This window comes from Lissotriton helveticus, chromosome 2_1, assembly GCF_964261635.1.
Source record: "Lissotriton helveticus chromosome 2_1, aLisHel1.1, whole genome shotgun sequence".
Lineage (NCBI taxonomy): Eukaryota > Metazoa > Chordata > Amphibia > Caudata > Salamandridae > Lissotriton > Lissotriton helveticus.
In genome coordinates, this window is record NC_136059.1 from 1,773,432,074 (window position 1) to 1,773,504,162 (window position 72,089).

Below are 72,089 nucleotides of genomic sequence, written 5' to 3' on the forward strand. Positions count from 1 at the left end.
TTTATATAATTGCCGTATGGTGTATAAATCACGGTGGAAAAATGACAGTGTCTTGCGCTGTTTTTTTAAATCAAGTTTGCGGGTGACATACTTCTTAGGAGTACTATTTACTTATAATGTGGTGTTTACTTTTCTGATGGGGAGGTGTGGTTGCGCAGCAAAAAATTCAATCTAGGTTTGCAACAGTTTTTATTAAGCAAATACAAATAAACTTTCTTCAGAAACTGTCACTGTATATATGAAAGGGGTGAGAATTAAAAATGGAATTTCATAAAATATCAGTTAAGCGTGGCCACATCCTTCTTTTTTCTGCTACAGCAAACACTCCTGCACTACATTATCTGAGGTCAAGAAAACAAGTAAAAAACAGTTAAATACAAGTGAATTCATATTGCATAGAAATGTATGCATTATTATTTTTCAAATTATATTCTGTAGAATTCAGGAACGTTCTGTCATAGTGCTTAGAGGTTGCACACTGTTCCGCTAACAAATCACATAGTCACTTAAGAATATATAGGATGGTACTCATATAATAGTAAGTACTGGCCCTATATATTCTTTAGGGAGAAGGTGAATAGGAACCGCAAATAAGAATAGAAATTAGAAAATAATATTTAAAAATGTAGGGTTTATCAAATATTTAAAGTAACAAAGTATGCATGATAGCTATATATTTTATTGTGCATTTTCGTAAAATATATTTCTTGAAAAAAAATATATAGATATATATATTACAGATGGCGCTGAAAAATCTCCTATTCCTCTTCCGTAACAATAGGACAATCTTTTACAATATAACGATCGATACCATTGTTGCAGTAAAAAGAAAAGGAAAATAAAGTTATCTATTTATCAGAACATCCATAATGAAATATTTTCAAGCGGTAATTATTTACTGAACTTCTTTTCTCCAGGAGGTGAAAAAGTTTGATCTTCGTGGCGACGGGTCATAAACTCCTCTGAATTCATAACTGTGAGAATTATAATATATATATATATTTTCACAGCATATGATCACAAGCGGGTAACAGACTAAAAACCAAAAGCCGGTGAGATTGCTTATATATCTTTACTTTTTGTGCCGACGTATCATGAACTCCACAGACATCAGCATAACTGTTAATGTTATAATATACATATTAACAGTATATGACCTCTAGGGGAAAACACAATAACAACTGGAAGATGGTGACGTTGATTGTAAATGTTTAGGGTTTGCGCCGACGGGTCACCAACACCTCTCAAGTGAAGTACAGTGTCAACATTATAATATAGAAAGTCACAATATATAAGCTGAAAGGAGCCAGAAAAGGAGCAATGTTTGTTGTAACCTATCTGTTTCTGAAAACAAGTTGCTGACGTTACAGAGAAAAAGCGAAAAAAATGCAATAGCATTTTCTTTCTAGATATAAATGTTTAAATATTGACAATTATCCACAAATTATAACTAAGTACTATGCCTATGCCATATTGAAACAACTTACAACTCCGGAATATGTTTGTTGACGCAAAAGAAGAATCCGATGCTAGAAAAGGGAACCTGCATTACAGATTGGCGATTCAGAAATAACTCGCGAAAACGAAACTAATTGCACATTAGGTGTGGTTTATATAGCTTTTGGTTCTTTAATAGTCTATGGAAGGAAGATTTGCTCCGCCTATGTAGATGCCATGTTTTACAGTTTACACGTGCTGAGTTTTTAACTGTTTTACTTCTGCACGTGTTGGGAAAAGTTACAAACTGTGAAACTGTAAAGGTTTCAATTTCCATAGTAACACATATAAGGTCATTATTATCTACATATGTTGGAGATTTTATAAAATGTTACTCGGTAAACTGTGTTTTTTGCATTCTCATGATTAAAAACATTTAAATAGAAGACATAAATAAATATCGTTTACAATAGAAGAAAAAAAATAGATTAACATTTGTTATTACCATGCTTCTTAATTAAAAAAAATGCTAGCATTTGTAAATCGTAAAGCTACCCTCGGAAAGGTGTGCTGGCGCTTGGGGCGTTGGAAAGATTAAGCAAGGTATTACTTACAGTGAGATAGTGGTACGCTAAGATGTCATAGTGTATAAAATGGGACATGGCTTGAGAACAGGTCTCTGCAACGCACCTGTATGGTATTGAATAGAAAGACATGCTTGGCAAGTAGAGATCAGGGACTTTCAGGATTAAAAGAGACCAAATTGCTCAACATAAAATATGTCACAGAGTGTGTTTTCAAATACTCTTTCATATTTAGAAGGACAGGATAAGTTACTGTGTGTAGCTTTTCTTCTCAATATAAATATGTCCTCATTATACACAATACTTTGTTGCTGTGCGTATTTTTGACTTATATAAGCAATGACTAATTTCTAATTATGTTAAAAGGTGAGTACTGGATAGGTCTTTAAGGATTGATGTGTGTGAAAACACATGAAGTATTCAAAAACTAGTGTGAAAATGGTACCTAACTACACACAGATTCAGTGTTATTCTAGACAAGCAACAGTATCCTTTGCATTTTACTAAAACACATTTACTAGTTTGGAAGGGGTAAGGTGAATAGACATATTCTACATTTTTTAGTACTGCATTTTAGTATAAGAGCCTGAGTCATTTTCCATAGTCATAAGCAGTGACTGGTTTCGAATTTTATGAAAACTTAATTACAGGATATGTTTATAAGCAATTATATTTATATAACCTTATGAAGTACTAAAACACTACTGTTGGAATGTTATTAGACAATAGTATTTACATAATATTTTTTTTGGGCCAAAATAGTTGATAAACCTACTTTTGTATCATGTACTAAGAAAACTGTTAAAGTGAAGTGTTTATGTTTTTGTGCAAGGACCTAGAACATAACAGATTTGTTATGGATAAAGAGGAGAATATGACCGAAGACACATTGAAAATGAGCAACAGTTTAATTGAAGTACAAAATCTACCTATAACAGGCAGCGAGACTGAATTAGAGGACATCAGTACTGCAGATATCACCTGTGATTTTGAAAATGAAAGCAATGATGCTGATTTTTTGGAAGCACTGGATCACGTAGAGTTACTGGAAGCTATAAAGTTTGAAATGTCAAACCAGCAGTATGATCTTGAAGAAGTACCAGATGAACTCCTTTTAGAAGCTGTGTTAAAATATGAGATGTCTGAAGAATAATTTTATTGTTTAATATTAATAAAGCATTAAGCACTATGTACTTAACCATTCACTGTACTAAAACTCAAGCCCTTATAGATTCACTCAGACACTCTCTTTACAGTATTCTACTGATTCAGTCAGTAGCCAGTACTTACGCAGCGAAGTAGGCCTTAGGACAAGGACTGCTTCAAAGCCGTATGCTGTATGCATACAGTCTTCTATCCACATCCACACAAATTAACATTTACATAAACCTATGAAATTCACTGAAAAAAAAGATAGGTTTCACACACTTTATAGTTAGGAATTAGCAATTAAAAAACCTTAGAAATTCACTGAAAAAACCATAGGTTTCAGCCACGTTATAGTTAGGAATTAGCATTTAAAAAACCTTAGAAATTCACTGAAAAAACATGTTATAGTTAGCTGGACATTTCACTCATACAAAACCATTGAAATTCCCCCGTTATAGTTAGTTCAGCTAACTATAACTCACCCGCTCGCAATGCACTGCTGATAACGTCACATATTACATCACTCATGACATGGGCGCGTGAGATGTAGTCAGTACAACTAACTATATCAGTTAGTTGTACTATAAAAAGTTTCTATGTGTCGATTTTTGAAACGTAAAAATTTTCCTCTAAAATCAGCCGAACTACGAATTTCGATTTACTCCTCTGTTATCAGGAGAGAACCCAGTGCTGCATCTTTTAGCCCAGCACTGGCCCTGAAAAGTAATTCTAAGCGTACTTACCGGTAACTTGTATTTCCTTCATAGGAATCCATTGAGTGGTTTTCACCAGAAAAGTTTGTAAGTGTCGATTTTTGAAACGTACAAATTTTCCTCTAAAATCAGCCGAACTACGAATTTCGATTTACTCCTCTGTTATCAGGAGAGAACCCAGTGCTGCATCTTTTAGCCCAGCACTGGCCCTGAAAAGTAATTCTAGGCGTACTTACCAGTAACTTGTATTTCCTTCCATAGGAACCCATTGTGTGGTTTTCAGCAGAAAAGTTTCAAAGTGCCTATTTTCATAAAGTAAAAATATTCCAAAAAAATCATCTGTATGACTTAAACACATTCTTTCAACTGTTTACAGGAGATGTACCAGTGCTGGATCCACTGTGTAAGAAAAACTAAAAAAAACACTACTTTCCTGCTAATTGCATTTTCTGCCATAGGATAACATTGGTGATTCTATGTGAAAACATTTGTCAACTTTTAAAATACAATAATATTCCTTAAAAATCACTACTGTAACCATAACACTTTTACTCAACAGTTTACAGGAGATGTCCAAGGACTGAATCTAGGGTCCAGTCCTGTGGTTAGAAAAATAATCCATAAAGTAACTAATTGCATTTGACTAGAAATTTACTTTGAGCTCAATGTTACATTGTGTTTGAAATTGTGTTGCCCATTGCAACAACTGTAACTACTGTACTTAACATTCTATTGCCTACTTGCAAAGTATTTAAACTAAAGTAATTCATTCTGAGAAAGTATATTTTGTATTGTAATATATAATCTATACTAATATTATAAAGCAAGAACTTTGAACCTTTGAGGCGGGTAAACTCGGGAACCACAGCGCCAATCCACACACCCGATACATCATTGTAATCGTCAGGGTGTGCAGATGGACATAGGCTATATAAACTATAAAAATATGCGTTATTTAAAAAATGTACCTTAAAAAAAAAGTAGTCCCTTCGAAGTAGCGCCGGCCGCGACCTGCGTGCTGACGTCAGGATCGCGGGGAGGAGCAGCGTCCAGGAGCGGCAGACTTGGCGCGGGGGAGGAGTGGTGATGAGCAGCGGACAGGCGGTGAGGACTGGCAGACAGGCGGGAGGAGCGGTGACGAGCGGCGAGGAGCGGCGGAGCGGTGAACTGAGGAGCGTGGGGGAGGAGCGGCGGCTGAGGTAAGGCTCCGGGGGACCCACGGACAATGTAGGGGCAGGCGGGGGTCGGGACAGGCAGGGGACGGGGCAGGCGGGGGTCGGGGCGGGCGGGGGCCCGGGCTGCTGGACAATGTCGGGACGGGCGGGGTCCCGGGCTGCTGGACAATGTCGGGGCGGGCGGGGGGTGGGGAAGCCTGATTGCTCCTGGACCAGGTCGGGACGGGCTGCAAGTGTAATTATAATGTAATTAAAAAATAGAAAATCTAAAAATAAATAGTTTAAAAACTGTAGTAAATCAGTATCAAAAAAATCTGTATAACAATTAATACATTAAACATTTTCATTTATAAAACTTTTGAAATTCACTGAAAAAACCATAGGTTTCAGGCCTGATTTAAGGGCCTTTTATGATTGCGGTTTTTCCGCATCCTCCGGGCCGGCGGAAGCCACCGCCGGCCCGGAGGATGCGGAAAAACCGCGTCGGACCCACCAAAGACCCACCACCACATTAGGATGGCTGGTGGGTCCTGGTTTCCGTCCGCAGCTTTTCCGCCGCGGTTGGCTTACAACCGCAGCGGAAAAGCTCTAATATGGTGGCGGTGTCTCTCAGACACCGCCAGCCATATTAGGATGGGCTTCAAAAAATGCTTTTCCGCGGCGGGTTTTCCGCCGTGGAAAAGCATGTGGAACTTCACTGCCGGGCCCCCTGGGTGAAGGGGGTGTGGGGGGTGCACATGGGGGGTACCTATGGTACCCCCCTGCATTTGTATGCAGAAATCGGCAGGCACCGCACGGTGCCTGACGCTTTCTGCATACAAATGCAATGTATGCATTTTTACCATTGCGGCAGGTGCAGATTGAAGCCGCACCCGCCGCAATGGTAAAAATAGAGGATGTGACCGCCAGGGTGGCGGTCACATCCTAATTGGACAGGAGGGAACTCCGCAGGCCATGCGGAGGTTCCCTCCTACTCTATGGACTCAAGTCTGTCCGCGATCATAATGGGCCCTATAGTTAGGAATTAGCATTTAAAAAACCTTTGACATCCACTGAAAAAAACATGGGTTTCAGGCTTGATATAGTTAGGAATTAGCATTTAAAAAACCTTTAAAATTCACAGAAAAAAACAGGTTTCAGGCCTGATATAGGTAGGAATTAAAATTTAAAAAACCTTAGAAATTCACTGAAATAACCATAGGTTTTTGGGGTGTTATAGTTAGCTGGACACTTCACTCGTACAAAACCATTGAAATTCCCCTGATTTAAGGGTCGATTAGGATGGCGGTGAATCCGCATCCTCCGGGCCGGTGGAAGCCACCACCAGCCCGGAGGATGCGTATTCACCGCCGCGGTCCCTGTAAACACCACCCGCCAGATCAGGATGGCGGTAGGATCAGCAGCCGACTGCAGGTCCGTCCGCCGCTGATCCTCGGGGTGTAGCCTGCTATTTGGTGGCTGTGTCTGCAAGACACCGCCAGCCAAATTAGGAAGCATGTGTAAACATGCTTTTCCGCGGCGGTTTTTCTGCCGTGGAAAATCATGTGGACCTTTGCTTCTGGGGGGCCCTTGCGGTGCCTGCCGCTTTGTGCATGCAAATGCAATGCATGCATTTTTAACATTGCGGCGGATGCTGCTTGAAGCAGCACCCGCCGCAATGTTAAAGATACAGGATGTGACCGCCAGGGTGGCGGTCACAACCTAATTGGCATGGAGGGAACGCCGCTGCCCTTGCAGACGGTCCCTCTACCTCGGGGGTGGCGGACGGACGCAAGTCCGTCCGCCATCCTAATAGGCCCCTTAGTTAGTTGTACTAACTACATCTCGCGCGCCCATGTCATGAGTGATGTAATATGTGATGTCATCAGCAGTGCATTGCGGGCGCGCGAGTTATAGTTAGCTGAACTAACTATAACATGGGAATTTCAATGGTTTTGTATGAGTGAAATATCCAGCTAACTATAACATGTGTGAAACCTATGGTTTTTTCAGTGAATTTCTAAGGTTTTTTAAATGCTAATTCCTAACTATAACGTGTGTGAAACCAATGGTTTTTTCAGTAAATTTTAAAGGTTTTTTAAATGCTGATTCGTAACTATAACATGGCTCAATCCTATTTTTTTTTCAGTGAATTTTAAAGGTTTTGTAAATGATAATTTTTAAATGTATTTAATATCATATTTCTTTCTTTTTCTACTAATTTCTTACATTTTTATTATAAATAATTAAATTTATTTAATTTTTTTAATTATATTTCACATTCTTAATGTAAAATAAAAACAAAACTAAATTCAAAAATATATTTTCTTAATTACATTTTTTAATATTATTTTAAAATTAAATTTAGTTATAATTCCTTGCTAATTTTTTTTTGGACAATCATACTGTACGCGTACAGTGATCGCACCATACTTTGTACTGCAAATCGTACTCTGCGTGTACCCGTGCATACGTTACGAATGCGCTTTGACGTTACGCGTCGCCTCAACGCTTCCGTGTGATGTCATGTACAGCGCCCCGTGGGCGTACGGCGCGAAAGTTTCTAATTGTTTAAAAACATATATTTATGTATTTAATGTACATACTAAGGGAAGACATTATCTGGGATAATCATGAACATACTTTTTTAACTTTTAATAAGCATATATTACTTTTGAAAGCATTACGAAAATCGCAACGGTATGTCGTATGTACTCGCAGCGTAAGCGCACCGTAAACGCGCGGTAAGCGTACGCAAAGCCATGTGGCCATAGAAGGAAAGTTTTGATTGGTTCATAATATTTCCTATTTCAACTGTTGAAAGACCCTTCCCATTTTGATCATTCTACTTGGACTTTCTCAGGAGAAGCATCTATTCTGTGGAGCTGTAGTCCTTTAGAAACAAACTATACAATGGCTGCTCTTTTTGAGACTTCATCAGAACATACCTCTGAGGAAGAATTTGTTGCTGAGCAACCTCAGAAAAAGAAAAAATAAGCTTTCATTTGGAAGTTTTTTACATATCTTGAGTTACAGAAAAAGGGCAATGTACCGAAAGTAACTTGCAAGATCTGTGAGGATACTCTTTCCAGGGGTGACCCCACTAAAAAGTACTCTTTCGGTACAGCCAGCATGGTTCGCCATGTCAAAAATTTGCATCCAAATAACTATGCAAGGATGGCAACACAAAGGTTGCAGGAGAATCCTCAACCTGCAGTTCCTAGTACCTCAACTGCACTCCCACCTCCTCCGAGCAGTCCGCTTCCTATTATTGTGCCACAGTTTGCAGATCTGAAATTTCATTGTAAATATTGCAACTAATTACTTTTCTTACGGTGAGCAGCCAATCGACCTCATTGTGAAGAGGAAAGAAGAGCACCGTTGTCCAAAACATAAATTTGTTTTTTACTTTTGTGTTCCTGTTCCACAGTTTTTTTGTTTCCAGTTCCATTTTTTTGGTTTAAAAAAAAAAATTTGGAAAAAATACAAAAAAATAGAAGACTAAAAAGACAAATAAAACAGTTCTTTTTAGAACTACCTTCACTGGTCAAAAAAAGAACTATATGTCAATGTTAGTGTGTAAAAGTTTGTCAAAATGAATGTGTAGTTCACAAATGAATGAATGAATACATTAATAGTGTATGGTGAATGTGAAGTGCCAAGTGAGAGTGAAAGTGAGAGTGTCTGGCTGAATGTATAGCAGCCTCCCTTTTAGAACAGTATATAGATAAGCAAATACTGCTGAATGGCTCACTACAACATTGAAACAGTAGTGTGAGAGTGTTTGGTTAAAGTCTAATGATACAGACTGGGGAATAGAAGCTGTAAAAGACACATTTGCCGGTGCATACAAAATACAGATGTAGTCTATAAGGGTTTGAAGCAGTCCATACCCTAAGGCCCACTTTGCACCATGAGAACTTGGGTAGTAGCTGAATGATTACAATTCTGGAAGCAGAGTGTCTCAAACTATTATTATTATATAATAATAAATGTATTCTTGTAACATTTCATAATTTAATACAGCTTCTAAAATAATTTCATCAGGCATTTTATTTTCCTGGTTATCAATTTCAAAAGTAATCTGATGAATCTCAATCTCATCTAATGCTTCCGCAAAAGCATCATCCAAGGTTTCATCAAGAAAATCACAGCTGATATCTCCAGCATTCATTTCTTCCACTTCATTAACGTTGCTCGTAAAAGATATGTTGATCTCTTCTACGACAGTGTTAGTATTTTCAAAATCGTGTTCCTTATTGTTTCCTTGATTTTCCATTGTTATGCTAAGGTCCTTCTACAAAAACATAAACACTTTATTTTATAATTTTTCCTAATACAGAACACAAAACTAGCTTTATCAACTAATTTTCCCTTTAAAAACTATTATATAAATACCATTCTCAACTACTTTATAACATTATATATTTATAATTATTTATATGAATGTTCAGTTTTCACTATTGGAAAAAACCCAGGCTGTTATTATAAAACACAGTACTAAAAAAAGTACAATATGTCTATTCACCTTACCTGGTCCAAACTAGTAGATGTGTTGTAGTAAAATGCAAAGAATACTGGTACACTGAGTATGTTTATATTTTAAGTTTTTCAAATGTATATAAAAGATACAAACCATCTTTGAACACTTATGTACTCCATCCATGTTTTGTTATTTCACCTCTGTAGAAGCATACTCCATTGGCCATTCTTAACAGTTATTTATACTTATCGTAAACGTAATAAATAATAATAAAATTATATATTATAAAATTAGCATCTGTGGAAGACAAAACAAATACAGTTACAATATATCCTGCATACCCACACTTGTGGGTTAGAAGGGACTCGGGGGCACTGTTTATTCCTCGCGCCGATCGGAGAGCGCCATTTTGGATTGGGGGAAGCTCTCTCTGTGGGAGCGCCATCTTGCTGAGGGAGAGCCACTCGCCCTGCCAGGACCCACGTGACCTTTTGGTCAGGCTTCTTAACATGGTGGAGGGACTGGCGCGCAGCGGACGCGCCGTAGACGCGCCGGAGGTGCGCCAGAGGTAAGCCCGTTTGCGCCCGTTCGCGCAACGGACGCGCATAGGGCCGCTGCCTCTGGCAACCTGCTCCCTTCCCCTCGGGTTTACTCCCACTCAGACTTGTGGGCTTTGAGACCACCGCGTGACCCTGTAACACACGGTCCTTGCACTCGTTCGCCGCCCCAGCCACTCCTCTGTGGGTTGCTTAATGTGCGGTCACTCTGCAAACACCACACGGAGATCGCCTTCCTGGTTGAATCCTCCGGGTTGGATGTGTTGTTTATGACGGAGACCTGGACTCGGGAAGACTGCCTAGTAGAACTCGGCCTGGCCTGTCCCCCGGGCTTCAAAATTATCCATACTCCGCGCCCACTAAATCGTGGCGGCGGAATTGGTATTATTTTCCGCGAACAGCTGGATGTCTCTCAGCTTAAAATCGGCGAAGTTTCGGGTTTCGAGCTTATGGGTTTTTCATTCAGTAACCCAGAGAGAACGCTGCTATCTGGCGTGTTATGCTACAGACCGCCGGGTTCGGCCTCGTCGCTGCCGGAGTTCCTGGACCTAGTGTACGATCTTTCCAACACTCATTCTAATCTACTGGTCCTGGGAGATTTTAATCTCTGGCAGGGGGGCCCTTTAGATGGAGCTTTTACCTCACTCTGCCAGGCTTTGGTCGATATCCACCTGCAACAACTGGTTGGCTCCCCGACTCACAGGGGTGGTCATATGCTCGACCTCATCTTTGCGGGCGCCCACTTGGCGGTGATCATTGACATCTTAGTCCAATATTGGACGGATCACGCGTTGGTGGTCTTCTCCCTATGCCTTGGGAACAATCCCCCGGAGGTTTCAGGGGTGGGACTCTCGCAAGTGGGTCGACCGTGGTCTAGACTGCTTAGTCTAGCGCCTCTACCCTCTTTGACTTCTGCCAACTTTGGCCTGGGGAACTCAGTGGAAGACAGCTACTCCTCCTTCTGCCGGTCTATTACCGAGTCACTCGATAACATCGTGCCTCTTCGGAAAGCAAGAGCGAGGGCGAATCGGGCCTTTCCTTGGTTTATGGTGGAGCTACAACACCTGAAGCTGAGCTGTAAACGGGCAGAGAGAGCATGGAGAAGGGATTACTCCCCCTCGGCTAAAGTCCTGTTTAGACTCGCACTGAGAGGTTACAAGGAGCAGATCAAGCAGGCCAAGACGTCTTTTATACAAACATCCTTATTACAGGCGCCTAATAAATCTCAAGCCTTGTTTAAGATTGTTAAAGACTTGTCCCACCCGGTCTGCGCGGCTAACTCCGTGCGAGCCTCTCAGGCGTTATGCGACTCGCTGGCGCTGGCCTTCGAGGAGAAGACCGCTAAGATTCTGGCCGGCCTAACACTTCCTGCAACTGAGGAGGCCTGCCTTGCGAGCCCTTCTGACAGGGGGCGGGGAGCCTCGGGCAGCCAACCCCAGAGGGTCATCGGGGTTCTGGATCTGGGCGCTCTGAGCGGCTCACCCAGTCGACCCCAACCGACGGCTATGGGAGCTCCGGGTGAGCAGTCCAGTCGACCCCAGACAAGCACTGCTGTCTCTGTTCTGGGAGCTCCGGCCAGCTCACCCAGCTGACCCCAACCGACGGATACGGGAGCTCCGGGCGAGCAGCCCAGTCGACCCCTGACAAGCACTGTTGTGTCTGATCTGGGAGCTCCGGGTAACTCACCCAGTCGACCCCAGCCAGTTGGCGTGGAAGCTCCGGTGGAGCAGCTCAGTCGACCCCAGAGAGGCACTAGTGTCTCTGATTTGGGAGCTCCGGCCTGCTCTCCCAGTCGACCCCAGCCGGTTGGCGAGGGAGCTCCGGTGGAGCAGTCCAGTCGACCCCAATGGAGCACAAGTGTCGCCGATCTGGGAGCTCCGGGCAGCTTATCCAGTCGACCCCAGCCAGTCGGTGTGGGAGCTCCGGTGGGGCAGCCCAGTCGACCCCAGCCAGCCGGCGTGGGAGCTCCGGGCTGTTCCCCCAGTCGACCCCAGCCGGCCGCGGTGGCCTCTGGAGCGGGTGATCTGATCATCTCACCACCGCGGTTGGATTCCTTCCCTCTCCCGTCCTTTGAAGAATTTTGTAAAACGGCTTGTTCGTTGTCATCTGGATCTCCGCTCGATCCACTGCCCCCCAAATTTTGGAAAACTTTTCAGGAAGAACTGTTCCCGCCTTTGTTTTCAATTTGTCGCCAATCTCTGGAATCGGCTTCTGTCCCGGGCTGCTGGAAACTAGCAGTGGTGTCGCCTCTGCTAAAAAAGCCAACCCTGGATCCAGCTGTCCTTTCCAACTACAGGCCGATTTCCTTGCTTCCCTTTCCAATCAAGATCTTGGAGAAATGGGTAACTCGCTCTCTCTCCGGCTATCTGGAACATATTGGGTGGTTCGATGAGGCCCAGTTTGGCTTCCGACCTGGTCACGGGACGGAGACCGCACTTGTGACCGTGTTGGATAACCTGCGTTCGCGTGTCGACAGTGGTCGGGCAGCCTTTTTGGTGCTGCTCGACATGTCGGCCGCGTTCGACACGGTCTGCCATCGGACCCTGGTTCAGAGGCTGGAAGAGTGCGGGATTTGCGAGGGGGCCAGAGACTGGCTGATGTCTTACCTCGAGGGCAGGCAACAGCTGGTGTCACTTCCGCCTTTCAGCTCGGAGCCAAGGAAAATTGGACAGGGGGTGCCACAGGGCTCGGCCATCAGCCCGCTATTGTTTAACCTGTACCTCCGTCCACTTGTCCAGCTAATAAAATCTTTTGGGGTCTCGGCATTTAATTATGCCGACGACACTCAGCTGGTGTTTTCCTTGGAAGGAAGCAATGCTATCTCGCTGAACACCTTCCATCGCTGCATGGCAGCTACAGCGGACTGGCTTCAAGCAAATTCTTTGCAATTTAATAGCTCGAAGACGGAGGTGCTCCACTGTTCCACTGATCGGATCCCGCGGGCTTTACCTACCGACTTCTGGCCCAGCACTTTTTCCGAACCGGTGTCGGCATCGGAGTCAGCCCGTAATTTAGGGGTCATGTTCGGCCCTAATTTACAACTTGACCTACATGTTAACAAAACCACGGGAACATGTATGATGCTGCTCCGTATGCTCCGCAGAGTCTTGCCTCTGCTTCCTGTTCGATCCAGGCCGGAGGTAGTCCGTGGGACTATTTTAAGTCGGCTGGATTACTGTAACGGCCTCCTTTTGGGTGCCCCAAAAAATCTGATTGGGAAACTGCAGAGGGTGCAGAATATGGCTGCTAAACTGGCCCTTTCACGTCCCAGATCCAGCTCCTCTACTCTGGCGCTTCGTGACTTGCACTGGCTCCCGGTAGAACTACGGGTCCAATTCAAAGCGGCCTGTTTGGTATTCAGAGCGGTTCACCTCTTAGGCCCCCTTCCACTACAAAACATGTTTTCATGGTACTCTGCCCCACGGCTTCTGCGGTCGTCATCGGCTCACCTTCTGGTGGTGCCCAGGTTTCAAAGAGTGAGGATGGGCGGCCGCTCATTTAGAGTGGCGGCAGCTAAATTGTGGAATTCTCTCCCACTCACTCTTAGGAGCTGCAAGGACTATCTCCCATTCAGGAAAGCTTTAAAAACTCATCTCTTTCCTAAGTAATGGCTGCGCGTCTGCTCTAGTCTTGTGCGATGGGTTCTCTGATCAAAGCGCCAGGATGCCCTCTGGGTGACAGGTCTGCGCTATAAAAGTATGCGAAATAATAATAATAATAATATCCTTTACAACACCAAATAATTTGTAAAGCATTTCATTTGCCTTTTTTGCTGTTCTCCGAATATATTGAATTTCACTAGAAATAGTGAGTTCAACAGTACTCATCACATACCAGCAGGCAAAAAAAAGACAATCAATAAGATTATCTTTAAAAAAAACATTCAACAAGAAAAAATTGAAATAAAACATATGTTAAATATTTTTTTCAAATAGCAATTTCTTACGTAACTATGAGATATCTCAAAGAATCTTAAAATACCAAAACACTATCTATAATTTTTCAAACACTGCAAAGAAATTTACTTTTAAATATATGCTGAGAAAATAGACAACAAATAGTCCTTAATAGTTGTATAGACTTTTCCTCATGGCCAAATAGTATATCTCAAATTCTTAGTAAAGAAGTTCCTCAATAATAATCCCCAGCATCCGTCTCCTACCTTTCTGATCCAAAACCTCTGACATCATTTGCAACGTCCCCCAGGGATCATCCCTCAACTTGACGCTATTCAACATCTACATGGCACCCTTACACAAGTGGCCCACCATCACAACCTCAATATTATCTGCTAAGGCAACGACACCCAACTCATCTTCTCCCTCACCAAGGAGCCACACACCACTGAAAGATGTAACCAAATGCATAAGGATCAACTCTCTAAATCTCAACTCGGACAAACACCTACAACGAGTCCAACGAGTCCAAAACACCTCTGCCCAACTGATCATCAATTTCCACTGCAGCAACCACATCCCCCACCACCTGGTAGGCCTACACTGGCTGCACGTCGACAAGAGGATCACCTTCAAGCTGCTCACCCTCACTTACAAAGTACTCCACAACACCAGTCCAACCAACCTTAACAGCAGTAATCCTGAAAGGCCAAATGTTGTTCTTAAAATTTTGCCTTTAAAAATATTAGGTAAGAATTTGGTAACTCTTTAGGCAAACGTTGTTTAAAAAACAATTGACCATCATTACAATGTATCCAACCTTTCAGACATTTTAAATGAACAGTGTAATGTCCAGATGTTGTAGAAGGTCCATCATGAAAGATAATTGCAACAGCTAAAAAAATTCTTCATGATATTGATACTTGACCAGCTACAAAAAATTTTATTAAAGTTTCCAATTTTCTTTCATCAGCTCTACAACGTTGCAGCATTAAAATTACATACTGTCCATATCTTTGTATAAATAATGTTGATGACATTTCTGATTTACATTGGCTACACTCCATTTTTGACTTGCTCCTCTAATTAGATTGTTAAAAGACACTGACTCACAGTCAGGTAAACTCAAATATATGAATCTTTCACTGTCAATGTTACTGCTACATGTAAACAAACAATTTTCACAGTCATGTTGCCATTCATAAGAAAGGCCAAAAAGGTATTCAATATCTACACCTTAATCTTCCAATATAACAAGCATATGCAGTAGAAATTCCTGACTATCTTGCTGAATATTCTGCGTAAATTGAGTAGAACCAGAACATATGTCCAAAACATTTCAAATATCAGAAACACTTTGTATTTTACTTTTATCACTAATACATTTCTCATAAACAGAATACAACAACGAACAGAATCTTTCTTTCCGATTTTCAACAATTTGTTGTTGCAAATTTTCAAGAAAAAAAACATTAACAACTACATTATCATAGCAGTTGACACCAGAACTATTTTCAAACTGATAACCAACATTCTCTTCAACACTGTCCTTTTTCTTTTTGCCTCCAATCACAACTTCATCTTGGTTTTTTTCAATCAATCAAGTACAATCCAGTTAAAGCTCTCACTTGAGACAAAGCAACATATGCCATACCCTCTTTAAACACAGTACTTGCAATATTCACTAAAGCACTATCTACACTTAAACCTTGAGATTTATGAATGGTCACCGCATACGCCAAAGAAATATGAAACTGTTTTCCGCGAACATACAAATCTTTTAAAAGCAAAAACCGAGCTGAGCAATGACTAAATTGTTGTACTTCTTCATTTTCACCAAATTTGATTTTCAAAAATTCTATACCATCTCTATTTACGTAATTAACAAAATCAACTATTTTACCCATTGCTGCATTCACTAAACCTTTTTCCACATGCACATTACATTGTAAAATTACCCTAAAGTTTACACATGCATATACATTCTTTTCTAAACCAGCAGTTTTACTTATCGATTTCTCTAAAGAATCCAATTTCCTCTTCAACTTTTCAATCAAAATAATAGTGATTCCTTCATGTTCTATTTTATCAATAGCTTCCAATTTTATAATTTCTTCATTTTCCAACTTTAACATTTCTTCATTGAATGTAGAACATTCATGCAGTGTTGGCATTAAGCAGATTACAGATTTGTTTTCTGCAATTCTCATATATATTTTCTCTGGGACAATATTTTCATTTGGAAACAAATTAGAAAGTAATCTTCTCTGTAAAGCTTCTTTGTCATGTATATTCACTTTTCAAATTCTTATATCTTGAAGAATAGTTTCATAATCAGCATCATTTGCCTGTCGCATATTTGTAATAAGTTCCTTATACTCAAAATATGACCAAATGTTTACATTTCCAATGCTCCCCAAAGATTTTCTGGTATCTTCATGCGCCAGTATTTTAAACACTGGTTGTCCTTTTACAGGAGTAAGTTGTAGTAGATCTCCAAAAACTATGACGTGTTTTCCTCCAAGTAATACGTCAAACTCTGTTTTAAGAATTTGCTGCATTCTTAAATGCACAAGGGCAAGCATTAAGTTTGATACCATGCTTACCTCATCAATAATGAGAAGATTCATTTTCCTCAAGACTCTTGAAACTTCACAACAAGCTTCTCCAGATAGATTGTAGTATTCTAATTTGTTTTCATGCTCTACTGGTAGCATTAATAATTGATGCAAAGTAATTATTTTAATATTGTGGGCTGCTAATCCAGTTGGAGCAGTGACAACACAAGACAAATGCGACTCAGCTGTTTTCTGTAGAAAAGTTGTGATTACTTTAATTAAAAACTTTTGCCTGTTCCAGCTTGTCCACTCACATACATTTGGATAGGTTCAAATGAGGAGCAAGAGCTCTCTTTCTTCTCATGAAGTAATCCATGGTAAATCTGTTCTCTCACTTGCTCATTGAGCTTGATACATTGCGGATTCCACCTCTTCCATAGCAGTTGTTGCTTCATTTTGAACGATTGGTTCTCCTAGTGGGTCCTGACTCAACGGAGCAGAAGTTTGACTGTCTTAAGAACTGTCTCTAGCAATCTCAGCTGCAATTGTAGCTTCTTGCTCAATTTTGTTGCTGAACATTTTCACATAGTTAGCAAAAACAGGACATTATATAGTATCTTTGCTTGCGTTGAACGAATCTTCATAGCTCTCAAAATCTCCAAGTCATTCCAATTCTGACCGCCACGGATTGAAAAGTTGCAAAAGAGCTAAATAGTAAAATTCCCTATTGTCAGGATTTTCGCAACTCAGTTTACGGTGATTAATCAAGTGTCCTTTTCTTTGTATCATCAAACATCCTTCAGAACCAACCACGGCAGATATTCCATTATTGATGTTTTCTGTAATATGCTGTTTAAAAATATAGTTTTGAAGCACTTTATAGAGACCACATGTTCTCAAGATGATGACTTCCATTTGGATAATATGTATCCAACATATTTGTTTTCACAATATCTGTACTTTCTGGCTCTTTTTCAGCTAAATTTTCAATTTCTTGTACAGATTTAAGTACTCGATTTCATGTTGCAGCAAGACCTAGACTCACCCAAATGATTCTTCTAGATTTGGAGTGAAGACTTGCAGATAATAAGCGATCTGAACATTCATACGCTCCAATTTCTCGTGAGATAACATCTTCAAACTGTAACTATATAATTTCTTACTTAGACTCTTCTCATGGGAAATCTCTTCCCGCATCTCCTTCAATTCTGTTTTTTCGAATTTTGTTATGTAGGATGTTACTTATCGAACAACAGCAATGGAATTGTCTGCAACATATTGAATATCCATGTTAGCATTCCACATGGACAAAATGACTGGATTGTAGTCATTCACATATTTTGACTCTTCATTTCTTTTTAAGTTGTAGGTATTTTTTTGAGACTTTCTTGTGATAGTGTGTCGAAACGATGACATAAAACTGTTCATTCTTCCTTTCGATATTACAGAACGTGGAAATCCAAAACGACATTTGGTGTAGAATTTGTCCTTAGATTTGTACTTTCGACAACAGTATTTCTCACAACGATGGCTTTGGAATCGTAAGACTTGTTGTCTTAAGTCTAAATCGTGTGTACTTTTGGGTATATCACATGTAGCATATTCTTCAATAAATGACAGCACAGTATCATCTGAGTCTGTTCCAAATTTGGGAGCATCTTTGATCCATATTAGCATATGTATGTGAGGAGCACCTCTCGCTTGATACTCCTTTCTCCAAAAGAAATCCAGAACCTCTCCAAGAGGAGGATTTTTTTTATTGGTGATAAAAGACATCATAGCTTCGAAATTATGATTGAAATACCTGCAAACATTAACTGGATTCAAAGACCACAATTCTCCAGGTGTTTGTATTCAATATTTAGTATATTCGGATTAGCCTCTTGAAGAAATTGAAGTAAATCAGCCCAAGCATATTCAGCACAGCTTAGAGTTAGGAACCATGAGGGAGTTCCTAAGTTCCTTAGCATACATTTCAGTTCTCCATGACGACGGTATCAGTACTCATTAGTACCACGCTGACATGCCATCAGATTAATCAGCTGAGATTCCAAAACATTATCTTTCCAACAGTACTTTTTCCATAAATTCCTTTGCCGAAGCAATTTGCAGATGTACACCTGTTTTTAATATATCGTTTACTGCATAAGAAAGTCCAGACAAATCACTCTCAAACAAAAGATGAAACAAATACGGAATACATTGTCGAAATCTTGGATCTTCTGCATACAACCTTGATGTCCGGTATTCAGATGCAGGAATCTGCACAGGTCGGTCATCATATCGTCCTCCTTTCCCTGTTGGAAAAACTGAGGGAAACAACGAGCTTCCAAGCTTTTTTCCCATACAACCATGGGACTTCCCTTTGCTTCTTTCTTTTTGGAATAACTCTATAGTATTCCCCATCACTTTTTTGGAATGAAGTGGGTGAATAATATAATGTTCGTAGATCTCTTCAGTTCTGGACTCATCTACTTTTTCAATTTGTCCCGATGTGGAATCACTATCTTCTTCTACAGTTATTTATTCTTCTCCAAAATACACATTTTTATGGTATTGATTATTTTTTACCAGATACAACGTTGCCTTTTTCACTTTCCTAACATCCACTAATTCTTGCCAGATTTTCTTACTCTTAGTAGGAACGCCATTAACTAAAACAACGAGAGGTTCATCTTCAACATTTTGTACACCAAATTGTTTCCATATTTTTCTTTAAATCTAAACGCAAATACCCAACTCTTCCCTTTAATCCTCTCTGTAAATCTGAAGGAGGCAATTTCCCTGTCTTAGGCTCCATATGAACAATAGCCTGAAATGGATGGACACATTGAATAAGAATAGACTCATACGTATTTTAATCCATCAGTTCAGAAGGAATATTTACCAACTCAAAATTATTATGCACAGCCCTAGAAGGCATTTTGTTCTCGTCTAATTTGTTATAACAATATTTACAAATACGCTGATCAGAACCCAGTTCAAAACAGATCTCTACCAATAAATAAGTTGCAAAATCCTTCCACTCATTAATATTTTCCTTTTCACATTTTAAATACAAATCAACAGTCCTGGTCTGATTTTTATAATGAGTTCATCGAGAACAGATACAAGAATAATTTGGCCTTTCACCTGAAATCACCTTAAACTTTGTAATTTCTTGCTCAAAATGTTCTACACTACAACATTGTACATTCTCTTCCACATTTACTTCTATTAATGTCTCAGTTTCTGCACTGTCTTCCTAAGGACCAAAGTAACTAACCTGAATTTCATCACAAACATTCATTACATCTAATACAGATCCATGCAAAAGAGCACTGTTCAACTTTTTTAACATTAGTACTGGACTTTTTGCATAATACAACGTTCTGACTAATTTCCTCATTTGAGTATGATGAACTGCTAACATCCTGAAATGGTGAAAACACTTCGACATACTTTTTTAGAAAGACAAGCCTGAGAATGACCTTGCAAACCAGTATTTTCTCTCACTCTGCAAGGGTCTAGTCCTTGCAACAATCTTTTGTTTAACACTTTTCTTATTATAGTTACATAAGAAATTGAGTAAAAAATCAATAGATTCTAGCCGTACACTACAAATAGTACTACAATTCCCAGTGCACACTGGAGCTTTAGGACGTCTACCTAAAACTTCATCAGCTAACACCTCTTCTGCATTTCTAGGAACAATTTTCTCTTTCTCAATAGGACAACCTTTTTTAACCTCATAAGCACGACCACTAGTGTCAACTGCATGCAACAAGTCATTACTCTGAAGATACCTCTCTTCATTAAAAAAAGGCTCAGAACTTGAACTATGTTTCCATTCCCCCCCAAAAAACTCAGAAAAATTACTTCTGTTAATTACTGTTCTCCACTTACTTTTCGGCTTCATTAAATGGATTGGCTTATCTAGTGATCGAATCCTATTGATTAATAAAACAAATAATTTCTTTTTCAATTCCAAACCTTTCTCAACTACATTTTCTATACGTTTCTTCTTCTTATAAAATGCTGTTTTTTTTACATTTCTTAACTTCCTTAATCAAATTTGACACAACTCTATTATAAAACATTTTTTTCCTAATTTCCATAAATATGTTTTTCCTCCTTTTACTATACAATGTGCTTTCAGAAGTTGATTTTCCACGATTGTTCTCTTTATTCTTCTTTTTCTTTTTCGTTGCAGATACACTAATAGTATTTTTCTCTTTGTGCACACTACTCTTAGTGTTTAATATTTTCCTCAGAAAAGTCTTCGTTCTCGTTACCAGGACTTGTTTTCTTCGTGTTAACACATTTTTCTTTATGTAAATCTTGTGGATGACTTCCCTTTAAATAAACACCTTTCTTTCGTTGTTTCCTCTTTTGAGCTTTTGTAGGCATGATGAATTTTTTTCAGTTTTGATAAACAGAATCTATTATAAAAAATATATATAACATTACAAAAATAAATATATGAAATATTCTATTATATTACTTATAAAAAGAGAGGGAGGATATGAGGACAAAGGTGGGACTATGAAAATAGAAGGACTTACAACAAGAGAAAAAGGAGTATGAAGCAAGGGAAAATATGAGGAAAACGGGGAGTATAAGCAGACACTGCAATATAAGGGGATAAAGGGAGTATGAACAAACTGGAAAGTATGAATAGGTAAGGGAGAGTATGAAGAGAAAGGTGGAAATATGAGGAGAGAAGGAAGAGTATAAGAAGAAAGAGAGTGAGAGGAGGGATGGGGGCACTATAAGAAGAGAGAGAAAGACTATAAAGAGAAAAGAAGGAATATGTGGAAAGAGGCGCAAGTATAAGAACAAACAAGCATTTACAATGCAACGGTCTCGTCTTTGCCAAAGTTAGAGCTATTGGCATTGTAAATGACAAAAATGTTATTTATGTCTTGGTTTTGAAAACAGATAAATAAATGACATTGTCATTTACTATGTCAATAGCTTAATCTCTTGCAAATGCGAGTCCTATTGCATTTGCACCCACACACACACAGACTCATCCGCACAGAGCCACACACACAGAGCCCCCCACACACACAGAGAGAGCCCCCCACACACAGAGACGCCCTACAAACAGAGCCCCCCCACATACACAGAACCCCCACACACACACAGAGAGCCCCACACACTCACACAGAGAGCCCCACACACACACACAGCCACACACACACAGAGAGAGCCCCCCACACACACAGAGAGCCCCCCACACACACACAGAGCCCCGCACACACACACAGAGAGCCCCCACACACAGAGAGCCCCCCAACACACAGAGAGCCCCCCACACACACAGAGACCCCCCCACACACAGAGACCCCCGCACATACACAGAGAGCCCCCACACATACAGAGAGCCACACACAGGGAACAGAGGCCAGAAAAAATTATCACAACGAGGGAACAGGGGGGGGGGCAGAAAAGCAAGCACAACGAGGGAACGGAGGCAGAAAAGAACGCACAATGAGGGAACAGGGGGGGCAGAAAAGCACGCTCAACGAGGGAACAGGGGGACAGAAAAGCAAGCACAACGAGGGAACAGGGGCAGAAAAGCAAGCACAACGAGGGAACAGGGGGGGCAGGAAAGCACACACAACGAAGGAATGGGGGCAGAAAAGGACGCACAACAAGGGAACAGGGGGGGCAGAAAAGCACGCACAACGAGGGAACAGGGGGCAGACAAGCACGCACAACGAGGGAACAGGGGGGGCAGAAAAGCACACACAATGAGGGAACGGGGGCAGAAAAGCACGCACAACAAGGGAACAGGAGGGGCAGACAAGCATGCACAACAAGGGAACAGGGGGGGCAGAAAAGCACCCATAACAAGGGAACAGCGGGGGCAGAAAAGCATGCACAACGAGGGAACAGGGGGCAGAAAAGCACGCACAACGAGGGAACAGGAGGGGCAGAAAAGCACGTACAACAAGGGAACAGGGGGGCAGAAAAGCACACACAATGAGGGAACAGGGGGGCAGAAAAGCATATTGGGCACCTGGGTCTCATGTATACCCTGTCCCATGGTGGGCTCTATGATGGCACAGCCACCGTTATGCTGCTGTGTTCCCCTTTCCCACCCTCCTCCCAGCTTGTTGATGCGTATGGCCCCTCCTACCACTAAATTCCTATGTGCTTCTCTTTAAATAACTTTGGCCTCCGCACCCTGGACTTCCTTGCACCCACTCTACCTGCGGAGGCCAGATGCATGCTCTGCACATGCCACGCTGCCTCTGAAAGCAATGGGGCCTCCCCTGGACACGCAGCTTCGCTGCATGCTGTTAGCGTGAGCCATGCAGGTGTACAACAGCCCACCCCATGCACTCCCGGGGCCGCTCACTGCACTAGGAGCAGCCCCGCCTGGTTACTGCATCTCTCGCCCTACATTGCGGTGTGGTGCTGCACACGCCAGCCTAGCTACTTCCACACCATTGGAGGCACGTCGTATCGGGTGGCCTCTCGACACTGCTCCCGCACATAACAAATCAGTGTGCTCCTCCCTCTCCGGCAACCGCAATGCAAACGCCACCTTATCCTCTGCCATTCTGACAAATAGCAAACACCGCACAACCACAATTACTACAAAACACAAAATTCTCACAAACCCTACACCAGGAACGGTGTCACCTAAGATGAAATGGTGACCAGTGAGCAAAATGGCCTCGAGGGAACGGGGTGGGGGCAGAAAAGCACGCACAACGAGGGAACGGGGGGCAGAAATGCAAGCACAACGAGGGAACAGGGGGGCAGAAAAGCACGCACAACGAGTGATCGGGGGGCAGAAAAGCAAGTACAACGAGGGAACAGAGGGGACAGAAAAACAATGATAACGAGGGAACAGAGGCAAGAAGAGGCAAAAAAAGGGCAAAATCAGGGAACAGAGGCAAGAAAAGCGAGCACTCACCGGCTGGGGCGGAGGACTCGGCAGCTTCTCTACTTCTTCCAGCGATGGTACAGCAGAAATGGCTCTCTGAAAAGCCATGACATTTTCGGACTGGGGGCGTGTTTTTCTTTCTCTCCTCTTCCCATTGGCTGGAAGGTAAAATTCCACAATATAAAGACAAAGAACGGCAGTATGAAGACAGAGGAAAATATAAGAAAAAGAGGGTAGTACCAGGAGAGAGGAAGGAGTAAGAGGAGAGAGAGGGGAGTATGACAAGAGAGGGTAGAAATTATGAGGTCGATTTTTGGTGCACAAATTGGATCCCCTACTTGAGAACTATTGGGATGCCATCACCAGGAGTCTGGACAAAAAATTATGCCATCAGTTTAGAGTGGGGTCTTTACCAGTGAGGTCTTTTACCAAGAATTGGAATGGTTCTTCTACGGAGTACTGCCCTTGGTGTAACGACCAAAAGGAGAGTGTGGGTCATTTTCTCTTTGCCTGCCCGGCCTACTCAGCTCCTAGGAATAAATGGATTAGGCCCATCTGCCGCAAGCTGAATAGTGGTGGGAGTGTGGAGGCATTGTGGGCTCTAAGATCAAACACCTCAGAGACTGTGGTCATATGTGTTGCTACGTATCTAGGGTGGGCCTGGGTCATTAGGGCTAGACACCTTCAAGCACATAGACTATAAATACATTTTACTTAAAATTTGTATTTTTTTATTCATACTCAGGGGCTCATTAGGATGGCGGACGGAAGAGCCACCGCGGCCCTGGAGTAGGCGGAAAAAGCCTTTTCCGTGTCCGCCTGCCGCGGATACTCCGTCCGCCATATCAGGATAGGAAAACGTGTCAAATTTCCGTCCGCGACGTAAAAGCACGCACCGCCGCCGAACTACACACGACCACGTGGCGGACGGAACACATCCGGAGGCCCCGCCGTACGTACTGACGTCTAAGACCGTCCCCCAAATCAAGATGGCGGAAAACACACATAAAACCGCAGCGGAAAAACAACCTGTCTGAACACGCCGGAATCCCCACAGCGAACATAGGTGACATAGCAGAGATACCCACCGCAAGCTGACCACCACCATGGACCCAGCGCTACACGCTTTCCCGATGCTCTTCGCGATCCACCACGTCCTAGTCATGGCCCACTATGGACGACGACGCAGGTAAGGCACAAACCATTGGCTGTCTGGAGGGGAATACCAGCAAGGGACGTGACGTAGGGAGGGGGAGTGTCATGTTACCGAAACCACTGATGAGAAGCATATACGAATACACATTTGTAGTACGCAAGCATGAATGACAACGACAGTCCACGAGACTTGATAGACTACCTTTATTGTACAAAATAGGGGTATAATCACAGTGTATGCGTGAGCATGGGCAAAGTGGGCACCAGAGGATGAACATCATAGGCAGCACATCAGAGGGAGGAATGCAGTATCAGAGCATCAACAGGGCATTGTGCAGTACAGAGCAGGTACATCATTGGCAGTAAACGAGAGGGCAGTATGCAGTATCAGAGCATCAACAGGGCATTGTGCAGTACAGAGCAGGTACATCATTGGCAGTAAACGAGAGGGCAGAATGCAGTATCAGAGCATCAACAGGGCATTGTAGAGTACAGAGCAGGCACATCAGAGGCAGCACGTGAGAGGGGCTAAGTGCATCAACAGTCCATTGCACAGAACAGGTCCATCAGAGGCAGCACGTGAGAGGGGCTACGTGCATCAACAGTCCATTGCACAGAACAGGTTCATCAGAGGCAGCACATGAGAGTGCAGAATGCAGTATCAGAGCATCAACAGGGCATTGTGCAGTACAGAGCAGGTACATCATTGGCAGTAAACAAGAGGGCAGAATGCAGTATCAGAGCATCAACAGGGCATTGTGCAGTACAGAGCAGGTACATCATAGGCAGGTAACGAGAGGGCAGTATGCAGTATCAGAGCATCAACAGGGCATTGTGCAGTACAGAGCAGGTACATCATTGGCAGTAAACGAGAGGGCAGAATGCAGTATCAGAGCATCAACAGGGCATTGTAGAGTACAGAGCAGGCACATCAGAGGCAGCACGTGAGAGGGGCTAAGTGCATCAACAGTCCATTGCACAGAACAGGTCCATCAGAGGCAGCACGTGAGAGGGGCTACGTGCATCAACAGTCCATTGCACAGAACAGGTTCATCAGAGGCAGCACATGAGAGTGCAGAATGCAGTATCAGAGCATCAACAGGGCATTGTGCAGTACAGAGCAGGTACATCATTGGCAGTAAACGAGAGGGCAGAATGCAGTATCAGAGCATCAACAGGGCATTGTGCAGTACAGAGCAGGTACATCATAGGCAGGTAACGAGAGGGCAGTATGCAGTATCAGAGCATCAACAGGGCATTGTAGAGTACAGAGCAGGTACATCATAGGCAGGTAACGAGAGGGCAGTATGCAGAATCAGAGCATCAACAGGGCATTGTGCAGTACAGAGCAGGTACATCATTGGCAGTAAACGAGAGGGCAGAATGCAGTATCAGAGCATCAACAGGGCATTGTAGAGTACAGAGCAGGTACATCAGAGGCAGCACGTGAGAGGGGCTAAGTGCATCAACAGTCCATTGCACAGAACAGGTCCATCAGAGGCAGCACGTGAGAGGGGCAAAGTGCATCAACAGTCCATTGCACAGAACAGGTCCATCAGAGGCAGCACGTGAGAGGGGCTAAGTGCATCAACAGTCCATTGCACAGAACAGGTCCATCAGAGGCAGCACGTGAGAGGGGCAAAGTGCATCAACAGTCCATTGCACAGAACAGGTCCATCAGAGGCAGCACGTGAGAGGGGCAAAGTGCATCAACAGTCCATTGCACAGAACAGGTCCATCAGAGGCAGCACGTGAGAGGGGCTAAGTGCATCAACAGTCCATTGCACAGAACAGGTCCATCAGAGGCAGCACGTGAGAGGGGCAAAGTGCATCAACAGTCCATTGCACAGAACAGGTCCATCAGAGGCAGCACATGAGAGGGGCTAAGTGCATCAACAGTCCATTGCACAGAACAGGTTGATCAGAGGCAGCACATGAGAGTGCAGAATGCAGTATCAGAGCATCAACAGGGCATTGTGCAGTACAGAGCAGGTACATCATTGGCAGTAAACGAGAGGGCAGAATGCAGTATCAGAGCATCAACAGGGCATTGTGCAGTACAGAGCAGGTACATCATTGGCAGTAAACGAGAGGGCAGAATGCAGTATCAGAGCATCAACAGGGCATTGTGCAGTACAGATCAGGTACATCATTGGCAGTAAACGAGAGGGCAGAGTGCAGTATCAGAGCATCAACAGGGCATTGTGCAGTACAGAGCAGGTACATCATAGGCAGGTAACGAGAGGGCAGTATGCAGTATCAGAGCATCAACAGGGCATTGTAGAGTACAGAGCAGGTACATCATAGGCAGGTAACGAGAGGGCAGTATGCAGTATCAGAGCATCAACAGGGCATTGTGTAGTACAGAGCAGGTACATCATTGGCAGTAAACGAGAGGGCAGAATGCAGTATCAGAGCATCAACAGGGCATTGTAGAGTACAGAGCAGGTACATCATAGGCTGCACAAGTACGTGTCCCTACCAACCCGTCACAGGAACCACAAGAGTGCCACGCAGTTCTCAATGGACACACCATGTGAAATAACATTTGAGTGAAGTGTTCAGCACCTCACATCACAGAATCAGGGGGACTGCGTGAACTACCTGCCTCGGACACACTGGCAGCACCAGCAACAGGAGTGTGAGACACAGCCACAGCCCGAGTGACACACACATGGGCCACGGACCCAGACACACTGGCAGCACCAGCTACAGGAGTGTGAGACACAGCCACAGCCCGAGTGACACACACATGGCCCACGGACCCAGACACACTGGCAGCACCAGCAACAGGAGTGTGAGACACAGCCACAGCCCGAGTGACACACACATGGGCCACGGACCCAGACACACTGGCAGCACCAGCATCAGGAGTGTGAGACACAGCCACAGCCCGAGTGACACACACATGGGCCACGGACCCAGACACACTGGCAGCACCAGCAACAGGAGTGTGAGACACAGCCACAGATGTAGTCACTGACACGTGAGCCACTGACCCAGACAGACTGCCAGCACCAGAAACAGGAGTGTGCAACACAGCCACAGATCTTCTAACTGACACGTGAGCCATAGACCCAGATACACTGCCAGGACCTGCAACAGGAGAGGGCACAACTGACACTGTGCCACCATCTGATACATGAGAGTCAACTGCACCAGCGCCACTGGGACAACTGAAATGATGAGCCACAGGGCTGTATGGGCCAGGAGGCAGGGTGGGCCTGGGAGCTGGGGATAGCTGACCTTGAGCCAAATCGGGGTTGGCAGGTGTCAATGGTGTGTGTCTGCGTTTCTTAGGGATGTGTGAGTGCACCCTGGACAGGACAGGACTGCCAAGTGGTGGGGACTCTAAAGAATCACCACCCACCATAGGTGGAGCATCTGCAGCCGGGGATCTTGTTTCTGGGGACGTGCTGGAGCCTGCTTGTCGTTTGCTCTGTGCCTGCCGCCTGGACTCGGAATCATGTGTAATGGGGGATGCAACAACAGGGGACACCCTCCTCTGCTTCTGACTGGCCTGGATGGGAGTGGAGGTATGGGGGGACTCCGCCGCGGAGACATCTGTTTGGCGTTCAGTAGAAAACATCAGCCTCAGTGCAGCCAGGGGTGAAGTATGCCTGTCCTTGATTGCGCCATTGTCCATGCTAGATGCCTTGTCCGTAGGATGTGCCTTATCCTTAGGTGGAGTGTTGTCTCTGGATGTAGCCTGTGCCCTGGTCGCCGCCCTAATCCTGCCAGCAGACTTGTCGTCTGTGGTGCACCTGTCTCCAGTAGACACCTGCTCTCTGTGTGTGTCCCTGCCCTTGGGAGATGGACCTTGCTCTGCTGTGGGCCTGCCCTTGGGAGTCTCCCTGCTCTTAGGAGGTGCCTTTGTCCTTTCACTGTCCTTGGGAGGGTCCCTTTCCTCTGCTGTGGGCCTGCCCTTGGGAGTCTCCCTGCTCTTAGGAGGTGCCTTTGTCCTTTCACTGTCCTTGGGAGGGTCCCTTTCCTCTGCTGTGGGCCTGCCCTTGGGAGTCTCCCTGCTCTTAGGAGGTGCCTTTGTCCTTTCACTGTCCTTGGGAGGGTCCCTTTCCTCTGCTGTGGGCCTGCCCTTGGGAGTCTCCCTGCTCTTAGGAGGTGCCTTTGTCCTTTCACTGTCCTTGGGAGGGTCCCTTTCCTCTGCTGTGGGCCTGCCCTTGGGAGTCTCCCTGCTCTTAGGAGGTGCCTTTGTCCTTTCACTGTCCTTGGGAGTGTCCCTTTCCTCTGCTGTGGGCCTGCCCTTGGGAGTCTCCCTGCTCTTAGTAGGTGCCTTTGTCTTCTCACTGGCCTTGTCCAAGGTACAGTCCATGGACATGTGAGTATCCCTTGCCTTGGGAGTACCTTTTGTGTTGAATGCCTGTGTAGCTCCTGAAGGCATGTCCCCCAACAACACTTGTGGATCCTGTGTGTGTACTCCAGTGTATCTGACGTTGTCTACGTGAACAGATTTAGCTGATCTAGGGGATGGGGTCTGTGCCCTGCGTGCCCTGACGTGCTGTCTGACGCTGCTTCTAGTGCAATAACCTGTATTTGAGTCCTGCTCAGAATAATCACTACCCCCTGAGACATCCAGTGGTGTAGATGGGGAAACAGAAGTAGCACCCTGTTCATGCGACTGTACTATTGCAGACGACACACTGCTTGCCAATGACTGCACTGTCCTGTGTAGACCTGCAAGATCGCCATGTATCCCTTCCATGAATGCCACCACCTGCCCCAACTTCCTATCATGGTCCTGGAAAGCATTTGTCATATTGGTCTGCCCCACACACAGCTGTCGCAGCAGATCAACGGCCTCAGCACACAGTGCATTTTGGCTCACCGTGGCAGGGGCAGCGGTGCCTGCACCGAACGCCACTCTGCTCCCCCTACTCCTCCGGCCACGAACAGTACATGGTGCAGTTGGCGGAAGTGTGGGCCCTGTGTGCTGTCTTCCGACAGAAGGTGATGAGTGCCCACTCCCAGTCTGTGACAACAGTGCAGGCTCACCAAGAGTGTCCGACGAGGAGGACGATGGTGTCTCTACATGCGAGTCCTCAGGGACGGTCCTGTCCCCCTCTCCGGCGCTGGCCTCCTCCGTGTCAGTCTGCGTGTGTGCGAAGTCTGAGCCGGACTCATTTCCTCGACTACTCTCCACCGTCTGTGGCTGAGTGTCCTCTGTCATAGCTGAAATGCACATAAAAGATGTGTGAGTCATGGGCAGACTGACGTACAGAAGGAACAGGATTGCCAAATTACATAGCTGACATAGATTTTGTAGCCCTCATCCTGCACATGGCCCACCTCTACCAGTCATCCTCACATTTCCTGCCATGGGGCCATGGACCACTAGGGGATGTGCTTCAACACTCAACTACTAAGCAAGTGGCGTGTCAACATGGCGGACCTGGATGTCAAATGAGAACCACCCAATGGGACCAAAATGGCATCACAGACATACATACGCAACACGGAACTCAATAGTGTGTCTGTGCACCAATACATGCATAGCACTCACAGGTTTCCTACACAGACAGTATGCTCACTGCTAGTTTGCTGTTGATCGGCACTCAGACGTTCGGCCAGTTCAGGATGCGTCACTGCAATGATACGGTGCATGAGAGGGGTCATGGAGCGTCGGGCCAGACGGGGCGTCCTTGGAATCAGGCCCAGTGTTACTTCCGCTACATTCTTGCTCAGCCTGGAAATGTCGTCCCAGCGTTTGTGGCAGTGTGTATGTCATCTGTTGCACACCCCCAATGCCCGTACTTCCCGTGCTATGCTCCTCCACAGGTCCTTGCGAAGGTGCAGCTTGACCTACCATGATGGGAGACAAAAGGGTTAAAGTCAGTGGACAGGTGGCCTGTCACACACATAGGGGCAAGACGTAACTGTCAGCAGCCATGCACAATCAGGAACATATGTCTAGCCCACACTACACAGCTAAGATAGAAATAGGCGTGATTATTTGGCCCCCTCATGCACACCAACATGTCCCACACTGCACTTACCACCCGTCCTGGTGCGCCGTAGAGGCGTCCATAGTTGCGGAGTACACCGTCCACGAGGACATCAAGCTCCGCGGCGGTGAAGGGTCGAGACCGGATCTCTTTGCCTCTCGACATGGCAAGATCACGGAGTATGGCACTAGAGCAGCAGTCGGTGGTCAGCTCAGCAGCAGCAGCAGGTCGAGGTGACGGTCACAGGCAGCAGTCGGTGGTCAGCTCAGCAGCAGCAGGTCGAGGTGATGGTCACAGGCAGCAGTCGGTGGTCAGCTCAGCAGCAGCAGCAGGTCGAGGTGACGGTCACAGGCAGCAGTCGGTGGTCAGCTCAGCAGCAGCAGGTCGAGGTGATGGTCACAGGCAGCAGTCGGTGGTCAGCTCAGCAGCAGCAGCAGGTCGAGGTGAACAGGCAGCACTGGTCCCCAGGGTAGGAAGTGTCATTTTGGCCAACACACATATATAGGGCCCTCAGCACGTGTCAGTGGCATACGTCGCCAGCAATTGGTCAGCCCTGGAAGCGTGATCGTGAAATGGGCCAATGACTGGCCCTGTTGTTGCGGTGCACTGCTTCCGCTACTTGCGATTGGCCATATGCGGCCAGCGTCCCTCTTCCCATTGGCTGCATGTGCAGGGACCGTCACGGGCACACATCGGCAACCGCACGTGCAAGCCTCAGGCACGGATGCTTCAGTTGCAACAATGTTCTATCACTGGCGCCTCCATGGCGGTGCACGTACTCAGCGGGGGAGGTGCAGGCCTATACACCCTGTAGATGTACTCAATGGACATGCCAGTTCATGACCCCCCTTACAGTCACCTTGCATCATCCACCGTACACCGGCCGGAGCGGCCGGGCCTAGGACGGCCGTGCCCGGCCATGTACACAACCGCCGTGCCCGGCCATGTACACAACCGCCGTGCCCGGCCATGAACACAACCGCCGTGCCCGGCCATGTACACAACCGCCATGCCCGGCCATGAACACAACCGCCGTGCCCGGCCATGAACACAACCGCATGGCCGGGCACGGCGGTTGTGTACATGGCCGGGCACGGCGGTTGTGTTCATGGCCGGGCACGGCGGTTGTGTACATGGCCGGGCACGGCGGTTGTGTACATGGCCGGGCACGGCCGTCCTAGGCCCGGCCGCTCCGGCCGGTGTACGGTGGATGATGCAAGGTGACTGTAAGGGGGGTCATGAACTGGCATGTCCATTGAGTACATCTACAGGGTGTATAGGCCTGCACCTCCCCCGCTGAGTACGTGCACCGCCATGGAGGCGCCAGTGATAGAACATTGTTGCAACTGAAGCATCCGTGCCTGAGTCTTGCACGTGCGGTTGCCGATGTGTGCCCGTGACGGTCCCTGCACATGCAGCCAATGGGAAGAGGGACGCTGGCCGCGTATGGCCCTTGGGAAGTAGCGGAAGTTGAGCACCGCCATGGCGGCGCCAATTATGTTATCTTGTCAGACGCAGCACCGTGATGTGTTGTGTGCAGTTGCGTCATGAGGGATGTGAGCGTGATAGGGAAAGGTCATATGTCATACAATAAAGCATGTGTGTCCATACAATGCCCATCGGTCGGCACACAATGGGCAACAGATGTGCATTTGTACGTGTTGACGTCGGGTGTGACCCTACAGACGTTCTTACATCTTCACAACTACACAGTACATCACGGCTGTGTGGCCAAATTATGCATCTGTTGTCAGTGTCTTGTTCTGGCGAGGTGACTACAGTGGTGGTGGTACACATGCATTCCGTGTATGTGTTTTGTACATTGTGTCACCATGCACGTAATTACCGTATGCACATCATTATTGGTGTTGGCATTTGTGCTTGATGACATGGCGTGTGTATAATTATCGTTTGTGTGCATGCAGTTGCATGTGTGTCTGTGATGTGGCTACTAAACATTAGGGTGAAGACTGAAGTTTTGTCAGTAAGGTTCAATATTATTTGGAGCAATTTTCAGCGTTTTTAGAATTTTACCGCATTTGTATTCTGGGGGCTGTTTTAGAAAGGGGAATTGAATTGGAAGGCACACTGACACTCTTTACACCCTTACTTCTCATATTTGAGCCTCAATCCGCCTCAATCCGCTTTGTAGGATCCTTCACTCGGCGGTGGGCGCCATCTTGGGTGAGGAAGGCGAGGTCAGCGCTCAAGTCGGGCCGGCCTCCCACCCTCCTCCGCCCTATATCATGTGTCATCCGACCAGACGGCGCAGCGGGCTGGCGCAGCGGGCGCGCCGGAAGCGCGACGAAGTCGAGCCAAAGTCCAGCCCGTCTGCGCCCGTCCGCGGCCGGACGGGGCGCGGGGCCATGGACCCTTGCATATCGACTCAAACTACCATAAGGTATGGCAGACATGCTTTGCTTGCACTACAACCGGTCACGCTTGCCGCTTGTAAACACTCCATGCCTGCCCAGTCGCTAACAAAATGTATGAGGTGCAGCTTTGAACCCATCTTGCAAGTCCCAGCCACTAGTACGGGTCTTACCATCAAAGCAGCTTTACTTAATTGTAGATCTCTACGCAAGCACGCCCTAGAAATTTTCCATCTACTTGAGGACCAAAACCTTAACATCCTTTTCCTGACGGAAACATGGCTGGATGATTATTCAGACCCGGACATTATCCAGGCCATGCCCCACGGCTACTCCCTTTCGAGATTGGATAGGAAAGACGGTAGAGGAGGCGGCATTGCCATAGCTACGAAAGCCCCTCTTGTCTGCTCCCTATCGTACATACAGGTTGATCACAGTGAAGCCGCATCTTTTACAATCAACACCGGTCCCAACCATTCTATATCAGGCATCTTGATATATCGACCACCTGGTAGACTGCATGACTTCACGTCCACCCTAATGGAAGCTATTACTCATTTAGCACTTAGGAAATCCAGAGTATTAGTGCTAGGAGATCTCAATGCTCATTTTGAAGATCCCTTAGACAAGGACGCTACTGATATCCGAAGGGAACTTCTTTCGGTTCAGCTCGAAATAAAAAACAAAGAACCGTCACATCAATTAGGGCACTTATTAGATCCCATCTTTGGGAACTGGCAGGGAGTTTTCACCTCAGATCCTATACCCATACCCTGGTCGGATCATTATATCATTCCCATCACGGTTCAACTTGACAAAACCGAGCATTTCCGACATCAATCCCTGCGATATAAACGCAGAAAATGGAAGAACTTTTCATTAGATTCTTTCATTCAAATTGCCCAGGACGAAGGCCCTCCTAAAGGGGACGACTGTGAGGCAGCTAACAAGAACTTAAATAATATCATCACTAAGGCTCTTGACATTACTGCCCCCAGTCGCACCCTGACCAATGCTAGGAGATCAAAAAAAGATGCTCCCTGGTTTGGCCAAGCACTGCAAACTTTGAAGACGGCATGCAAAAAACTTGAGAGAGCTTGGCGCCAGAACTTCTGTGCAGATACTAAAATGCAGTATAAAGCAGCACAGAGAGAATACTATAAATCAGTACGTATGGCCAAGGCAGAACACTATCATACTCGTATCATGGAAGCAGGCAACTCCTCTAGGGAACTGTTTCAGATATATAAAGAAATATCTATAGTGGATGTGACTTCCTCCGCCCAAAATGATTCTGTGGAATCTTGTAATAAAATTGCACAATACTTTTCGGGCAAAATTAATAAAATCTATACTAGTTTCTCCAATCAGCCAGAGCCGGCCACGGACTTTACTGAAAATGACAACCGTGTAAATACACCTGAGTGCCTAAAATCTTTTGAAGTTCCCCCTTATGAAGTCCTGTCTAAATTGTGCAATAAAATCAAATCGGGGTCTCCCCGAGACCCGGCGCCTCCTAAAATCTTAGCTGAAGCTTTCCCTGCATTAGAACCTCACTTCAGACACCTACTGCAGATCTCCTTCTTCACTGCCTGTTTGCCGACGGAATGGAAACAAGCAGTAGTGTTACCAATTAAAAAAAAGCCGAATATCAGCCAAGACACAATGGATAACCTCCGGCCAATATCCTTGCTACCTTATGTGGCTAAGTTAGCTGAGAAAATTGCCAACAATCAACTCATGGAACATCTTGAGGCCCACAATGTCTTCCATAAGTCCCAGTCGGGTTTCAGATCTGGTTTCTCTACGGAGACAGCTCTCCTGAGGGCCACGGAAACCTTACGAGAGGGGGCAGACGGGGGAAAGACTATGGCCCTCATCATGCTCGATCTCAGTGCCGCGTTTGACACTGTAGCACACTCCATCTTGCTACAGTGTCTAAACAAAGCTGGAGTCACTAATAAGGCACTGGGATGGCTGAAAGCATTTTTGATCAATAGGAGCTTTCAAGTCCAAAGAGGGACTTCCCTCTCAGACAGGGTGCTGCTTGAACAGGGGGTACCTCAGGGCTCGGCCCTGAGTCCCACCCTGTTCAATCTGTACATGGCCCCCCTGGCAGAGGTGGTGCAATCGTTCGGCGTGGAGCTTGTCTCTTACGCCGACGATACGCAACTTTTTATATCTCTGACCCAAGCCCCGTCCATGGAAGCTGATAACTTTAATGCCTGCATGACTAAGCTGGCCACTTGGATGACAGAGCATTGCTTAAAACTGAACGGTACAAAAACGGAGGTCCTCATCATTGGAGGCAATGAGGCCAAATGGACAGCTGAATGGTGGCCCAGTTGCTTGGGTCCTCTGCCTCCTCCTAACCGAGAGGCTAAGAATCTAGGCGTCTGGGTTGACAACAAGCTGTCCTTTGACAGCCATATAAAGAGAACTGTAGGCAAATGCTTTGGGGTGATGAAAACGCTCAATCGCACCCTTGACCTGTTACCTCTTAACTCCAGACGTACCATGGTGCAGGCATTAATAACTTCCCGCATTGATTACGGGAATGTACTGCTCCTGGGTACATCGAAGAAAAACATCAAGAAACTACAGGTTCTACAAAATTCGGCAGCACGCCTGGTGTTAAGGCTTCCCCGCAGAGCCCCCTCACGACCCTCTCTGGCAGCCCTCCATTGGCTACCTATTAGTAAGAGGATTGTTTTTAAAGCTATGCTATGGTGCCATAGGATAATCCATCACAGAGCACCGGCCTATATGTTGGATCTGGCATCCTTGTATGAACCCAATAGACCACTCAGATCCAAAGGAATGGGTCTGCTCAGAACTGCCTGCCCTAAAAAAGCTAGAATGGGAGGTAGATCATTCCGCACTTTAGCGGCTAGGCACTGGAACCTCCTGCCTCTGGATATCAGGCTAGAGATTAATGAGTCCTCTTTTAGAAAGAAGTTGAAAACTTGCCTCTTTACTTTGTGATTGTGCTCTCTCTGTCCTTCTAATATGCTCGCTCCACAGCGCGGGGACACGCCGGGAGGCGTCACCATGCGCTTTACAAACTCCTTTAAATTAATGTGATGGAGTTGTACACGTATGTGTCGTTTGTAAGTTGACCTAAGTTACATCTCTCTCCCACACAGGAGGGCTCCAAATGTGCATCGGCCATACACTGTGCTGGAGGATATGGTTGACGAGGAGGTGATTCGGAAATTCCGGCTGGATCGACGTCGGTTGCTGGAGCTTGTGGCTCAATTGTCTCCTCATCTGCAGCCACGTAGGACGTATCCTGGGTCGATTACACCCACTGCAAAGGTCATGGCGGTACTACATTTCTTCGCTACTGGCACATTTCAGTACACAGTTGGACATGCCGGGGGGATGTCACAGGCCATGTTCAGCACGGTTCTTCGGGATGTCTTAACAGCTATGATGCTGTACAAGAATGACTACATACATTTCCCACGGCCGGAAGAGTTGGCAGCTGTCAAAGCTGATTTCTATGCACTGGGCCACATACCTCACGTTGTGGGCTCAATTGATGGCACACACATCGCTATCATTCCACCACGGGCACGGGAACAAGTGTTCAGGAATCGAAAACACTTCCATTCGCTGAACGTGCAGGTGGTGTGCCTGGCAAACAACATCATCTCCCATGTGTGTGCAAGATTTCCTGGCTCCGCACATGATGCCCACATCATGCGGAGCAGCAATGTCCCACGACTCATGGCAAATCTGCGACCCGGTCAAGCGTGGCTTGTTGGTGAGTGTGCAGTGGGGACTCTTGTGATCTCTGTGTTGCATGGGGTACCCACCATATCTTGTTGTGATGTTTGTGTCTGTCATCCCCCTACATAGGCGACTCGGCTTAACCAAACCGGCCCTGGCTCCTCAGTCCCCTACGTAATCCGAGAACAGCGGGTGAAATGCGGTACAATGAAGCACATGGAAGGACACGGAGAGTCATCGAACGTACCTTTGGACTGCTAAAGTCTAGGTTTCGGTGCCTCGATAAGACCGGAGGGGCCCTGCCTTACTCACCAGGAAAAGTATGCAGGATCGTGATTGCCTGCTGCATGCTCCACAACCTGGCAGTACGCAATGACATTGAACTGCTGTTGGACCCTGAAGACGAAGAAGTTCCTCGGCCTCCCATCCCACCCATGTCGACTGATGAGGATAGTGGTGAGGAGGAAGGTGTGGACCAGAGGCGCCAGCTCATAGATCGCTACTTCCCTTGAATGTGAGTAACTTCCTCTAGTGGCGGTTGACAAGGCCTCATGTATGTTTGCTGGTGTTGTGTGGATGTGGGGTTCATCAGCTGGGTGTTGTTTGTGATGGTTGCATATGTGTGTCTTCATGTCTTTGGACATACAAGTCTCCATGATGTGTGTGCTCTCATCCCATGCTTTTGTGATGGTTGTCGTTTGTGTAATGTTGCAGTGCCTTGTGTTGTGATGTGTGTGAATCTGTTTCCTGACGTGTGTTTGCTGTCTCTGATTTTCTCTAGGTCACTCCCGCAGCGCCATGATCATGTACGACTATGATCCCTGAACCTGTTTACGTCTGTTTCTGAAGGCAATCATGTGAATAAACATGGAGGCAAAACATCATTGTGTGAGTAAGTGCAATTTATTTACAGGTTGTGCTTCTGTGCTGGTGAATATTTACAAGTAAGTGGGGTGGAGGGAGTTGGAGTTGAAGGTAATGGCAGATGAAATGTCCGTGCTGACACCACATTGGGGGGTGTCAGGGTAGTCCAGCAGACCAGTGGGAATGATTGTCTGTGGGACAGGATACTTAGCTGGGTGAATGTCTGGCACAGGCAGTGACATTGTCATGGTCGTCCCCTCTTGGAGCGTGTGGATGGCGCTCCAACACTGCTCTCAGCCACTTCCTGCCTCGGCCGGCCCCTCCGTCTCTGAGGTGGAACAGAGTCAGCTGGGAGGCCAGGTTGTTGATGGGCCACATCCGTCGCCAGGGGCACAGGTGGTGGTGGTGGCCGTGGAGGCGGAGGTGACGGTGGCGGGGGAGGCGGAGGTGACGGTGGCGGTGGCGCTACGACACTTGGTGGAGGGGGGGGGGGTTGTTCCGGCCAACCCATTCCCTCCACATCGTTGCCTGCTGGCCCATGATCTGCAACATCTGGCCAAGGATGCCACAGATTTCGCGCTGGACGTTGGTGTTGTCCACTGAGTCCTGGTGTGCACGATCTGCGTTTGCCTGGGACAGGTCGTATGACACCTGGCACCTGGCAAGGGCTTGTAGGGACTGTGCCACTGGATGGGGTAGCTGTCCTTCCTCTGCACGGCGGTGTGTGGCTCGCCTGATTGGCTGATGTCCCGTTGCCTGTGTTTGTGGCCCACTCACCCTGCCTGTGTGTGAGGCCGATGGACCAGCGTCGTGCGCTGGGTTATGCTGGGTGGCACCGGCAGGAGTCGTGGTGCTGGTGGTAGTGGTGGTAGTGGTGGTAGTGGTGGTACTGGTGGTACTGGTGGTGGTGGGGACTGTGCAGATCACAGAGACAGGTGTCGCTGGAGTCACACATGCGACGTTGGTCGGTCCCGGGAGTCCCTGTGAGCCAGATGGCCCTGACTGCGTGCTTGGTCCCGCTCCATCCTCCGCACCGGAGCTGCCTGTGTCCTCGTCACCAGAGAGTCCTGTAGGTGTGGGAGGCGAGGCTGGCGGCCGGGTACTGGTTTCCCCAGTCAGTTGACGATCACCTGATGGACAAGATAGTGCTGGTCAGTAATGTGTACATTACATGGTTATATAGATTTGTAGACATTTCTGTTTCCTGTCGCACACACCCCACCCTCCACCACCACCACCCTCCCCGTGGACATGGGGGCCTGTTGGGAGTTGTAGTTTGGGCCTCTCACACACCCCACACACCCTCCACCACCACCACCACCACCCTCCCCTTGGACATGGGGGCCTGTTGGGAGTTGTAGTTTGGGCCTCTCACACACCCCACACACCCTCCACCACCACCACCACCACCCTCCCCGTGGACATGGGGGCCTGTTGGGAGTTGTAGTTTGGGCCTCTCACACACCCCACACACCCTCCACCACCACCACCACCCTCCCCGTGGACATGGGGGCCTGTTGGGAGTTGTAGTTTGGGCCTCTCACACACCCCACACACCCTCCACCACCACCACCACCCTCCCCGTGGACATGGGGGCCTGTTGGGAGTTGTAGTTTGGGCCTCTCACACACCCCACACACCCTCCACCACCACCACCACCACCCTCCCCGTGGACATGGGGGCCTGTTGGGAGTTGTAGTTTGGGCCTCTCACACACCCCACACACCCTCCACCACCACCACCACCACCCTCCCCGTGGACATGGGGGCCTGTTGGGAGTTGTAGTTTGGGCCTCTCACACACCCCACACACCCTCCACCACCACCACCACCACCCTCCCCGTGCACATGGGGGCCTGTTGGGAGTTGTAGTTTGGGCCTCTCACACACCCCACACACCCTCCACCACCACCACCACCACCCTCCCCGTGGACATGGGGGCCTGTTGGGAGTTGTAGTTTGGGCCTCTCACACACCCCACACACCCTCCACCACCACCCTCCCCGTGGACATGGGGGCCTGTTGGGAGTTGTAGTTTGGGCCTCTCACACACCCCACACACCCTCCACCACCACCACCACCACCCTCCCCGTGGACATGGGGGCCTGTTGGGAGTTGTAGTTTGGGCCTCTCACACACCCCACACACCCTCCACCACCACCACCACCCTCCCCGTGGACATGGGGGCCTGTTGGGAGTTGTAGTTTGGGCCTCTCACACACCCCACACACCCTCCACCACCACCACCACCCTCCCCGTGGACATGGGGGCCTGTTGGGAGTTGTAGTTTGGGCCTCTCACACATCCCACACACCCTCCACCACCACCACCCTCCCCGTGGACATGGGGGCCTGTTGGGAGTTGTAGTTTGGGCCTCTCACACACCCCACACACCCTCCACCACCACCACCACCACCCTCCCCGTGGACATGGGGGCCTGTTGGGAGTTGTAGTTTGGGCACTCACACACCCCACACACCCTCCACCACCACCACCACCACCCTCCCCGTGGACATGGGGGCCTGTTGGGAGTTGTAGTTTGGGCCTCTCACACACCCCACACACCCTCCACCACCACCACCACCACCCTCCCCGTGGACATGGGGGCCTGTTGGGAGTTGTAGTTTGGGCCTCTCACACACCCCACACACCCTCCACCACCACCACCACCACCCTCCCCTTGGACATGGGGGCCTGTTGGGAGTTGTAGTTTGGGCCTCTCACACACCCCACACACCCTCCACCACCACCACCACCACCCTCCCCGTGAACATGGGGGCCTGTTGGGAGCCATGGACATGTTAGTGAGTTGGTGTCCAACGTGCATGGGTTGGGGCGTAGGAGATGTTTCTTCTCAGTTGTGTGAGCCTGACCATGTCGTGCTGATCGTGGTGCTTGGTTTGTACTCACCAGTCTCTTCTCCTTCGTCAAGTCCGTCTAGGCTCTCTGGGTGTAGTATCACCAGCACCTTCTCCTCCCAATCGGTGTAGGGTATGGGCTCCGGGGGTGTGCCACCGCCAGTATGATTGGCTCTAGCAAAGTTTTTAGCTCGGATGCCCTTGACCCTGGTCTTCAGTTCATGCCACCGCCTCTGAATGTCATGCTTCGTCCTCGGCACAGTCCCCGACGCATTCACCCGAGTGACGATCCTGTCCCACATGTGGTTCTTTTGCGCCACGGACGTCTGCTGGACTTGGGCCCCGAAGATGTGGGGCTCAACACGGATTATTTCATCTACCATTACCCTCAACTCTGTCTCCGTGAATTTGTTTTTTTTTTGGGTGCCATGGTGTGTGGTGCTCAGTGTGTGAGTTGAGTGAGTTGGGGGGTGCAGGTGTGTGGTGTGTGATGTGTAGGATTTGTGTGGTGGGTGTTTGTGTGGTGGGTGTGGTAGGGTGGTGGGTGGGTGTCTTCTATGTGAGTTTGCAGTATCTCGAATTGCGCCTCTTGCTGGCAGCAATGCTGTGATGCAAAGGATTGTGGTAGCGTGTGGGTGTCATTTTATAGTCGTGTCTCAATGGTTGTTGGCAGTCAGGTGGTAGTGGGCGTGTTGACTAGTGTGCATTATTGGATAATTGGGACGTGTCATGGTGGCTTGTGCTTGGTGTTGGGGGGGGGGCGTTGACAATGTTCGTATGTTTGCTTTGGACTTGCGGTACACTTTCTAACATTTGTTTGCCGCTAGGGATGTTGTTCGTGTTGCCCTTCCGCAGTGATGCTGTGGTTATCGTAGCATTCTTTCCGCCGCGGACGTGGATGGCTGTGAGTTCCGTGGTACGGGCGGATTTATCCTAATTGCGGCCACGGAGTATTCACAGGTATGGCGGTACATGTGTCATTTTCCGCGGTCATTTCCGTCCGCGGCAGTGGTTGTTCATTGGACTCCGTCCGCCGCGGACGGAGTTGGATGTGTTCCGTCCACCGCGGACGGTGTTGGTTATGATCCGTCCGCCGCGGTCGGAGTTTCGTGACATGATTATCCTAATCCCAACCGCGGAATCTCCGCGGCGCAGTCGGGAGTAAAATTTCCCCCACCATGGCGGACAGTACCCATTTCCGTCCGCCATCCTAATCGACCCCTAAGTCTTTAAAAACTACTGTTTAATTCTTGTCTTAATATGATGAAATTTGTACGAAACATGATGTTCTTAAATATGTATATATGATCTGGTTCTATTCTTCTTTTGTAAATTGTCTTTTAAGATGCAATAATCGAAATAAAGACGTATGAAACTGAAACTGACAAGAGAGGTTAGAAAATATGGAAAAAGGGGCAAATATAATTCCTTAATGTACACAGACACACAGTGTGATATTAGACGAAAAAAATATGAGACCATGCATTATACCAAAACACATTTACGAATGTAAAACGTTTAATTAACTATACACATTCTATGTATATAACTACTACATTTCAGTGAACAACCCTGACTCATTTTGCAAATACATATGCAATTTACAACATTACTTTTGCCAACATTACATCGAAAAAAGTGACACAATAGAACAACAAAGACACACAGGGGGCTTGTAAATCTGCCCCAAAGCATATGAAGGGAGAGAGGGAAGAGTAAGAGGACAGATCAGGGAGTATGAAAAGAAAGATGAAGAATGAACAGAGAGGCGGGAAAATGAGGAAACAGAAGAAATATGAGGAGACACAGAAGAATATAACAACAAAAAGTTAAAAGGGGCTTATAAATCTGCCAAAAGTGTAAGCAGCAGTGTATGTATACTGACTGCAAAATTGTAGATTTAGAACACAAGCATAATTCTAAAGAAGCAACACTATTAACTACTCTACAACTGAAAAAGTGACTGCACACATTCTACATTTTTTAGTACTGCACTTTATTGCACAAAGGTGACTCACTAAACAAATTAACTTACCAAATGATTTTATCACAATAGTTATCTAAATGCAGAGAATATATTACTCTTACTAAAAACAAAATGAACCACTTACATTCCCATACAACTTATCAACTCACCTTTGAAATTGATTTCTAGATTAGGATGAATGCCACTCACACAGAAGATATTCTCATTCAGAATCTCTCTAGTTCAGTGTTTGCAGCAGAGCCAAGAAATGGCACATTTTCCCTCTCAATTTACACATATATACATGTACATAACAAATTAAAATCCTTCACACATTAATTCAAAACGAAACACACATTTCTATTGGTTGAACATTTCAAACGTTTCCAACTGACAGAACTTTCCACCCTACCCCCAACAGATCATGCAAAAGTCAACTGTCAACAAAGGTCAAAAGTTCAGCACTCTATAAAACACTGCTCCTCAACAAATTTAGACTATACATAAGCACTTACTTATAAGTACCAATAAAAGAGAAAAGGTCTCATTAGAAGCAACCAACATATAAATACATAAACTTGATATATATCTGTAAAATATATATTTTTTATTGATTTTTTCTTGCTTACATACGCTTATGAAATGACTTACAGAACTCGCACTATACGTCGTCCTTACGTGCATGATACGCGTACGGTAAATCTACCGTAAAAAAAATAGCCGCTATCACTACAATCCCCAGGGACCCCATCCCCCGGAGCTCAAATATAATGTTCAGGACCGTGGGGGGAGCCCCAAAACCCCCAAGATCCCAGCCAGCTCCCTGCGTCCTTCAAGAGCCGGCATTGCTTTTCATCAGAGAGAGCAGCTTACATGCTGCTCTCTCTGACGAAAAGCAATCTGCTTTCCTACTTGAAAGAGAGAGCAGGTTAACCTACTCTCTCTTTCAAATAGGAAAGCGGTTTGCTGTGGTAGGGTGGGAGCTGCGAGGCTCTCACCCTACAATAGCAAACAGCAGTGTCCCGGGGATAGGCACCCCGTGACACTACAGGAGCCGGCCCTGGGAGGTGGTGGTCCCCAGGGCCATGAAAGGCTCAACGAAGGCCATCAAAGATTTTGACCTTGGGGATCACTGTAAAACCCCCTAAGCCGCCCTAGGGGGTCAGGAAGTCCTATAGCAAATAGCAAACTTTTCCTGTCAATCTACACACTCAATCTAAACGCATAGACAAATAAATAAAAAAATCACATTTATTCCCACATTAAATCAAAACTAAACACACTTTTCTATTGCTTGAACTTTTGAACCCTTTCCAACTGCCAAAACTTTCAACCCTTCCCCCATTCCACATTCTGCCAGTTACCATAGAAACACTTCAGTGAACACCTAACTGACCACACAGGTGAAAAGTTCATCATACATTGTTGCAAATTAAAACAGCAAGTGTGCTTGACTTGAGAATATATTCAGCTTATCTTATGTAACGTTCTTTTGTATCAGTTTTTCTTAACCAATAAAAATCATCAGGCTTTTAAAAAACAGAAGCATGCATCCCAGTTTTGTGTAGAATGTTGTCAAACAACCAATCATTTCTTTTCTTTTTTCAAAACTGCATGTTGTCCACCATTTTAGAAAATCTTACTTTTCAAACTGCCATTTCATTTACAGAGACCATCTGAGTGCATCCAGACCTCTCTTCAAGATGTGTACAGTGTGGATTGTGGGACACATCTATATTTTCTTGAGCCAAAGGTACGCAGAACAGAAAGGAATTCACAAAGACCTAGGTTTACCAAATGTAGACATTAAATGGATTGAACAGAGAGGATTGAAGTGGCACCAATTGATGCCATTGGTGAAATCTTTTTTACATCTCCAACACCCTGACCTCATAATTGTGCACTGTGGTGGCAATGACCGAGGCACTTTGACAGGGGTAGGTCTGGAAATGCTTAGGAAGGACACCTTTGGACAATTGATGACACTTTTCCCCAAAACTGTCTTTGTCTATTCTAATGTATGCCAAAGGCAGAAATGGAACTGGTCCAACCACTATTGTCCACAGATTGAAAAAGCAAGGAAACATGTGAACAAATCTGTTTCTGCCTTTCTCCGAGACTATAGAATGCGTCCATCTACCGCAACAATCGTCGTTTCAATACGCATGACATCTATACGAGAGACGGTGTACATTTTACAGATGAGGGAAACAGAGTCTTCCTCTTGAACTTTAGACTCTGCATTGGTACTTACTTGTAGGTACTAAAATCTTCCAATAAACACAAGGGCTCTTTTTAGAGCCACCCAACATCTAAACACATACACTTCATAAGTATCTGAAAAATATTTTTCTTTTTCTTCCTTAAGTACGCTTATGGGTCGACTTCCAATCTTCGCACCGTCCATACGTGCATGGTACACGTACGATAAGAGTTATACATTTTATGAAATACTGCACGCTACAGGCGAAAAGTCAGCACAATTATGATAGAATAGAAAATAGAAAGAAAATGTAAATACTTTTACACTCAACAAACTCATAAGCAGAGTACACAATTTAAGTTAAAAGCGCCCTCCCACAACTAGTTTTTGAAACGCATTGTACAATAAAATGCGTCACAAAATAGGCTACATACATGGTGACTGTATCGTAACGTCACATAGAAAAAAAAGCCAATCAAAATTAGCATGAAGAAGCTAAACGTAAGTAGACAACAGGCAAAATCTGCGGAAGGAAAGGGATTGGTCGCTAATACGTTTTCTTATAATCCTTCACAACCAATCAAAAACAGGTGTAAAAAGTTTTTGTTTTTAACATATGAGTAAATCAGATATTTTGGCATTTACACGAAGTGAGAGGGAATTAATAAAGATGACTTGCTTTCGCAAGACCCCGAAAGGCTTGTTCCAGAATAAGTACGCACTTCACTGCTAGACCCCATTTAATGATTATGCAGGCTCTCAACCTAAACATGTCACAAATCATCTCTCATCACTTTGTCTTCTTTTTTAGTGTATTGTATGAGGTAGAGTGCATGACCCTATGCCCAGAGTCCTCGAAGGTTCTGGAGACTGCCATGGCCAGCTCCTGCAGTGTCCCCGAGCCGCGCGGCCCCTCTCCCAACATTTTAAAGTCCCGGAGGGAGATGGTAAATTAATCAAGACTGAATACGTTAGTACACGCCACTCTTACGCTACCAGGAAAACACAACTACAGTATAAGGCCCAGATTTCCATTGTAGTGATTTCTTAGTTGCAGATCTAGTTGTCAGATCGACACACAAACTCCCTCATGGCTAGTATACACCCACACCACACCCATCCAGCACATTTGTCACTACACACTTGACCCTATGTATAAAAAAGACGGAGCGCACTTGTTGTACGCCATTTTAGAGTTGTTCTCGAAGTACCGAACAAGGGGCCCACTACTACATTCGTGGCCTCTTTGGTCACTGAGTTAGTGGTGCCCGAAGCACTGAGCGGGTGAAGAATCTGCAATGATGATGGGAGCAAGAGTATGTTGTTAGCCATAGAGATATCAACACTCGGCACCATATATGAGACTTCTTTTTTGTAGATCGGGACTACATCATGCGGAAGGTGTCTTTTCCACGAAAAGGTGAGCAGTGAGGCTTGAGTACGCATCGGAAGGAGTCAGGGTTGTAGCAGACTAGATACAAAAACGCGGCTTAGCGTTTTAGACGAACGCACTCCTATATAATGTATTAACTTACATGTATAAATTTTTTCCCAATAGCAGGAACGTTTTTATAATCGCTGAAATGTCCGGAATATTACCAATACAAATAGTACGTAGAAATGTGAGAAGGAATGTGTATAAAAGCGCAATGTTATCTAACTCCAAATTAATATGGTAACAATTACCAATCATAACATCTTTCTTTTATTATCTTTCAGATGTAGGGATTCAGGGTGCATTATGTCCGGCACATGGTAAAAAACACCGGTGACAGAAAGGTGAGCTGCAAGTATTGTTTTCAGTCACTCTCTTATTTCTTCTCTCGTTTCATAAAAAAATTATACACAATGTTAACTACCTTTTTATCTTACAGGTTGTGTTTTACAAATTGATGAAACCCCCACAAAAAGAAACCTACAAAGCTCTACGTTTGTGTATTCTGCGATGATGCGTGGCCATTGCAACAACGACTGAGAAGTCTGCTTCCACATGTGGTGCACCCTCTTTGAATGACGACAACGGCACAAGGTGAGCAAAGAAGCTTGTTTCCGAAAGAACAACAAGTTATCTGTGAAAGGAGATAGTGCGTACCTCCGAACAGTGACAACAGATAGATTACAACAGTCTGAGGAACATATCTATAAGCTTATTGCGCCACTTTTGCAACAGTTTTAACATGTGAAAAGTGACGCAAGAAGCTTGTAAATCTGCGTCTGACTTTTCAAGAAAAACTCTCAACTCCAGACTCTGCGAGTTAATGGGGTGCAATAGTGTAGGTAAAATTCACTTTTGTCAGAAGTTTCGCAGCTCAGTTTACGGTGATTAATCAAATGTTCTTTTCTCTACCTTCACCAAACATTCTTTAGAAGCAATCACGACATATCGAGCCACAGCAATGTAAATGTCTGCAACGTAATGAATATACTTTGACGTGTAGAAGCAGAGTTGAATTCAAGTTGTGAATTCTGGTGGCTGCAGTGTTTATACAAGGTAAGCACAGCAGCCTAGATATACAATGCCTCCACTGCAATGCATTAGAAATAAATCGCGCATTTACAATCCCGTTGTGCCACTTTTGTGTCAGTAACGCAGTAGGCACTTCCATATAGACACCACTTGAACGTGGGACTATAACAGAAGTGAAATGTACTAGGCACACTGCACACGTAAAATCGTAGTGTTACCTTCACTTGTGATGCTTCACCTTATTTAGTCACAGCTACATAACTTTAAACTCTAATTTTCTTTTTTGTTTTGCAGATTACCTATCCTACGTCTTTTGGAGTCCACATCACAATTTGTTTATAATACTGTTTTATTAAAGTTATTTTTCTAGTTGTTTATTATATTATCTTTCAGTTACGTTTACAGTTATTGTTGTATTAATAAAAGTTAATAAGAAAAACTATATACTTGTTTTTTTTGGTGGGGGGGTGACGGTCCACAACAAAAATAATATTTATAATGTGAAGTACTATAGTAAGATGTTTGACAGTAGGGTTGAAAAGTACTGGCTGTTCCATAAGTTATATTTTCTCTGGATGGACTACAACATAGAAAGGAAATCAAAGTAAAACAAAACAATGTGTACCACATTTACAAACCTCTTGCGACATTTTCATGTGCAAACCTACCCCCCTACAAAATTAACTGTGTGGGCCTCAATGACGCCCCTCAAACCACGAAAACGACCACCCCCCGGAGATTTCTATATTGTGTGAGGGAGGCTGCGTGGCCCACCGCTTGATGCCCTGGAGTCCGCCACGCTCAGACCCGGTTCCTGCAGTGTCGTGGGGGGAACAGCCATAACAACGCCGTCATAACCACGCATGACCGTCACCACGAATTCATTAGCACGCATATGGCTTTACCACGCATGCCTTTACCACGCATGCTTTTACAACTACTATACATTTACCACACATGATAAAGGCATAAGCACGGTAATGGCTTTGTGATGACGGTCAAGCGTTGTAATGCCTGTGCCTTACGCGCTTCAAATTAGTTTTTAGGTATGCGTGTGACCAAGTCTGATAAGATCGGAGGCCAAGGACAAACACTGTGGTGTCTGTGGCAGGAAATCTCATGGATCACAGAGAAGATAGGCGGGGGATAAAATGAAAGTAGCAGGTATAATAAAAATAACGGAGGAAAACTACTAAAATGGCAGAGGGCAGAGTATGTAATTAACGTTTGGTGCCTCGGCAATACGTTTCACATAAATATAGATAGAATATGATTATTAATATATTACAAAAGTTTAGCAGCGAATGAGGCACACGACCCAGCAGAAGAAAGCGGCAAATTTAATACATGAAATGAGGAGAGGGTTGCTTGGCGAACTTGAAGAAAAACAAAGAAGCATGGGCTTGGAAACGAGGCTGCGCATGCGTAGAGAGTACAACTAGTGCAGAAAAAAACCTGAAAGTTTTACATAATATCATAGAAATATAGCACTTTTTTTGACCAGTAAAGTGAGTTCTGAAAATAACTGTTTTTTATGAGCCCCAAAGCCCCCACGGTCCCAGCCGGCTCCTCGCGTCCTTCGAGAGCCGGCATTGCTTTTCATCACCCCGGGTATTGCAGAAGACGGCACTGTAGGAACCCCGGGACACAACAGAAGCCGGCCCTGAAAGGTGGTGGTCCCCAGGGCCATCAAAGGCTCAAGGAAGGGGGCCGCGTGGCCCCCCTCCGAACATTCAAAATCCCCGAGGGGTGGTAGTCCCCGGGGCTGGGTGGTCCGTCCCCCCTATTTTCTATATTAGAGCCCCAGGGAGGTGGCAGTCCCCGGGGCATGTGAGAGGGCTTGAAACACCCCACACAGTTTTTTTAAATAAAAAGAGGCCCCAGGGACTGGCGGTCCCTGGGGCTCCGGGGGGCTATGAGCCCCCCGCATACATATAGGTAAAGCCCTGGGGGATGGCGATCCCCAGGGCAGGGAGACCCCTCTGGGCCCCCCATTATGAAAAAAAAATGGCCCCGATATTTGGTCCCTCCTTTAAAACAATAAAGCAGGCATTGTTTTTTCCCCCAAAACGCGTACCATTCACGTACCACGTGATTCAAAAAAATTGGGGGGGCCTAACGATCCATGTGGGATCCCCTGAGCAGCCCTAGGGGGTCAGGATGTTTCTATCCTGCCCCCTTCGTGTGTTTTTTACAATTCTTTCACTGCTTTCTTGTGACTCGGTTCTACTGAGGCACAAGATGGCTGCCAACACTTCCTGGTTTACAGTGTTGACAGACAGCTGACAGCCAATCAGCATGCAGCTTGTGCTCGTAATTGTGCGGATTTCGGTACGCGTACAGTACTTCGTCTCTACATATCACTATGATTTTACTTTTGATTTTCTCAGGAACTCCTGAACGGATTTACACCATTTAACAAAAAGCACAATCTGCGAACCGAACTCTACCTTTTTGCCAAATTTGGCGTAATTCCGTTCAGCCGTTCGGGCTGTAGCCCTGGCTAAAGGTCCCTATGGAAAATTGCATGGGGAAAACACATTTTGGAACTCCCCTTTTTTCCTCGGCCCCCACTTGACGAATCACCCCCATACTTTCACGGAAGGAGCGGAGGGGATCAGGCCATTTTCTTGGAGAAATTTGCGAAGATTCATCCACCGGCGCCAAAGTTATTCCAAATAGAATGTTGTGGATTTCCTATTGAAACTAGGTCCTAACTATAACTACCTACTGGCGACTGCCAGTAGGTAATATATATATATTTATATATATGTAATAATTTACAAACTGCAACAAATAGACTGGAAAAAAATCTAAAAAACATATCAATTTAATTACATAAAAATTAAACAAAATAAATAAAATACATTTACTAAAAATATATTACATTTCACGAACATCAATAAATTAAAAATAATATAATGTTAAATACACAGAAACATCATAACAATATAGTAAAAACTATGAAATTGTAGGAATAATAGACATCCTATTTCCACTCCCATCTTTGCATCAGTAAGGAAATCATTGGACTCAGGAGGGGTAACATTTATTTTTCCCACTACAATCTATGCAAGAGTAGGGAAAGTGTTGCACTCAGGAGGGTACAAATTACTATTCCCACTCCAGTCACTGCAACAGAAAGCAAAGTGTTGGATTGCAGAAGGGTAAAGTTTACTATTCCCACTCCAGTCAGTGCAACATTAGGGAAAGCATTGGACTCAGGAGGGGTAAAATGTATTATTCCCACTCCAGCTGGTGCAACAGTAAGGAAATGGTTGGACTCAGAACGGGGACAAATTTCTATTCCCACTCCAGTCGCTGCAACAGCAGTGAAAGTGTTGGATTGTGGAGGGGTAAAATCACTGTTACCACTCCAGTTGGTGCAACAGTATGGAAAGGGTTGGACTCAGGAGGGGTAACAATTTACTATTCCCACTCCAGTCGGTGCAACAATAGGGAAGTGTTGAATTGTGAAGGGGTAAACTTTACTATTCCCACTCCAGTCTGTGCAAAAGTAGGGAAAGGGTTGGACTCAGGAGGGGAAACAATTTACTATTCCCACTCTAGTCTGTGCAACAGTAGGGAAAGTGTTAGATTGCAGAGGAGTAAAATGTGCTATTCCCATCATAGTCTGTGCAACGGTAGAGAGAGAGTAGTTTACTCCAAAAAAAGTAATATTTTAACAACTACATTAAATGACAACAAATATAAATGTTTACATGTAAAATATATATTTTATAAAAAAAATTAAAACATTGCATATTTATTACAATGTTTAATATAGAAAATTAAACAATTAATAATAATATAACTAAAATACAGCACTATATTGTCACAAATGTACCAACCCAAAAATATACTGTTATCAACAATTAAAAAGCATGAAACAATTAATACATACGATAATAAATAACACATTTTTAAACAATAAATAACTATTTTTATGTTTGATATTACATAAATACCTTCCTAACCTATACCTCTACAACGACCCAAAATTCATCTAAAATATATCTTAAAATTCAAATAATTACAAATTTCACATTATTAATTTTCAATTAAGCAAATAATTGTAATTAACTAGTAATAATTATATTTAATTAATTTCCCACCCTGTATCCCTACAAACCCAACAACGCGCACCTAATATATATATATTTCAAAAAATCGTAATTCTATAATGTACATAATTATCAATTAAACAATTAATAACAATTAAGTAATAATAAATAATATTTCATTATTTTTCCATCATACGCCACTACAAACACAACTCGCACTCATATATAACTTAACAAATATCTTAATTTCACAATTTTTATAATAAATTGTCAAATAAATATGTGTTAATAATAAACATTAATTATTAATTTCCTTCACATCCTTCACCCCTACAAAAACCACAAACCAGACCAAAAATCTTAATTAAAAAAATTAAATTGATTAAACAATTTACAAGAGCAATTGGAAATTAATAATTTATAATAATAATAAACAATTATAATGTAATAATTATAACTACATTACTTCCCACCCTATACCCCAACAAACTCCACAATCTGCACCTAAAAATTAACATAATTAAACACATTAATTACAAAATTAACATCATTACTAATCAATTAAATAATTGATATTAATCAATAATTATTATTAATGATAATTAATATACTTTCCTTTACTTTCACAACCCACTACGGCACTAACTATACAAATAAACTATTACGTTAAATTTAAATTCAGCATCAACTATACAAACTCTATTAGAAACACACAAACAATAATTTTATGAACAATTTATAACAAATATGATTACAATATTTAATAAAATACATAAAAATAATAATATTATCAACAACAGTATTTTTGTAAATTATATTTACATCATAGATATTTTAACATCAATATTAGCACCATAAATATTTTTTAAATTGATATCACATAAAATCAATATTTTTGTCAACAATATTTTTGCACAATATATTTGTGATACACCAATGAGTAAATGACTATTATCCACTCTTGGCTAACCATGTAACAGTGGTTGTGATTGTATTCTTTATAAAATAAATTTTACTTTTTTTAAAAAAAAAGTGAAAATGACAGTCAATTTAAAAAAATTATATTTAAAATTTATATTTCTGCTCCTCAATATTTTTCTCAATATTTTGTCTGAATACTGTTAAAAAAGTTTCTTCAGATAACCAAAACTGTGTTTGTATTTGTTGTTGACATATTCACTGCAAAAGCCAAATTCGCAATGTTGCTTTGTTCTTAAAAACTGTACAAGTGAACAGAGATAAGTAGCCGAGATTTGCTGTACAATTATTTGTAGAATAATTTATTTTTTAGTCAAAACAACAAATTATATGTAAGTATTGCTAATGTAGGTTAGAGAATAACAAAATGCTAACCTTAGCAATGTATAACAAGTTAGAATTGGTATAAATTCCAGAAAAACTTTGAGAATTAAGAACCCGATTATAATGACAGGCGGACACCCTATTGGGATCGGGTCCGTCCAAAATGCTGTTGGCGGTCCCGACATAGGCATAATGATGCGACAGCCACCACGTCATTCCAAAGACAATATTGACAATGCTATTGGTCTCTTTCAAATGAAACAAGCATAAGGAGCTCCAATGAGTTTGTGGGAAAATGTGTTGCTTTGGCATAGTCCTGGAAAAAGAAAAGGGTAGAGCCGTGCTAGGAGATGCTACCCTTGACCCTGACTGCTTTCAAGACCTTCAACAGATCTGTGTATTCTACAAAATACAAAATACCTTCTCTTAGTTTATTCTAAGAAGACCCAGCCTGTGAAACATGACCTAAATGGCGAGCTCTCTGAGTGTTCAGTGGTGGAGATTCAGGAAGATCCAGAAATTTTGTAAGAAAGAACTGGCAGAAGGAGAGAGGATTAGGGCCCTCACATCCCTCTACTAAATTATAAATATGCAGATGTTTGCATCTGTTATCAATATCAAGGTTTTCAACCTGTATTTGAAGATACAAGATCTGAGTCTGCATATAGGAGACTTGATTAGTGTCAGAAAGAAAAGATTCCACTTTATTTTCTAATTGAACAAACCTGCTCTCCATGTGTGACCATTTGTCATTCAGCTGTTCGAGACAAATATTAGTGTCTTCCATGTAAGGCTTAAGCACGCAAATTTCCTCACGGATTACTTCCATAGAAATTGAAGGAGGAGATAAAGGGCCAGATGTAGGTAAAACTTATTTACCGATTCTTAATTACCGAATTTTACCGATTCGGTAATTAAGAATCGGTAAATAAGAAGTGGGGGTATGTAGGAACATCCAGATGTTCCAGTTACCGAATCGTTAAGAATCGGTATTTACCGATTCGGTAAATACCGACCGGTAATGCTCCATTCATTCCTATGGGCTTTGAAGCCCATAGGAATGAATGGGGCATTACCGGTCGGTATTTACCGATTCGGTAAATACCGATTTTGACAAGGGTGCAGGGGGTGTCACTTTGACACCCTCTAGCACCCCCACAAAAGGTTCGGGGGCATATGGCAGGCATACCTGCCCTAAGGGCAGGTCTGCCTGTCATATGGCACAGGTGTGCATGCACACATGTGCATGCACACCTGAATCGGTATTTTAACATCAAATACAATTTGATGGTAAAATACCGATTTTGTAGGCCTTGTGGGACTCAGAAGAGTCCCACCTACATATCAATTTTACCGATTCGGTAAATATACCGGTCGGTAAATTTACTGACCGGTATATTTACCGAATCTGTAAAATTACCGATTTTCCCTGTTTACCTGCCCCTACATATCAAATGCCAAATACCGGTCGGTAACGGCCGAATTCGGCCGTTACCGACCGGTAAAACCCTACCTACATCTGGCCCATAGTTGGCTAAGGCGTTTTTTTTTAACTTATTTCCCAGGGGAAAGAACTGATGTGCCAGATACTTTGGACACAGTTTTGGAAGTAGAAAGTGGTATACTTGATGAAGGGACACCTGTTACTGCACCTTGTAAAACCACTAAATATTAGGATCCTATGGTTTAAAAACATGCTGCTATTTAGTGATGAGGAAAAAACATCCTTGCGGTAAAACAAAATGGTGGGCACAAGCCCTGAGGGAAATCGCGTCTGCTCAAAAAAATGTTAAATGTGGTTTCCCGCTTACCGTAAAGGAGTCCTTGATAGAAAAAAGCAAGTGCTGGCAACTTCATCCTTCAATGCTGTACATTGCATACAAAATGGCGGTCGTGCCATAAAAGGAGATAAAAACCTCCTTATCTGCCTCTGATCTTCACAGAGGTGCGGCCATTTCCCGTCAGAGTCCAAGCAACGCTTCCCTCCTGACTGAATTCCTAAACAAAGAGATAAACATTTACAAATAAGTATAAATCAGCGTTATGGGGTGTCTGGATGATCACATGACCGCATAATACGAGTGACCGATATCACAGTGGTAATATGACTGCTACCAGTACAATCCAGATAACTGATCCAAATATGTCCAGTCATATGGTATATAGGGGACATGTTGGGGTGTCAGGCTGTAGGATGCTGCATGAGACTATGGAGCTCACTGTTGAGTCAGGTTGAGGCTGGAGAGACTTTGAGAGAAGGTGGTTTGAGATAAGGCAAAGTGGTTTGACCAATGCAAGAGAACAGGGAATATAACTGAGGTACTGAAGGTAATGTTGAGAAAAAGAAACACAGCCTCAACCAAGGAACAGACATTTTGAAGTCAGTAAAAAAAACTGCAGAACTCTTGACTTACCCGGAGACCATAAATAAGGCAGGAAGTAAGGGAATGTGGTACCAAGCATGATAAACACATAACCAAACAACAAAACATCATGAAGAATGCCTCTACGAAGAAACCTTATTTTTTATTTATTTATTTATTTTGCACATTTGTTAAGCGCACTGTTACCGGAAAAGTGTCCTGACATTGACATAAATCCCTTTTTGGCTACCTTTGGTTAGAGGCACAGTAAGCAGAGCCCAATGTGCTTACGTCCTAGGTAGCATCTGGTGCCCAATGCCAGGGACCCCAATTAAATGCACAAAGCATGGCAAAGCTAGGTAAATCTATTTTCTGTCTCCAGAACTTATAATAGAAGTGGAGATGTGAGATAAATTTAATCCAGTTAGATTAGTCACAGTCATCATAGAGTAGTGCCGTCAAAGCCACATTAGTTTTTGCAAACATGCCATTAAAAACAGGCTGTGCTCAAGGACAAACAGTCCAGCACCAGTAAGCCAGCTGGTAAACAGATAGGAACAAATTAAAGAATGTACAACTTAAAGGTGCCGGGGACAAACAATAGGAAGGGAAGGGGCTCCATTATAAAGAAAAGGAGAAGCAAAACAGTTTATGACACCTGTTACTCATTTTGGTTACATCATGATAGTTTAATCTGAGGTTAATTTGTCAATAAAACATTTATCAGATTTAGAACAATTCACTCTAGACTACTTGGAATACTATTATTGATGCATGCTCCTTTCCTATGAATGACAACTAGATGTTCATTTGTGCTCAGTCAGCAGTGGAAGCTTGGTCTAACAACATCTACAACAATCATTGAGGAAACCAGTAGGTATGCCTTTCATTTTCAAGTCAGAAACCATACCTACTGGCTTTGTCAAGGGTAGTCTTTGGGGCTGGCTGTCCTCCTACTACCATTATTGAATATAGTAGAGACAAGAAGGTAGGATGATGACGAGCAAATATAAGAGGCAACAGATACGGCTGCCTCTGTGGCAGGGTCAGACGGTCATGCTTTGAGCACAGCCACAGCCCGTGCAGGAAAGAACGGTGGGGCTGGGTTGGGGAAAATTCGACAGACGACCACGAGGAAAAAATAAATAAATAATTCATTTTTCCTTCTAGATGCCTGTCAACCCACCCGGCCCCAACGCTTTCACCAGCACGGGCCACAGCTATTTGAGCATTTAGTAAATATCAGTAGAGGGTCAAGAGGTGAGCATAGGGGACAGAGATGCCACATGGAGGAATAAAAGGATGTGGCTTAGCTGGGAAAGCACTGTCTGTACCCTGTGTGGGGGCGAGAGCGGGTGGGCAGGAGCCAAAATGTACCTGTGCCTGTAGTCCTTGCCCCCTTCCAATGCAGATCTGTACATGGGTGCAGAAACACCAGACCACTTGTAATGTGGAAGAGTTGTATCCAGTGGATACCCTTTACCATAGTCGTAATGAGGGCCTATGTGTGTTATACACTGGGGTGGCATATTTCAGAGAGGAGTTGTGTCGCTCCTACACCATGCAATGTGATGCAAGAGTAATGCACGTCCAAAATGTTAATCATGCTGCCATGCAAGGCACCCTTGCATGGCCAGCGTGGTTTCATAAACCTGGAGTAAAACAATGCAGCGCAAATTGGTGCATTGCGTTACTCTGCCCTGGGAAGGTGTTCCATGGGCGTTGCATGTGTGATCCTACGCACCTCCTATGATATTTGACACATTCCTAGATTTACCAATAGTGGTAGACCTGGAAATACGCCAAAAAGCCATGCCTTCTCAGGGAAGGTGTAACAAGGAGAAAAATCTTTATTCCACTTCCTGCACAAAAACCATCCTGCATGCAACACAGGCACCCTTGCACCATTGTGCATGGGTGCCTGCATTGGTGCTAGGCAGCAAAAATGGCACCAGCGCAGAGCAAAGTGCATGAATGGGCCATATATTTTTTAATATGGTGCATTCCTGCCCTTTCCCTCTCACGTAGTGAAGCAATGCAAATTGGTGCGCTGCATGTCATTCTCATGAACATGCCCCTGGGAGTCAGGGGCATAAATATCCATGGTGCAGAAGGTGCAATGGCACCAATGTCAAGGCGCCTGAGGGGCCCTATGCACTCATATTATAAAAGTTTTGTGTGTAAGATGAAAAGGCAGTGTTACACATATGCCTACACACATATTTTACATTAATTTGTGACTGTGTCATTCAGTACATACTAATTAATGTAAAGCTTTATGTGATCGGATACTATTCATGGCAAATGTATTTTTGTTGTGAAATCTACAGCAAAGACAAGTATTCTCAGGGCCATTTTCATGCCAATCTTAAACACGTTCTAAATAGCACTATCTGAGAAACAACTGAGGGGAATATTTACAAGCCCCTATCGCCACGAGAATGTCACTTTTTATGATGTTCCTGTGGCCATAGGGGCTTCGCCTTATTTACAAGCAGCGTTTTAAGCCATTTAATGTGGCTTAACGCTGCCTTGTAAATAAGGCCCTCTTTCATGCTATGCTTAGTGTGAAAGGGGAGGGCACGGATGTTGCAGTGGTCGTTCCGCCGCAACACCCAGTGATTCTGACACGGCACTCTATTTCCAAGGGAGGCTTTAATAGGAGGCAGCTCCAGAATTAAGATGTGGAAAAACATGGTCTTACCCTGGCGCACGAGGAGAAATGCTTCATATCTCCTCTTTTTTGCTTTTTTCGTGTGTGCTGTGTTGTGCAGAACACATAAAAACAGCAAAAGGCCAATGATTGTTTATGTACAGGAAGGGCCCCCTTTCTGCACATAAATAATACTTTTTTTTAAATGCCGTTTGCAACTTCTATGTGTGCTGCATTAAGCAGCACACCTAGAAGTTACAAAATGGCATTTATGTGCAAGAAGGGGGGCCTTCCTGCGTATTGACAATCTTCCCCTGCACACAGACTCCCTTGCACTATGGTTCAAGGGTGCCTGCATTGGCGCAAGGCTGCTAAGTGTAGCACCAGTGCAGGGCTGCACCATATTCTTCTAAATATGGTGCAGCCCTGCGTTTCTGAAGTGGCAGAGCACAGCATTGAGCCAACAAGGCTAACGCTGCGCTCCACCACTTCACTTGTAAATATGCCCTTGAGTTCCTGATTAAGAATTTGACAGTAACTTAAATCCTTACAATTCTAGAGGAAGTGCCAAACCAATAAAATAATCCACCAGTGGCATTTCCTCCACCACATTACAGGACATTTAACGCATCCTCCTGTGGATTTTTCTTTACCATCCGGCTGCAAATCTGGCCCTTACTGTATTTTGTTTCCAGTCTAAGGGCCAGATGTATGACCATTCCAAATTGCATCTCGCAATTTGCGCTCAATTACGAGTCACAAAATGTGAGTCGCAATTTGGAATGTACAACAGTGTCAGAGACACTGATTATGCTTCCCAATGGGGTCGCAAAATGCGAGGCTCATGAATATTAATGAGCCACTCGCAATTTGCGACCCTATTGGGAGTGGCTGGTTCTCCCAGGGATGGTGGCCTCCTGAGCTCAGCAGAACTCCATGTCTGAGACTAATTTTCAATTAAGCAGTTTTTTTTAAAATGCAGCACGTTTTCCTTAAAAGAAAATGGGATGCATTCAAAAAACCTTTTTGTTTCATTTTTCAAGGTCAGGCAGTGGTCCCTGGGACCACTGCCTGCCCTTAAAAAATATATTTGGAGCCAGTCACAAAGGGGAAGGGGTCCACTGGGGACCCCTTCACCTTTACGACTCCATTTACCACCCTCTTGAGAAGGGCGGTAATTTGCTAGTTTTTGCAACGCAATTGCGGTTGCAAACCATTTTACATTGGCTAGAGACTCGCTACTAGAAAGGGACGCCCTTGGCACGCACCTTCCTGGTAGCGACTCACAATTCCTAATTAGCGAGTTGCAAATAAATTGGGACTCACTAATTAGGAATTGTACATGGCCCTGTAACATTTTGCATGCGCAAACAGGTTGTAAACCTGTTTGCGCATGCAATTTAGGGTCGTACATATGGCCCTAACAGAGCAAAAGAGAACCACGCTGGGCAAATTTAAAAACGCTATACATCACTGTAGCGGCTTCTTTAGGCTTGACACTGTCGTTTTCAGAGAAATTACATACAATATGCAATACAAGTTCAAAGCAAAGATGACTATTTTCCGACAAACAGTTTTAAATGTATTACTGGAAATGTGTTTCTCTTCCGCATCACAAATAATTCATTGGCAAATATTTGTCTTGTCCATTTAGTTAGATACATTATTAAATGATGTCCTGATCTGCCTTTCATGATGTATTGGAATATATCCTCCAGTAGGGAAACAAAGCTGTCGTTTAAGAACTGAAATGCAAAATCAAGTGTACTCTAACTTTCTGTAATGGAAATGGTTAGACTCCCAAGAGTATGAGCTATGTAAAATGGCAATTCGAAACCTTTCTAGTTCTCTTCTTATGTATTTTCCACACATTCAATGACACCACGTTCTTTTGTGTTTAGGTTGTCCTTTCTCTCTGCTATCTCCACTCTGCAATTTTTTTTTTTGGGGGGGGGGGTTTATTGTGTATGATTTCTTAAAATCGTTACAATATACATGGTTTTTGATAAAAGAAAAGTGTTATGTTCATTAAATACTCAAGGGCATATTACCAACAACTACCGATAATTATCGCTAGGTTGGCTTAGTGGCAATACATTTTTCGCCGTGTAGCGACGATTTTTATCGCTTAGGAGCCTTGATATTATCAAGGTTTATCTCCTAAGCGATATGAAAAGTCAGCGATATTCATGCATTACCGAGCAAATGCTCTTAGCCACGTTATCCACCTCCCATTGGATAACATGGCTAAGAACTGCTCAGGGCAGGTGTTAGCTTTTGGAGATATTCGTGCTTAGCGCGAATATCTCCAAAAGTTGGTAATAGGAGATAGCGATGTTAGAGACTGTTTCCAGTCGCTAACATCTTGGCACGCCCACTTTGCATGTCATTAGTGATAAATTTCTCTGATATGCAAAGCGGGGCCCAAGATGGTCTCTATCTCCTACTAGCTGTCGCTAACTGGTGTTAGCGACAGCTAGGTAATAGGGAGAAAATGTTATCTCCGCTTTCTTGGCTTTTAAAGCCAAAAAAGCTGAGATAAATCCCTTGATAATATGCCCCTCAGTTTCATGTTTACCAACATTTAAAAATCTGCCAAACATTATAATACACATGAAATATGATCTAAAAAAAAAAGCCAACTTTCATCTCAATCCTGCTCTTTAAAAAAGATGTCCGTTTTCAATTCCCAACTGGGCCATTTTTCAGTCTATTCCCGTGATGCCGTTGAATGTATCCTTGTCAGATATTCTGTGTGCCTGCCGTACTACCTTATGCTATTTTCGTAGCCTGTAGGTCGGCTTGCTTTAAAAGGTTCCTTACTTTTACTAGGAATTTGACACCTCGGCAGGCCAAAATAATTGAGGATCCTTCAGGCCAGCGTGTTACTGCTTGCCTGCAAGTGCGTATATTCAAATCAATAAAAGTTGATTTTAAAAGGCCCCTCCTTATATCTTTAACTGCTGGGCAAGCACATAGCAGGCGTGTTAATGTTTCGTTGCGGAAGCCACATAGTCGACAATATGTGTCTCGATGATTACTTTGCCATGGCGGTTGCAGGTCTTTCGAATCATGCATACCCAAGCGGTATTTTGTGAAGCTCTTTTTTAGCTCGATGCTGAAGTGTGTTAGTAAATATGGTTGGGGCTTTATTGTTGTGTACGAGTTAATCACGGTCCACCCATGTCTGCGTTTTGAGGTTGTGATTAGAATGAGCGTTTTATCAGTACGGAAAAAAACAGCATGGTTAAGACTTTTTCAGAGAGAAATAATTTGACAACTATTTGTCTCTGAAAAAGTCTTCACCATGCTGTTTTTTTCCGTACTGAAAAAAACGCTCATTCCAATTGGTTCAGAGGGATTGCTCATTAGAGAAAAAGTATTTTTGGTGATTTCTATCCGAGATAAAATGTGCAGAACCCGACAGGAAATCCCTGGTGCAATGCCGAAAGCAAAGTAAATAGGGTGACTCGCACTGCGTTGCTTTGAGCCATTCCACTGACGGGTGAAGACAAGATCAATACTAAGTAGAAGACAGGAGGGTGTAGACAGAGAGTCACATAGATATAATTAGAGAAAAGTGGAGGGACGGTGGTGGAAAGGATGAGCGAGCAGAAGAAAAACTGAGGGGCATATTCACAAGGAGGTATCGCTGAATTAACTACACTTTATCGCAGCCAAAGTTGTGATAAATTTACCCCACCATTCACAAGCAGGTGCTAACAGCCCACAGCAACACTTTTCCCGCGATAGCAGCTGCAAAAAACATCACCACAGAGGACCCAAGCAACAATCGCTAATGAGATGAAGTGTAGGCGTTCCTATGCAAAAAGCCACAACAACACCACACTTCAACATTCACAACGATCAGACAGATCAACGATAAGAAAACAAAACACGTGATAAGGCGCGTTAACAGCAGGAATTTTACACCTGCTCTGACCTGGTGTAAAGTCGGACGGCAGACTGCACCAAAATAGGGAGCACAGCCCAGGGTGTCATCGGAAGAGCAACAGATGCCATGGAGCAACTGATTAAGCAGCACGGACACCCGAGAGGACCACAACACCCTCCGCCATCACCCCCAGGACCACCCCTCCTGGCACAGACATGCCACATCAACTACATCCAAACATGTATGAAATAAATCGCCTGATGTCGCACAATCACAACTGGTGACATGCATGTCATCACAGAAATGAGCATCACACATTCACTCTCGAAGCAAAAAATTGAAACTCTATTGAAACAACACAGAAACCAAATGAAGACACATGGCGGCTCCCTTTAACACAATCTGTAGGTCACAGCCTGCACGACAAAAAAGTGATGAGAAGGTGTGTCCTGTGCACATCAAAGGACAGAGAGAGAGAGAGAGAGAGAGAGAGAGAGAAGAGAGAGGGAGAGAGAGAGAGACAGAGAGTGAGAGAGAGAGAGAGAGAGGGAGAAGAGAGAGGAAGAGAGAGAGAGGGAGAAGAAGAGAGGGGGGAGAGAGAGAGGGAAGAAGAGAGAGAGAGAAGAAGAGAGGGTGAGAGAGAGAAGAATAGAGGGGAGAGGGAGAGAGAGGGAGAGAAGAATAGAGAGAGAGAGAGAGAGAGAGAGAGAGAAAAAGAGATGGGGAGGGAGAGAGAGAGAAGAAGAGAGGTGGAGAGAGAGAGAGAGAGCCGACCCAGCGCACCCAGGACACACTGCTCTCCTGCTGCCACTGGTGTGTCTTTAACCACTTGCCGGTAAGTATAGCAGCACACCAGGTCACACATCTGAGACAGAACCATCATCTGAAACAGAGTACAGGGACATGATTGGCACCATATACACACATGCCCACACAGCCATAGGCATCCCAGGCCCCCCCGCCACCCATTGGAGCATGCCCGTCCATGCACACCCATGCAACACTGCTCACCTTCCGCCACCTGCGCGTAGACTGCAGGTCCCATCACGTGCCACTGCAAGCCACACGCCCAGGGCCCGCAGACATGGCACACTCCACACCATGCATCCACATTGCGCCGGCCACCAGGTCACACGTCTGACGCTGGGACTTGATCACACGATGGCATAGGACATACCAGGGCACCCGGCAACATTGCACCTTGCACAGCTGCTCAGCCCAATGGGTGCCACTAACTCTGTGATCCCGGAAGCAAGGCCACGTGGCGGTAGGACCACGCAGTCCACTGGAGCGGCCTACACTGCGGTCCAGCTAGGCACACAAATCCTGAGCAGTCCGTATCGCCAGGACGAGCGATCATCGCAGGCTGTACACCCACTCAGGAGCTCAAGGTGCCAATGACTCAGTGCACCCTAAGTCACCATCCCATGGCGGGGTGCCTGTGCTGCCCACAATGCAGCGTCTGCCATAAACCCTGTCCAACCCCAGTCAGTGTCCCGTGGCGGGGTGCAAGTGCCGTCCGCAATGCAGCATCTGTCACAAACCCTGTCCAACCTCAGTCAGCGTCCCATGGCGGGCTGCCTGTGCCAGCCACAATGCAGCGTCTGGCACAAACCCTTTCCAACCCCAGTCTGCGTCCCGTGGCAGGCCCGTGCAGGCCTCAAGGCTTTGGATGCCACAAACCCTGTTCAACCCCAGTCAGCGCCACGTGGCTGTAGGCCCATGCAGGCCTCAAGGCCTCTGGTCAGTCGTCCAGTCCCCAGCGGCAGAGGTGTATGTGACATTGTTGGCCCCTTATATTTACAGGGTCACATGGCCTGTGATGCCTGTGCCGGGTGGGTGTGGTGTGCGTGCAAACCTGCCCTCAGGGAGTGGCTATGACATGCTGACAAGTAGACCAGTGACCTGCACACCACCGGTGAGTACGCCTGAGACAGGTAGCAATGAGGCCTTCCCCAGCAGCGTGAGCAGAGTGGTCTGGCCTGCCATATGCCAAAACAGGGCAGGGCTTGCAAAAATTACTCGTGGGCAATGGCGATCGATCAGTCCATGTCCGGACAAGAAAGTGGCTTGTGCGTGTGTCCCTGTTGTGGTGTCCACGGGACCCATGACCCAATTTGACATGTAGCGCCCTCTAACTGGCATCCCTCAGGATGAGCATCATTGACGCAAGGGAAATTACTGTCCCAAAATTCATCCACACATACATACATGAATGAGACATGACACAGCAGTGCGTCACTGGATGTTTAGTGCACATCCAGTGCTTTTCCTCAGCTGGAGCAGTACAGGGCACTGCTGAATACACCACACTATATGGGCCCGTGGTGGGCCAGCCAGTGTTCATCCATGAAAGTCAAGTACTGCGCAAGAGGAAGGGTGCAGTCCGCAGTCTGGTAGCCGTGTCATTGGTCATCGAACAGGATGTGGCGGTCCATGTCGTTGTCCAAGGTGAGTGCATCTGAGTTAATGGGGGTCAGTGGAAGGTCATGAGGCCATGTGCGGGACCAGGCAGGAACAGGCCAGGTGGCGTGAATGAATGCTACTGAGCCCTTCTAATCACAGGCCCATCCACATCCTCGTCCCCGGATATGTACCCTGGCCCACCTGTGGGTATTTCTGTACTGGCTGCGGCACTGTGTGGCACTGTCACTTCAGATTCCGGAGGTTGTCTATCTGCCACACTGTGTGGCACTGCCACCTCAGGTGCCGGAGGTGGTCTATCTGCCACACTGTGTGGCACTGTCACTTCAGGTGCTGGAGGTGGTCTATCTGCCACACTGTGTGCCACTGAAACCTCAGATGGCGGAGTGGTTGGTCTGCCGCACAGGGAGGCATAGCCACACCAGGGGCGGAGATGTGGATGGCGTGGGGGCAGCAGTATTCAACATCACCACACCTTGTGGCAGCAATGCCATGATGAGGATCTGCAGGGTATTGTAGATCCCTTCTATATTCTGCTGATGTTCAGTGGTGGCTGCCATCCTTTCCGCCTCCATCCGCACCCTGTCCTCCATGAGCCTCCGCATCTGTGCCAGCTCACTGCTGGTATTGCTAGAGCCACTCTGAGCCGACATGTGTTCTTCTCTCCGTGTCATGACTCCAGCGATGTCAGTCAGGCCTCGTTGGAGACCATGGAGCGGGGCTACACACCCAAGGATGGCGTCAAGTTTGGTAGCCATGAGGTCGAACCCCACCGCACCTGCTCTGTGGTCTCCCTCTGGCCCTCCAGCACATGGAGTTGGAAGGCCATGTGTTGTTCCTCTGGGTCTTGGGGAGTTGCCAGGTCTGTGGGTGCCTTCTGCTGGTTGCTTTGGGTGGTGGATGGGGTCTCCCCAATGCAGCTGGCCTGCCCTGATGCTGGAAGTGAGTTGCGGATGAGGTCAATGATGTCTTGGATGGCTTGTGTGTCGATGCTGGTGTTGTCCTCCTCATCATCATTGAAGAGTGGGTGGGACTGCTCTGCAGGAGGTATTGATAGTGTCCCTGGGATGTGAAGGGGCGATGGTGTATTACAATGTGTCCACATGTATGTAGCTGCATGGTACATGTTGACATTCATACAGCATGGCATTGTGCATTGTGACAGTCTGTAGATCTGGGCGAGGACCCAGAGTCATTGTGGGTGTGCACTGTGATGTACTTTGTTGTGCATGTGTGCCATTGTGCCCATCTCCACCTGTCCCACCAGTACCTAGTGGTCACTCACTCTGTTGCGGTTGTGTTATGTCCTGTTGAGCAGTGTCTGATCCCCCAAATCCGGCCACAGTCGCCACACGTATGACTGTCGACACCAGCTCCTCCATATCATCCAGCTCGAGCTGTGGCGCTGGGCCCCCACCTCCAGTCTGCATTGCTGCCTTCCGGTTGGCGGAGAGTTTCTCCTTGGTCTGCCACTTGATGTCATTCCATCGCCTCTTGACCTCATGCATTGTCCTCTAGTGCTCTCCGACGGCATTCACATTGTCAATGATGTCCCGCCATATTCCATTTTTGGTGCCCACGTTGGAGGTGACAATCAGTTGTTGATGGTGTTCCATCACCTCCAGGACTATGATCCTGTTCGCCTGCAGACTGAACTTCGACTTCCTCTTCTTCTTGTCCTATCTCGACGTGCAGCGGCCGGGCTTGGCTCCGCCAGAACTCGCCAGGATACCGACCGGCCGGGCTTGGCTCCGCCGGCCGGACTACAGCCCCCAGCATCCCTAGGGGGGCTGCGACGACGCAAACGACCAGCGCGCCAGGCGGCGCATCATAAAGCGCCAGCAGGGGCCGAGTTCCCCGTTTCTCTTTTCCTCTACTCCTGCTGCCCTACCTGAAGGCTCCTATCTTGACATGCAGCGGCCGGGCTTGGCTCCGCCAGAACTCGCCAGGATACTGACCGGCCGGGCTTGGCTCCGCCGGCCGGACTACAGCCCCCAGCATCCCTAGGGGGGCTGCGACGACGCAAACGTCCAGCGCGCCAGGCGGCGCATCATAAAGCGCCAGCAGGTCCCTCGTCCCGCGAGGATGCGCGCGGGACGCGCCGGGCTAAGCCCGGGTAAAGGGCGGGCCCTCTGTGGCCCTCGGTGACTGAGGTAGGCTGGGCTGGGCCAAGTTATTGACATTTTAAAATCGAACATTCAAAGCTATATGCTTTGTAGCTGCACTCTATATCGTATAAATTGACGGTCTTGACATTGTCTCTGGCAGGATTACTGCTCCAGATACACCTTCATTGTTTTAGTTTTCCTACGGAATAATCTTATTTTTACATTTTTTGTGGTTTTTAAGTCTTAACTGCTCATTTCTGTGTTTGTTAAGGATGACGGCAAAGAAACTTCGCTCTGGAAGATTATTGGGGGGAAGGTCTTGCGTAAAGACAAGATCCAACCCCTGAGAAATAAGTCTACTAATAACTTTCTATTGAAGGGATAATGCCAGCTTTTGAAATTGTGGGAAAAACCCATTGATAAGGTTTTGCCAGTTGATGCAACTGTAGACTCTGATATTGTTCTATCTGTGGATCCTGCAATGGTGGTAGATAAAATAGATTCCTCTCTGGTTGTGATGGACTCCACCCATGCAGGGTCTGTGGTGAAGAATTGCCTTGTGTACTCTGAAATAAATAGTGACAGTAGGCACTCTGTACCAAATTCTGAGGGAGAGCAATATAATAATATGACATCAGCTCTTAAAGTTACTGTGCCTAATATTCCTATTGGAAGTCTGCGTCCCGTGGTGGGTACTAAGGGTGATTCTTCTACGTCAAGTATTGACCTAGAGGTTTGTGGGCGCTATTTGGATGGTGGTAGCCTGAAACTACCAGAGGCTATTAAGTCCCCAGCAGGCGCTACTCCCTCTGGTCTATTGTTGTACAGTAGTACTCCCTCCATAAACTCTCAAGATATGTCTTCCCTACTTAATGTCTCTAGGAGCCATATGCTTAATTTGTCAGGCATTTGTCCTCTTACTCCCTCTGGGTATCATAAAGATGAAAAACCTATTTCTGAATCCCTGATTGCGCTGGAACACTTATTGGCTTCTATACTGTCATTATTGGGCAAATTTGTTGGAAGCTCTGATTGCATTCTGGATTCAGTTACAAAAATATTGCATGCTATGTTGCTAAAAACCCCGGAAAAGGTTTCTGATCCTGCTTTTGAGGCGGATTCACATGGGGCAATGGAGGGTGGTAAAGCTTCTGCGGGAAATGCAGGCATAAATATTCCAGTGGTAGTTCAAGAAAATGATCCCACTGGAATACCTACTTCTTCCGCATTTAATTGTGTAAAGGTTTCTGACCTCGAAATAGAGGAAGAAAGTATGATAGTTCCAAACTTAAAAGCTGGAAATGAGTTATTCCCAATTTTTGCGCCTGAAAAAAAAGGGCCTCAGGACGAAGATAAAGTAAAAGGAAATGAAAAAAGTGATAGTCCTAAAAAGAACAAAGGAAACCAGTGCGTAAATACAGGAAGAAAAGACAAAGGCAAATAATTTTTCAAGATCCTATTGCTTTAGCTGGTAACGATGATATTGTTATTGAGTCTATAACTGGGTCCCTGAGTCCGGATGTTGATATTCTCGCCTCTGCCTTTGGAGAAGAGGTCCCTTCTAATGGATCTCCCGCTTCTGTAGGAGTCCATCCCCCTGACGGTGGAGGAAGGTTGATTTTTCCTCCAACAACAGAGGTGATAGGACCTATTCCGGTTGTATCAGGGTCTCTTAACCCTCGAACTTCTCCTTTCTTGTTACCAGAAGATTTTGTTGTACGTTCCCAAGATTCACTGACAAAGGAATCAAAAATCTATGTTGATACTTTGATTGTGGACTTTTTGCCATTGTTTGATTCTGACCTGCATTTAAATAGGTCATGGTTGCTCAATTGTTTCAAAGATTTTGAGAGCTTAAAACGTATTCAATCGAGTGATATTGATTTGGTTACCCTGTTAGGTGGTGACAATGTGTCTAGTATAAGGGTGAAATTCTATTCTAAAATTATTGTAAACCTTATACTACAACAGGTTGAGAACTTCCAATGTAGAGGAATTGATGTTTTACCTATCTTCTCCTTAGGAAAGGCTACTTTACCCCAAAATGGGTTTGTTCAACAGGGCAATGGGCAAGATGGAACCCTTCCTTCTTTCAATGACCTAAAGATCTGGGTTTCAAAAGGCAAACGTTTGGTTTCCCAGGTTTTGCCACCTCCGCTAAATCAGAATGCGCTCCTTGTAGAGGACAATCAACGGTGGAATTGGCTCCCTGGTGCCTTGTCAAATAAAATCACAGACAACCCCAAATTGTTTCAACATCTTTAACAATAAATTGAAAATTATATCTTGGAATGCAGCAGGGATAGATAATAGCCCAGAGAAACTAGAGTTTTTGTTTTCTCTGGAGGCTAACGTGATTTGCATCCAAGAAACATGGTGTGTTAATAATCTATGTGCAGGGAAAGACTACTTTGTGCTTGAGGCTGCGGCCTCCCCTTCAAAGAAAGGGCACGCAAAAGGGGGAATTGCTTGTTTTTTGTCTAATAGATTGCAGTGGAAATTTTCCCATTATGTAGATTCAAGTAATCTTTTTCAAGCAATTACAATAGGTAATCTCGATAGTATTGGCAATAAGCATTCTGTTGTAATTATTAATGCGTACATTCCCCCCGAAGAATGTTTTAATATTATATTGAAGCAAGTGTTTCTTTATATTAAACAGATTAAAGAGGTTTATCCACCCCCTGAAGTCATATTAGTTGGGGATTTGAATTGTAAAGTTTCTAATTCAAGTATAGATTTATTTAGAAATAGACCTAAAGAAGAGGCCTACCTCATTCCACAATCACTCTTCCCAGATAAAATAAAAACTAACAAAAGAGGGAAGATATTGTTGGAAGAACTGTTTGCGGTGGAGGGGCTTATCTTAAACGGTAGGCTCCCCTCTGATTTCCCTGCTAAATTTACCCATAGGTCCGCTCATAGCGAGTCAATTCTAGATTATGTGATTTCTGATTATGGTATTTTCTCGCTAGTCCAGGATCTGATGGTATTACCAACAGCATTGAGTGACCACAATGTAATTAGTATAAGCATCTCTTTACACCCGCCTCCCTCTGATAACTGGTCATTTTACAATAAAGGAGTTAATTTCCATAAAATCTCGGGTAGATGTTTTTGGAATCCAAGTGCCAAGAAGGGTGTGCAGGTTATTCTCCATAAAACCATACTAGAATTAAGTGATTGGCTGGGTTTTGAAATTATTTACTTTGAAAAATTTATGAGGGTGATTACCTTGGTTGCAAAAAAGTCTAGTCTACCAAGGAAAAAGTTTTTTATCCCAGTGCAATGCTCCCCCTAAATAAGGAAATAAATAAATTAGTGCGGGAGCAATTTTTATGTAGATCTAGTGAATTAGCAAATAAAATATCTCTGCTGAAAAGAAGGAGAAGTAGACTGAGAATGAAACTTAAAAAAGAAAAAGAGGACTCACTGTGGATAAGTCTAAGGGAGGCCGTTGTGCATGGTAAGGCTAGAGAATTTTGGTCTATAATTGGTAAGGGATGTGGAGTGAGAGCTAGCCCCCTTCCTATCCCCATTTCTGAAGAGGTATGGACCTCTTTTATTTCAAAGCTATATGCTGTGAATGGCACAATGTCAGAGGATAGTAGGTTTGGTCGAGAAGTTGAGCTTCCTATTGACTCCCCTTCGGAGAAAACTATTGCAATGGCTAATAAAAACATGCGCTCCTCGGGAGCTATGGGACCTGATGAGTTACCCATATCGGTTCTGAAGCAGGATCCGACTCTATGGAGTAAGATACTTTTTCCATTGTTTAGATCTTGCTTCATCTCTAAAGTGGTGCCTGCTTCATGGAGGGGAAGCATACTGGTCCCATTATTTAAGAAGGGAGATAGGGACAAACCTATGAATTACCGTTTGATAGCCCTTCTTGATTCAATCGGAAAAGTTTTTGCAAAGTGTCTTTTAATATTAATTAATGATTGGGTTGAAATAAATAACATTTTGCCATTGGAACAGACTGGCTTCCGCAAAGGGCACGGCACACTAGATAATCTCACCGCCCTTCAGGTGATCTCGGACAAATACATACATGTTCGAGGGGGGGGTGTTTGCGGCTTTTATTGATTTCTCCACAGCGTTCGACAAAGTAGATCGTCTTACGCTGTGGAGAAAAGTAGCAGCACTGGGTATGCCGTCTCATTTATTGGATCTTGTACGGTCTCTTCATATGGATACCTGGTGTCGTGTGCTGCAAGGTGGAGAAAGGGGTCTCTCACAACCAATTCCATCTTTAAATGGACTTAAACAGGGTTGCCTTTTGGCCCCACTATTGTTCTCCCTGTACATTGCTGACCTCCCAGCTTCTCTGTCTGCTTGTGCGGGCATTGCCCCGGTTGTGGGGGGCTCTACTATCTCCTGTTTGATGTATGCAGACGATATCCTCATACTTGATCGAACACCTAAGGGTTTGGCTAATCGTCTGCAGGCTTTACATCTATTCGCTGAGTCCCATTTTATGAGGATAAATGCGTCTAAAAGTAAAATTATGTGCATTTCAGGAAAGAAGAAATCTAGGTCAGAAAATTTTGGATGGTCCATTGGTGGTCAGAAATTAGAGGTAGTTAAATCTTATACTTTTTTAGGTAAAATAATTTCGGCCAATTTGAGCGAGAAGCCCTATATTGATTATAACTCTCGTAAAGCCCTTGCACATGGCAAAGGTTTGTGTTCCCTTTATTTTGCTACAGGGAAAAGACATTTTGCTTGTTTACTGGAGGTGTTTAGGGCAAAAATTCCTGCAACGCTTCTATATGGAATAGAACTTGTAGAGCTGAAGCATTGGGGTTTCTGTCACACAGTTGAAGGAAAAGTATTGAGATCTTTATCTTCTCTTAACACAGCTTGTTCGCTGGCCGCATGTAGGCTTGAATTCGGTCTTAGGAGTAGCTGGGTTCAGGGATTATGTGCTTTAGTTAGATGGGTGGCCAGTTTGGCCAAAGGAGAACCGGGATCATTGAGAGCTCTCCTTAAAGGAGAATTGTTGGGCAACTTTAAAGAGTTTTCTCAAATAGTTAGGAATTTTAGAAAAGCTGTGACACTCTTAGAGTTGGATGAAAGTACCCTTTTCTCAAATTCCCCGTCTCAGCTAAAATCCGTGCTGAAACAGGCTTCATGGGAACTCTGTTTTAAATTGGATAAGAATGCCCTTCAAGAAAAGAGGGGATGTGATCTCCTTCTCAATTCTTTTTCAATAAAGCTTGCTCAACCGTATGTGACATGGAATATTCCACATGGAGTTCGAAGACTATGGTTTCTCTTAAGACATGATTTATTACCTTTAAATCTCCTTTTATCAAAATGGTATGGATCTTCTTCGTCATGTGACCTATGCAATATGGCCGTACAGGATCAAACTCATGTATTGTTTTTATGCCCTGCATTGTGCTCTTTGCGATTGAAATGGTTAAAGTCGATTTGTCTTCAACTAGGTATTTTTAATGTGAATATCTTTTTGCAGGCTTTGTATTTCCCCCCTAATGAAATGTTTTGCTTCCAAATTTTTAACTTTTTTAAAGGTTTTTTAGCTATTTATTAATGAAATATGGAGGTGTTTGCTGCTGATTATCTTGTCTGTTGTTAATTGTTGTAAACTGTCTTTGGGTTTTCTATGTATTCAAATATATTTCCATTTGTGTATTTGTATTATGTATTTTATGTGGCCCTCTTTTGAGAGCCAAAACATAATAAATAATTTTTTTTTAAAAATTGTCCTTGCCCTTCCCTGTCCCCGAAGTCCGGGGTGCGTGTGGGGTTGCGCTTGTCCTCTGCGCCTGCTCCGGCAGCCTCTGTGGTGCTAGGGTGTTGGTCAGTTTGTCTTTGTGTTTTTTTTCTTACTTTTATGTTGATTTTTCCCGCCTGCCAGGTGTGTGTTGCAGGCCTGGCACTGCTTATCGCTAGTTTTCTCATCGCGCTTTGGCCCATCGCAGGTTTTTTGGTGTTGTGGTTTCTGTTTCTGTCACCTCCGAGGTGGTTGTATCGCGGACGCGGTTTCGGCAGTCTATCGCATGCTGCCGCCGTGTTGTGAATTTCACGTTGTCAAAGGGTTATTTTCCCGCAATGGGCTGCGATGTTGAAAGTTGCATTACGCTACTCTTGCGGTAGTTATCATATGTTCTTGTGAATATACCCCTGAGGGTAAAAAAGTTGGGAAAAGTGCAGTTTTAGATAAAAAAATGAGTAACAAATGCATTACTTTGAGGGAAAGGAGGGGATTCCAGTTTCATGAAGCAATGGCTTGGCACCCAAATTCATTCAAATACTAT